Raw genomic sequence first — 72,089 nt, forward strand, 5'->3', positions numbered from 1 at the left:
AGAGAAGTGTTGAGAGAATGAAAGAAATAGAGAATAAGAGAGAGAGAATGAAAGGAAGAGTGAAAGCTTCTTTTTCTTTAGATGCTCCTTACATGGGGTATAAGAAGCCTTTTATAGGTTTCACCATATGAACTCCCATTACTCATCTTAAAGATGAGTAAATGGAGTTCATAAATAACCATTAATATTTTATTCAATGTGGTCATTCACCTCTTTATTATAACATTTAAAAAAAAATTTTGATATAAAACTAATTTTTCAAGAATTTTTTTTTGAAAATAAGTTCTTTTTCGGAGCAAATTTTAAGTATTTTTTGTTGTTTAATGTTGAGTGTGCGCATAGCAATTTAGAAAACATTTGTATTATGTATAAATGCATATTGTTTCTTGTATTTAAGGGTATGTGTATTAACTGTTCTTCAAAATAAAAAACAACCCAAAAAAGGCAAAAAAAATTGTTCGACAATCAAAGAAAACATAAAATATTATGTTTTCTAAAAAACATAGGGTCTGTTTAGTAACAATTTTTTTTTAAAAAAAGTTTAAAATAATTTTTGAAAATTTTTCTTTGATTTTTGTGAATCAAAAGTCTGTTTGGAAACCTAAAATGTTTTAGACCTATTTTAAGTATTTTTAAATATGTTTTAAACGTAATTTATGTATCTAGCGTTTTATTTTTAATCATTCTACATATTTATATAATTATTTCTTAAAAAAGTTCTCAAAAATATTATTGAAAAACAACATGTTGTCTGTTCTTAAGAATAAAAAATAAAAAACAATTTTTGATTGTCAAATGTGTTTTCCGTGTTTTTTGTTTCAAAGAACATAAAACTATTTTAAAAAACAATTCTCAAACAAGTCCATAATGTTCATTTATTTTTACCTATTTGTAGGAATGTCTTAAAAAATAATGAACAAATTCGAAAAATAGTTGAAAACAAAGTATTGTATAAAAAAATTATTTTTAGAAGAATATCTCATGTCAAACCAACTTGAAATCAAGTTACGAATTATCCATGCCCATCAAACCAAGATACCCACAGTTTGGCATGGATCGATAATTCCCAATACGATCTCAAGTTGGATTTAATATGGGTTGGACATATTGATTACGGGTTTGGTATGGATTAGCCTTCTAACTGTCCCAAATTGCAATGCTAAGCACTTCCAATTATTTGAAGTGTTAGACTATCAAAATCTTCAGCAGAAAATCCAGGGGTATCTGTACCAATTCTTCACTCCATCCATTCTATTACCAATTCAAAATAATTTAGCTGTTAGTGTAACTTTCTCCTACAAACGTGTATTTGATTGTTGATTGTATTTGATTGTTTCCTTATTATACGCTTGACATTTCAATTATAAAGCTATAAATATAATGGAAAACTACATGACTTAGGTGTGTTAACCAAGCCAAAGATATCTTGTGTGTTCATCAATATGTTGAATAGTTAAGATCTTACATGGTATCAGAGCCACATCCTATAAGCTCACGCTTTTCAAATGATCATTTCTCAAGATTCCGTATCATTCAAATGGCCAACACCAACGACACCCCCATCCCTGAACCTATCATACTTCCATCTACCACTACTATTTCTATTAAGTTAGATGACTCCCACAATTATTTGGCATGAAAAATGCAATTCCTTAATCTCATTCGAGGACATGACTTAGTTGGCTTCATTGATGGTACTAACGCCTGTCCTCCAAAAAATCTTGCCTCTGGTTCATTAAATCCTGTCTATATTGTTTGGTAGAAGAAAGATGTTTGTCTCCTTGGATGGATCCTTGCATCTCTTTCGGAAAAACTTGTTTCCACTGTTTATGGATTGGAAACATCTAAGCAAGTCTGGACTGCCTTGTAGACTCGCTTTTCTTCTCAATCTTGTTCCCGCATTTCCCATCTTAAACATCAACTTCAAACATTGACTCAAAGTACCAAATCCTGTTTCGAGTATCTTGAAAAAGCCAAAAATCTTGCAGATCAATTGGCAACAACTAGTAAGCCTGTTGACGATCAAGACTTCATCTCCTTTCTTCTTGGTGGCCTGCAATCATCATACACACCATTTGTCACATCTTTTAATTTTGCATCCCGTGACACTAACTTCACATTCAAAGACTTTCTAGTCGAATTGTTGGGCTATGAAAATCTTCTTGGTGTCCATCAATTTGTTCCTGGCATGGATAGTACTCATTTTGCATTTGTTGCAAACAAATCTAAGGCACCTACTTATGTGCAAAAGAAAGGACCTCCACTCCTACCCACAAAAATGCAGAATGCAAGTTCTTCTAATTATCGGCCATACCAGCAGACCAGATCTATTACTCCTCAACTCCCCAAAAATCGCCCAATTTGTCAAATTTGTGGTAAATCTGGCCATACTGCTATTGATTGTTTTCGTCGTTTTGATTATTCATATCAGGGTCATTTCCCTCCTCAAGATCTCGTAGCAATGGTGGCTGAGACTAATGCCACATTTGATCATCAAGTTTGGTACATGGACAATAGTGTTAATGCCCATATTACATCAAATGTAACTAATCTCACTCATCAGTAGCTCTTTCATGAATCAGAAACTGTAATTGTCGGAAATGGTTCAAGTTTTCAAGTTCTCAATACTGGTTCTACCACCTTTAACTTCAGCCAATCCAATTTTCATCTAAACAAAATTCTCCATTACCCACAGGCAACTACCAATCTTATCTCTATCAATCAATTTTGTTTAGATAACAATTGTTACTTTATATTAACTGCTAATGATTTTATCGTGAAGAAGAACTTGACAGGCAAAATTTTACTTCAAGGTGTGGTTGAAAATCACCTATATCCACTATTCGGGTGCAAGACTTCTCATAAGAGCCTCACATGTCTTTCGGCAACAATAGGGGTTCAAGCTAATACAGATACTTGGCACTCAAGACTAGGACATCCCTCTAGTGTCATTTTAGATAGTTTGTTTCATTCCAATAAACTCTCTGTCAAAGGTCTTTCAAATAAAATAGAATTTTGCTCGGCTCGTCAACTTAGCAAAGCTAAGAAACTACCTTTTCTAGAGTCTAGTCATCAGTCTTTTGTTCATCTTACTTTAATCCACTTTGATGTATGGGTTTCCCTTGTACAATCAATTGGTGGTTGTTCCTACTATGTTTTGTTTATTGATGATTATTCGAGATATTCCTGGCTATATCCTTTGCATAGAAAATCTATTGTGTTTGCAACTTTTGTTAAATTTAAAACCATTGCATAATTTTTTTTTTCTCAACATCAATAAAGCAAATCCAAACAAATAATGGTGGAGAGTTTACTTCTAACTAGTTTAAATTTTTTTTTTATTGCACAAGGGATATACCATAGGTTGACTTGCCCACACACTTCTCGACAAAATGGAATTGCCAAGAGAAAACATGGACACATCCAAGAAATGGGACTCACACTTCTAGCCCAATCAAGCTTGTCCCCCCAATATTAGGTTGATGTATTACTTACTTCAGTGTTCTTAATAAACAGATTGCCTACCAAAGTCTTAGACAATATGACACCTTACTTTTTACTTCATAAAACTGAGCCCACTTATATGGACTTGCGTGTTTTTGGATACGCTTGTTATCCGCTCCTTCAACCATATAACAACCATAAGTTAGCATTCCAAAGTAAAAAGTGTCTCTTCTTAGGCTATTCTAATTGTAAAAAATGATATAGGTGTCTTGACTTAGCAACTAAATGGGTATACATCTCATGACATGTCATCTTTGATGAGAAATCTTTCCCGGTTAAGGAACTAGTTGAGCACACCATATCTCAAAGAACAAATCCTACTACAGGTAAACCATTGATAATCCCAAGTTCAATTATATCTAGTAATTTATTATCTAACATTTCTGCAATTGTGCCACCTCAAAATGATCATTCTTCTCCTTCAGTTAAAATGCCAATTTTTGCGGCATCTAACTTTGCACAACAATCTCCACCTCCTGCACCCAATGATTATTCTCCTCCTCCTCCTACCACTTTAAATATTTTTGAAAATTCCATTGACCCATAAATTGTCATTCCACTAATATCCCCTTCTCCACAGGTGCCGCAAGAACCCAATAATACCTCCAATAATCCAATTGTCTAGCCTACCTTCACTCAAATTCAAACACGTTCCAAAATAGGTTACTCTCGACCAAAATCATTTCTTGATTACAAATTATTCTATAATACCTGACATCCTTTGCAACCTTTTTCTGCAGTCTTGGATACTCTTGAACCAACCTCCTACACTCAAGCAATTTCGGATCCACAATGGCGTGCTGCAATGGGAAAGGAATTTGATGCATTGATGGAAAATGGGACTTGGTCTCTATGTTCTCGTCCACTTGATAAACATATTGTTTGAAACAAATGGGTATACAAAATTAAGAGGAGACCATATGGCAATATTGAAAGTTTTAAGGCCAGACTTGTGGCCAAAGGGTATGATCAAAAGAGTGGTGTGGACTACCATGAAACTTTTTCACCCGTGATTAAGCCAACTACTATTATTTAGTTTTGGCTATTGTAGCTCATTTTCACTGGCCCATTCAAAAATTGGATGTGTCGAATGCATTTCTACATGGATTTCTAGATGAAGAGGTGTTTATGGAACAACTTAAAGGTTTTGTTGATGAGACCAAACTAAACTATGTTTGCAAATTACATAAGTCTCTTTATGGTCTTAAACAAACCCCAAGAGCCTAGTTTCGACGATTATCACAGCAACTTATTGAGCTTAGTTTTCAAGAATCCGTTAATGACTACTTTCTGTTTACTCTACATACAGAAAAGTTAGAATTTTTGTCTTAATATATGTAGATGATATTTTGGTGATAGAATCTGACACCTTAGAAATTACCAAACTCATTCGACATCTATAAAGTATTTTTCATGTCAATGATCTTGGTTCTCTGTCTTATTTTTTAGGTGTGAAGACTGATAGGAGCTCACAAGGACTACATTTACGTTAAACCAAGTACATTTGTGATCTCTTAGACCGGACTCAAATGGCTGGTGCCAAGCCACTTGCATCACCTACAATGGCAAGTACCAAACTATTTAATACAAAAAGAGAACTAATATCTGATCTTTCTACTTATCGACAAATCATTGGGGCACTCCAATACTGCACAATAACACATCCTGATATTTCTTATGTTGTTAACCAGCTATGTCAGTATATGCACTAACTAAGAATTCCACACTGGCAGGCTATGAAGCGAGTTCTTCGCTACTTAAAGGGCACTGTAAACCATGGACTGTTCTACACACCATCTCTTCTACAATTACATACCTACTACAACTTGAATTGGGCAAGCAATCTAGACGACAGAAGGTCTACTAGCGACTATGGAGTTTTTCTGGGCAGAAACCTAGTTTCTTGGAGCTCCAAGAAACAAAATGTGATATCTCGTTTGAGTATCGAAGGCGAGTACTGTTCAATGGCACTTGCTGCAACTAAAGTCTACTGGCTTAAAATGTTTTTCAAAGAATTGGCTATTGGTCTAGTCCACATACCAACTATATGGTGTGAAACATTGAGACAATTACACTCGCTTCAAATTCGGTGTTCCATGCAAGAACAAAGCACGTAGAGATTGACTATCATTTTATTTGGGAGAAAGTATGCAACAATGATATTAAAGTCCAACATGTCTCAACCATGGATCAAATAGCGGACGTTTTCACCAAAGGCCAAACTGCACAATGTTTTTAGTATCTAAAGAGCAAATTAATGGTCTATCAAAACCCCATTAATTCGAAGGGGGAGGGGGTGTTAGACTATTAAAATCTTTTGCAGAAAATCTAGGAGTATCTACACCAATTCTTCACTCCATCCATTCTGTTACCAATTCAAAATAATCCAGCTACTAGCGTAACTTTCTCCTACAAACGTGTATTTGATTGTGTTTGATTGTTTCTTTATTATATGCTTAACATTTCAATTGTACAGTTATAAATATAATGGAAAACTACACGGCTTAGGTGTGTTAGCCAAGCCAAAGATATCTCGTGTGCTCATCAATCTGTTGAATAGTTAAGATCTTACATGAAGCTTCTTCTAATCAAGAATATAAATTTGACCCGAAAGCCCAAAATCTAACCTAGTTCTAGCTAAGGATGACCCGAGTCATGAATCGAGCCCCTGGTCCAATCCCTTGTCTCTCTATTTCTCCCAACTTTCCCATGTGACCCAACCCCAAAGCTCGAACCCAAATATCAAGAATCTTGGGGCTAGAGTTAGAATTAGGTTTGGACATTAATCCAATTGAGGTCCAACCTAGCTCAGCCCTCAGCATATATTGGGCTATTTGATTAAAAGAGCAATTCAAAACACAAATTGAGAGAATGACTTCCCTCTTTTGAAAATATGAAATATAATTTTATTTTTTCTTTTGAAAAAAATAGTTTTCAATAATTTTTTAATTTCTATATCCCATTTAACATTTTTTAAAGGAAAGAAAATATTAAAATGAGATTATGCATGCAATTTTCAAGACATGAAAGTCATTTTTTAAAACATGGGTATTATTTTATCGCTTTTAATAAAATATTTCATATATATAGTAATGTTTTAGTACAATGACAAGTTTCATTCATGTAATTAAAAATAATTAATATTTATACTTAATAAAATATAATTTTATTTTTTAAAAATAAAAATAAAACGCGTATATATACTAAAATAATTCTCAAAATTAGGGTTTGTTTCGTAACTATTTTCAAGGATAGTTTTTTTTTCTAAAAAAAAAAACAACAAAATATGTTTTACAATCAAAAACTATTTTTCATTTTTTATTCTTAAGAATATAAAATATGATATTTTTAAAGAATATCTTTTAATTGTTTTTTTTTTCACTTGTTTTTTAAAGGTTGTTTTAAAAAATAATTTATACAAACATGTAGAATAATTAAAAATAAAACACTAGAGATAAAAATTATTTTTAAAATATATTTAAAAATATTAAAAACGAGTTAAAAATATTTTAAGTATTCAAACAGACTTTTATTCTACAAAACATTAGAGAACAATTTTCAAAAACTATTCTTAAAAATTGTTTTTCATAATTGTTTTTTAAAACGGTTACCAAACAAGCCCTAGTTTTCAAAATTGCTTTCAAAAACACTTTACCCATTTTTTGGTCTCTAGTGAAATCAAATTTATCAAGTTGATTTACGGGGACATGAGAAGAATACAAAAGTTTATTTTGTAACTAGGGATGGCAATGGGGCGGTTGTTCTTTGGAGTTTTGGGCCAAAATGGCCTTGTACCCAAACATAATATCAAAGTTGGGCTTTAGGTCAAACTAATGTTCAAAATAGCCTATCTTTCCACGTAAGCAAAGCCAACAATTTTTTTATTTTTTATTTTTTAACTTTCTCATTTTTTCATCCCGCGGTTGGCATTTTTTTATGTCATTTTTTTTAACTTTCCCCATTTGCTTCATCCCGTATTGGTTGTATCCAGAGGTCATCTTCAAGCCCTAGCCCCACCAGTGGGCCATTGTAAGAGACGTTTTTGGAGCTGAAATTGAGGTTGGTTTTGAGTTTATGTGTGAGAAATAATTTTGGGTTACAGGTTGTGCTTCGTTGTATGAGAAGAATTTGTGTGATTTTTTTTAGGTTTGTTCCATATGTAAGAAGTTTTTTTGAGAATTTTTTTTGGGTTACAGTTTTTTTGAGAAATATCATTTATTGCAGAATGTTGTTGCCTTCAACTTTGCCTTTGACAATACTGTTCTATGATCCATTGTTTTTAGGTTCCTTCCAGATGTATTTTACTTAAAGCATGCCTGACTTTAGTGCCATTTTGAGCTCTTCCATTTTTTGTTTGAATTGTTTTTATTTTTATTATTGCCTTGTGGTGGAGCAATGTGATGGCTGAAGATGTCCTATACAAGCTCCTTGCTTTCAGGCCTTTCCATTTGAAAATAAATCATCGGTGTTCTGAAGTTGTTGATTTCTATCATTTTTTCATTGATAGTGAGACATTTTTTGTTTTTTTATTTTCCACTACATTTTTTGTGACTTCAATTAAACTATTAAAAATTACATTTTGTAGTAGACTTTTTCTAATTAATTTCATTAACTAATTTTGTAAAAAAATCTATATATGAAAACTACGGCTTAAGAGTATACTATTATTTCCATAAAGATAAATTTGTCATAATACAAATAAATTAATATCTTAAAAAAAAAAAAACAAATTAAATATTTTAAATTAATAAATTATACAATTTTATATATTATTTATATGTTATATAAGTTTATTATTTTAAGATTATTAATTTATTAATAAATAAAACATTCATTTATAATATCTTCTATTTATTAATTTATGTTTGTTGAACTAATACTAGATTCTTAAGTTTAAATATAAATAATTTATTATTAAAGTATATATTTTTAATTTCAATAATAAATTATAATTTAATAGTTTTTAATTAAATTTGAAAGTAAAAAAATATATATATAATTGAAATCTCAATTACCAACTGTGGCTTAAAAGTATACTATTATTTCGATAAAGATAAATTTATCATAATACAAATAAATTAATATCTTAAATTAATAAATTATACGATTTTATATATTATTTATATGTTATATAAATTTATTATTTTAAAATTATTAATTTATTAATAAATAAAATATTCATTTATAATATCTTCTATTTATCAATTTATGTTTGTTGAAGTAATACTAGATTTTTAAGTTTAAATATAAATAATTTATTATTTAAGTATATTTTTTAAATTTCAATCATGTAATTTAATAATTTTTAATTAAATTTGAAAGTAAAAAAAAATTATAATTGAAATCTCAATTATATCAACTGAAGCTTAAAAGTATACTATTATTTTAATAAAGATAAATTTATCATAATACAAATAAATTAATATCTTCAAAAACAACAAATTAAATATATTAAATTAATAAATTATACGATTTTATATATTATTTATATGTTATATAAGTTTATTATTTTAATATTATTAATTTATTAATAAATAAAATATTCATTTATAATATCTTCTATTTATCAATTTATGTTTGTTGAAGTAATACTAGATTTTTAAATTTAAATATAAATAATTTATTATTTAAGTATATTTTCTAAATTTCAATCATAAATTATAATTTAATAATTTTTAATTAAATTTTAAATTTAAAAAATAATAATTAAAGCCTCAGTTGGCAACTGTGGCTTTAGTTAAAAAATGAAGTCACAGTTGTCAACTACGGCTTATTTCAAAAATGAAGTCGTAGTTGCCAATTGCGGATTTAATTCAAATATAAAGTCGTAATTGCCAACTACGGCTTTAACTAAAATGACGAAAAAAAAAATTTAATGACATGGCGCCTACGTGGCACCAAAGAGGCCAATTTGAACATAAGTTTCAAAAAGTGGTTAGATGTTACAATTTTTTTTAAAAAATGGGTCATTTTGACCCAAAACTCTGTTTTTTGGGTACCTGCCCCACCCCACCCCATTCCTAATGGGACGGGTTTGAATTTTAACTAAATATTGGAACGGATTTGGGAATTTTTTTAAAACTCTAGACGGGTTCATGTAATGTCTTGTCCCACCCCGCCCTGTCCCACTCGGATTATATATAAAATTAATTTTTAAAATTAAATTAAATTAATTTTTATTTTACTATTTTTAATATATAGATAATAATAAATTATTTTTTAATAAAATAAGTTGTAAAAAAATATAATAATTTAATTATTTATAAAATATATTTATTTTAATGTAATGAAAAAAATTTCAAAAAAAGGGTTAAATGGGAAGGGATGGGGTGGGTATGAGAATTTCTTATACCCGTCCCATCCCATTTAATTTTTTAAATAGGATGAGGATGAGAATTATTTTAAATAAACGGGGCAAGGTTGGGATGAGGGTGACCCGTCTCGAACCTGCCCCGTTGTCATCCCTATTTGTAACTAGTTTCGAGAATAGTTTTGTGTTCTCAATTTTTTTATAAAATAAATATCTATTTGAAAATTTGAAATTTTTTAAAATTTATTTTCTATGTTTTTAAATATATTTTAAGAATAATTTTTATATATGGTATTCTATTTTTAACCATTATCTATATTAATATAATTATTTTTTAAAACAACTCTAAAAAAATTAAAAACAACTAAAAAATATTTTTTGAAAATATCTTGTTTTTATTTTTAAGAACAAAAAACTGTTTTTATTTTTAAGAATAAAAACCTATTTCTCTTTTCTGATTATTTATCGTGTTTTTCTATTTTTTCTTAAAATTTAAAAAAGAAATGTTTCCGAAATTGATTACACCTAAATTGCCAAGTCATTTCCTATGACTTCTCTCTCTCTCTTGTTCAAATGATTCATCAACCCATATATGAATATTTTCATTGATTTGGAGGAGACACTAAACATGCTAGAACTTCAAAATAAATAAATGTATTATAACAATCATTTTTTATTAATTTTGTTGAAAAAATGTAGAGATCCCTCCAAAAACTTCTTTTACCCAACATCAAAATTTGTTCTACTTAGACTTTAAGAACATAATCCAAACTAAAATAATGAAAATCATAATAGTTACATTTGAATAAAGGAAAATTTTAAAAATAAATTTGATATCATATGGTATAATGAATGATGGAATACTTGTTTATCAAGACCTTTACAATCAAATAATGAAGGAATTTATTGTAACCATTATATTCAAATAATAAAAACATAAGATATTATTAGAAATGAGTGCTATAATATGAATACTCTTGGAAAAAAGTAAGTTTAGAATATTAGTGGAAATGTGTATGAATACCTATAGGCTACGTTTGGTTGGCGAATATAGCATGGGATATGATATAGTATATCATATCTTATGTTTGGTTAGTGATGGATATGATAAGTTATCCAATCACTTATCATATCCTATGTTTAACCAAACATGGGATAAGATAAGTGATGAAATATATTATCCACTCTATTTTTCATCAATTTCATATGAGATATGTTAATCCCATGGAAAGATATGAGATATACATATCCCATGTATCAAAAATTTATTTATTTTTATAAATTTTTTATTTTTAATATACTCATTTTATAAAATAATTTTTTTATTATAAATTAAATTTACGATTAAAAAAAACTAAAAAAATATTTATAATATATATATATATATATATATATACATATATTAAATAACATAAAATAAAAAAATTATTTGTAAAGTTTAAATATTTTAATCATAAATATTATTAAACATAAATGAAATTTCATTTTTTTAAATAGAAAATATTTGAATGTGATATATTTTTTATTTTAAACATGAAAAAAATAATATATATTTCATATTATTTTTTATTCATTTCACAAACTAAATGTAAATATAATATAATATAACATATTTCATTGGATATATTATTTTAAAATATTATATCCATATGATATATATATATATATATATATATATATATATATATATTCAAGGATATCATATTTCATTAGAAATCATATCCTAGGATATGCATATCCTATTTAATGAGATATCATATCTCAGGATATACAAATTCTATCATATCTTATCCCGTCAATCAAATGTAGTCATATAGTATGGAAATAGATAAATAAAAATGTCTCTATAATGCATTGTTAATTTATTACTTTTTTTAGAAAAAAAAAAAAGTTTTGACAAAATTTTATATTTTTTTTCAAATAAAATTACAAGTAAACCAAATATAGCAATGATGACTTGGGTTGCTCTTTCCATTATTATATAATTTGAAGACTACAATGGATTTATGAGATAAGATTGCTTATTTACAAGAGAATGGTATACAAAGTCAATAGATCTCAATGAATACAATAGAATTTATGGTTACAAAAATCGTTGAAGATAGTTCTAGATCTCATCCAAAACCAACTACTATATGAGACTTATTAAAACCGTTGAATTCGAAATATGAGTAATATCTTAGGTGTTGTTTGTTTTTTTCTTAACTTTTTGCTAAAAAGTAACTTGACGACGTTTGTTTTTTGGTTGAATAGAAAATGTTAAAATATTTGATTTTTTCTATTCAATTAAAAATAACTTATTGATATCAATCAATATAATTAAAATGAACTTATTATCAATAAGTTCAGTTTAGTTACATTGGTTGATGTCAACATGTTACTTTTAGTTTAACAAAAAAATCAAAATATTTTGTTTTTTTTTTTATTTAGCCAAACAAATTGGAGATAGTATTTCTTAAATTTTTTTACTGAATATAAAAAGTTAAAATATTTTATTTTTTCTTAATGCTAAAAGTAACTTGTTAATTTTCTCTATTTCTTAATACTTAATAAAAATAAAATATTAAAAAAATAAACAACTTAATACTTAATAGTATTAAGTCGTATTTAGTTTTAAGTTATATTTAGAATTAAATTTAAAAAAACAAACATTATCTTAGTAAAACTTTTTTTTTATTGTTACCTTAGAAGAAATTTTTAATCTTCAAAGAGTTGAATATCAATCACAATTATTAATTTTTCAAGGATAATAATTAAATTTTCAAATATTTTACAGTTAAAATAGGAGAGATATAATATTTATACTATATCATAGAATGATCCATTTAGTATTTTTCTTATTTGTACGTGTAGTAAGAGTAGTATATATTATTGCCAAAAATTAAATAAAACAAACAAGTCTCATACAAAAGAATGAATTTATCTATATTGGAAAAAAGAAAAAGGACAAATTAGACATTAAACAACTCAAATAAAATATTACAAATAGGGGACAATAGTATCCATTATATTATTAGGGGAGAATTATGTTTTGGGGTAGTTGGGTTTGATAATTAACCCAAGGTTCTCCTATTGGCCATATTTAAACTCGAAGTCCAATGAAAGAGTAGAAATTGATATGAAGGATATTGCTTTTAAAAATCCTTAAAATACCCTTGGTTATTAAATAGAAAAACTTGTCGGTCACCCACCTTTCTCATTTTCTCTTTCACCTTCTCTCACCTATTTATTAGTGGGACCAAGTTGAATGATTTCTCAATCATTTTTCTCCAATAAATTGAACATGAGAGATAAATGGTTAAAAATTATTATTACCAAATATATTTTTAATATAAATAGCTTTTAAATACCTCATCAAATATATATATATATATTTAAACTTACATAATATATAATAAATATTATTTTTTATTTCAAACTTCCATTATTTCTCATATATATTAAACAATTTTTAAACTCCTCATAAAATATTAGTATTCTTTGTTTGTTCTAACTCATAAATTAGACATCATCATTTTTTTTTTCCAAACTTATAGAATATATAATAAATATTTTTTAAATACCTTAGCAAATATTTTTTTGTTTCTTACTTACAAAATAATAAATATGTTGTACATTATTTGTTATATATATTATAAACAATTTTTAAATACCTCATAAAATATTATTATTATTATTATTATTATTATTATTATTATTATTTAACTTGCAAATTAGACACATAGTGTTTATTATTTCGAAAATAACGTAAACACTCACATGTACTTCAAGATATTCAAAATTTCTCCATTCCAAAATTACCTAATTGTTCCTCACACTAATCCTAAATATTTTAAAATAAATATTTAAATATTTTAAACCATTAAAATAAATATTTTCTTATTAAATCAATTTTTTAAAATTAATAAGATAAAAATCATGAAATTTTCAAAACTATAATTACAACAAATATTTTTAATTTTAAAACTAATTTCATAATTTAAATTAATGATTTAAAAAAATAAAAAATGTTACAAAAATAACTTTTTTTTTTATTTTTAATCCCATTTAAATATGATTTTTTTTTAATATTTTTACGGTGAAATTATATTTATAAGGGCAAAATAGTAAAAAAAAATCATTTAGTTTACTTGTAATGAACAATTCAAACATGATAATTTTAATTTTATTTCCTATATGTTAATTTTGGTAGTAAAGGTCTTAATAACATAGTTTGGTAAAAAAAAAAATATATACAATTGTCAATGATCGTCCTAATGTCAAGCTTAAGTTATTTAAAAATTATACAAAATATATTTGGAGCTTTGTACACCCTTATACATGCGACACATTTTCCTTGTATAGTTAGTGTAATATCATTGTATAATTAGTGTAATACCCTTGTATAATGGTGTAAATTTCATATCTGTCTTAAGTTATGTGTCCATGTAGGTGTGTTAACCATGTTTTCAATTGTTTGATCGAGAAAATAATGGATGATTTAGGGTTAAATTTTTTCCCCAAACATCATTATTGGAGAAAGCATTGAAATTTGCATGTGGGAGTTAAATAAAGTGCATGATATGAGTGCATAATCCTTGGGTGATAAGAAAAATAAATGAGTGATTTAGAATCGATTGAAATCTTTCATAATGGGTAGCCTTGTACACCCTTGTAGACTTAATATATTTCTCTTGTGCAGTTAGACAATGACACAAATTTCATATCCCTCTTAAGTTATGTATCCACATAAGTGTGTTAATCATATTTTCAATGGTTTGGTTGAGAAAATGTTGGATGACTTAGGATCAAATTTGTTTCCCTAAACATCATTACTAGGGAAAGTATTGAAATTTCCATGTGAGAATTAAATAAAGTGTATGACATGAGTATACATGGGTGATAAGGAAAATAAAAATGAGTGGCTCAGAATCGATTGAAATCTTTCACAAAGAGTAGTCTTGTACACCCTTATACACTTAGTACATTTCCCTTGTACAGTTAGTGCAATACCATTATACAGTGACATAAATTCCATATCCCTCTTAAGTTATGTGTCCACGTATGTGTGTTAAACATGTTTCCAATGGTTTGATTGAGAAATGATACCCATGAACCCATACCTGGATAAAATTGAGTCAACTGAACCTCTGGGTTGAACTTATTTTCCTGGGAAATTGGACTTTTTAGGTAGGGTCAAATTTGTTTCCCTAAACATCATTACTAGGGAAAGTATTGAAATTTCCATGTGAAAATTAAATAAAGTGTATGACATGAGTATACATGGGTAATAAGGAAAATAAAAATGAGTGGTTCAGAATCGATTGAAATCTTTAACAAAGAGTAGTCTTGTACACCTTTATACACTAGTACATTTCCTTTGTATAGTTAGTGTAATACCATTGTACAGTGACATAAATTTCATATCCCTCTTAAGTTATGTGTTCACGTATGTGTGTTAAACATGTTTCCAATGGTTTGGTTGAGAAAATGTTGGATGACTTAGGGTCAATTTTTTTTCCTCAAACATCATTACTAGGGAAAGTATTGGAATTTTTATGTGGGAATTAAATAAAGTGTACGACATGGGTATACAATCTGTGAGTAATAAGGGGAAAAAAAAAGTGGTTTATAATCAATTGAAATCTTTCAAAAATGGTAACTTTGTACACTTCTTGTACTATTAGTGAATACCCTTATATAGTGGCACAAATTCCATATCCCCTATAGTGAATCTATAAGTGTATTAAACATGATTCCAATAGTTTGGTTGAGAAAATGATGGAAAACTTAAATTCGATTTTTTTTTTTTTGTGAATATATTATGTTTTTATGAAAAAAAAATACACAATTAGCCAATTCCTTTATTTAATTGTGAACATATTATATTTTTATATTTTTTTTATTAAAATAACTAATAGAAAAAATAAAAAATAATAATCAATAAATGAAATTTAATTCTTTTCATTATTTTCATATAAAAAATAGTACTAAACAAGGTTTTCAATTTTCATTTTTAAAAATAGTTTTCATTTTTTAATTAAATGTATTTTTTTTTTAAAAAAAAGACAATATAGAAAATAAAAATTATTTAAAAAATAACATAAATAAAAACTAGAAAAATATTTTTAAACTAAACTCAATTACAATCTATATAATTTTTAACTACTTGTTTTCATCTAAAACGAGTAAATATACCATTCAACTATTTTATATAAGAAAAATTCAATCTCTATTATACTATATATTAATATAATCTACTTCTAAAAGTAGGTGATACAAAAACATTTTAATTGGATATTTAAAATAAAAACTCTCCATCCATTATCTTTCTTTCTTTTTCTTTTTCTTATTTTGATAAATTTTCAATTAATTCAAATAATTAAAAAAAATCCTTAGTAAACATATTTACAACATTTCATATAGCTTATTACCAAAAATCATGTTTAAAAAGTTATTAAAATAAGGAAGAAAGAAGATTAAAAGAAAATTTAAACTTTTTATCTTATAATAGTAAAAAAAAACTTTAAAATACTTTTTAATATAAAAGGAAAGAAAATAGTGAATATATTTATTTTAAATAGTGTTTTAATTATTAAATTATTTACTTTTAAAATATAAAAGATAATTTTTATTTATTTAAATTAAACTTTTTTTTTTAGAAATTATTTTCCAAAATAGTTTTTGAATCATTAATATAATTTTTTTTCTTATTTATAATTTAAAAATATAAAATAATGTTGATTTTTCAATTATTTATAAAAAAGTTTAAAAAACAATAAAAAAAATCCAAAAATGGTTAAATAAGGATGAATTTGTTGGTACTGGCATGCGAAAAGTGGTGAAATAGAGACAAAAGTGAGTCAAATGAGCATTTTTATTTATTACTACCTCATATCCTTTTAATCAATTATAAGTGAGAGGAGAACCTTACATCAATTATTAAGCCTAAGTGGGTTGCGAGCACAATTCTCCCTTCTATATTATTCTTGTCAATGTCTCCTTATATGCTAAATATAAACAAATAGATAAATAAATATAACAAAATTTTATTAAATTAGGTGGAGTGGGTAGGCCATGGTTCCAAATTTGGAAACAATGTTGGACTATAAATCCAAAAGCTACTTTTGTTAGTATTTTTAGTAATATGTTATATAATAAAAAAAAATTCTTTTGAAGAAATACCCATTAAATATAATTTCTAGAATTATTTTAAGTTGTTCTTTAAGCTTAAATTTTAAATTATATTATATTATATATATATATATTAAGTATTATAAAACACTTTGGTGGTGTTTTTTTTTTTTTTTACTTAATTCTAAATAAAACTTAAAACTAAATACTGTTTAATAGTGTTAAGTATTAAATGGTTAATTTTTATAATATTTTATTTATATTAAGTATTAAAAAATAAAGAAAAATCAATATGTTATTTTTTTATTTATAAAAAGTCAAATATTTTAGATTTTTTTATTCAACAAAAAACTTATAATAAATCATGAAAAAATAAAAAAATAATTCGAAAGTAATTACTTTTAGCAAAAAGTTAAAAAAATAAAATAAAAAATAAAAAAACCCTCTTTGATTCATTTTAAAGTTTATCCCAAAATCATAACATATTAACAAAAATACTTTGTCTATAATGACAGTCACTTCGTCTAGGCTGATGCCCCAAGTTTTGCACTGATTGTCGCACCCTCCTACTCATCAAGGCTTAGCTCAATAAAAAAATAAAAAAAATAAAAATAGTAACATTACAACATGGGATAAAATATTATTCATCTATGACTTCTAGGAAAAGCTCCCAACTAAGAACAAAATTTCCCATCTCCTTCTATCTAAGGTCTTGTTTGGATTCATTTTGAAAAGGAAAAGCTATTTTTCAAGCTTAAAATGATATTTATGTATGTGTTGGCTAATCTTACTAAAAGTTTTTATCATTTAAGAAAAAAGCCAAAAATTTAATAAGTTAAAAAAAAAAAAAAAGTTACTTCTTATATAAGTTTAATGAGAACTTATATTAAAAGTTGTTTTATATTTAATAAAATTTTTATAATATCAATGGGTATACAAATTATGGTTTTTACTTCAATTTTAGTTTTAAATTAAAGCAAAAGATATATATATATATATATATATATATATATATATATATATATATATATATATATATATATTTAATTTTCTCTTTTTTTTTATTAAATTAAATTTGACAACTTTTTTTTTTTCATTAAATAAATTTGACAAATAAAAATATTATAAAAATAAACTTGTTAATTTAATAAATTTTATTTTTGGATTTAGGTAAGGTATTGAAGGCTAAGCTCTTTTTTGACAATTGCTTTTTATGAACAATTTTTTGTTCTCCAAAATTCAAAAAATAGGCACACAAAACTATTTTTTATCTTAAAAAAATAAAATATAAAATAAAATTAAAATATTTCGTAAAAATAAAATAAAAATTTATTTTTCGTAAAAATACAGAAAATATTTTTATTTTTACCAAATCCAAAATATTTCATCATTGGACGAGCCATTGACATTTAATACAATTTTATAGAATAAAAAAACATTTTACAAAATATCTCCTTTAAAAAGATAGGACAAAAAAGAAAAAAAAGAAAATAGAAAAGAAAAGAAAAGAGAAGAAAAACGGAAAGTGAGGGGGATCAGGATGAAGCAACTGGGAAGCAACTCCTACAAGGACCCACTGATTGACAATGGAGTCCAAGATCCTATCAGATCAAGGACATTAGTTCTTCGGTCAAATCTCGCCTCTTGGATCCCCGGCCAACTTTTCCATCTCAAATTTTCTTTTCTTCTTACGTGGGTCACCTTGCTCTTTCGGTCTTCTTTTGTCCCTGTAGACTGCAATTTTTCCCCATTTTCTCATTTTATAAGAAGAAATTTCCACAAAACTTGGGCTGCCCATTCCATAGCACACTGGTTTTTCAATTGGGTTTCTATTTTATTTTATTTTCACTATTTTTCAAAATTTTGTAATGAAGGAAAGGTTGATTTTTGGGGAGGTAGAACCGTAGAAGAAGAGAAGAGTATTCTGCAATCTCTTCATTTATGACAAGAAATTTGTCAATACTTGAGGTACCCATCTCAGGAAACACTGAATTCCGAATTGGGTCTCTCTCTTTCTCTCTCTTTTCAAATTTTATGTGTAAAGACTAAAGACGAGGGTTGATTCCTGCAAGAGGTGGAAGAAGCAGATAGTATTGTGCAAGCCTTTCATTTCTGAATTCATTTCAGAAAAGGCTGGTTTTTGTACGGCATCTCTTATTTTTAACCTTTTTTTTTTCCATTATTTTCTGAGGCAGAGAATCTTCAGCAATCTTCTGATTTCTGAGAAAAAATTCCCACTACACCTGAGAAGCCCATTTCGGAAGAAACTGAGTTTTGAATTGGGTATCTCTTTTTTTTTAATTAATTTTTCTTTTCAAATTTTGTCTGAAGAACAAGGTTGATTCATGGACGAGGTGGAGGAAACAGAAACTCTTAAACATCAAGAAGAGACCCATAAGAGGAAGAACCCAAAAGTGGTGTTTTGGAACTTCATATGGAGGCCTGTGTATTGGTTCAGAATGCTTGGTGATGAATTGCATTGGAGCTTTGTGCTGAGTGTGGTGATTGTGTATGGGATGAATCAGGGTTTGAGTGTGGGTTTGAGCAGGGTTAGTACACAGTATTACATGAAAGATGAGCAAAAGGTACAGCCTTCTGAAGCACAAGTCTTCTTTGGGATGATTCAACTCCCTTGGGTTATCAAACCTCTTTGGGGTCTGCTCACTGATATTCTTCCCATTATTGGCTACAGAAGAAGGCCCTATTTCATTTTTGCTGGTAAATCTACGTTTGATTATCTCTTTCCTTTTTAATTACTGTGTGTATATGTATATATATAAATATTTTTTTTGTGGTGGTGGTTGTTTTCACATCCAATCCATTGCACAGTGAGTTCCTTTGCTTATTTTAGGTACTCTGTTATTGTATTGTATGCTTGATTTATTTTGGAATTTAGTCTGTTACAGACACTTGAAAGTTAAAGTTAGTTTGTTTCAAAGTTAAATTATAGGGTTCTTAGGTAAATCATCAGCATACAAGTTATCAAATTTCACTGGTGATTTATAGGACTTAGGAGCTCAGGGATTTTGTTTCCTATCTGATTGCAAATCTAGTGACCGAATTTCTAGTAATTACCTGGCAAGCTTTTTTGGAAGCTTGAAGCATAGGGCTACTACCCTTGCTTTTCTTTGGAATTTACCGACTTTGATAAACTTCCGTGTTCTACATTGGCTCTGGTTCACACTGGATTCAACTTATATGCTGATTAAGAGACTACATGTTATATCGTTATTTTGTTTTTGCATTGTTTGATATACAATTGTGGAGGAAACTGATGACAAATTTCATTGTGTAAGAAATTTAAAGTGAAGAGATTCACTAATTAACTCATCATAGATGTGATTACGCTGTCATTATTATTTGGGTTAGAGCGTGGAGATTGGGTTCTTGAGTTGCGCGTGCTTCATGGATTGAAAGACTGTTCCTTGTGAAGTTTTGGTGTGTGGCAGGATGCTGGAGATCAATTGGGTCCTTAGGTTCGCCAACCAGGATGTATCCTTTTGGCTAACAATGGAACATAAATTCTTTCTTATCCTCCTTGAGAGTTTGTGTTGCCTTATTATTCAGTGGGTGTATCACCATAGAGTCTCCTAGAAGGATGCCCTGATTTTTTCATCTAATTTTACTTTTTTTTTTCCCTCCTTTTTATAAATATTTATGTATGGGTTGTGCAATGTTTTAAAAGGCTATAGGTGGTCTTGAGATGTTTTGCCTAAATGAGGCAAGGCATAAGCCTTGAGGCAGAATGAGGCATAAGTGCGCCTAGGCTCAAGGCGCAACCACTCCCTAGTTATAATTCCCTCACTTGCCTAGATTGCGCCTTATTGAAGAGGCACGCTTGGCTGACTTTACTCATCCTCTTTAAACACTTTTATTCTTGGAATTTCTAATTTTATATTGAAATTCATAAAATTTTATTGTTTTTGTATCGAATGCTTCCTTTAAATGTTTGGAATCTTAAATTTTTTATCGATTGGATTATATTTTGAATCATATTTTATAAAATTGATATGCATTCCAGATTACATTTCACTTCACTCAAGTGCACGTCTTGTGTTGGGCCTTACACCTAAGCCATAGAAGACTTTTGTGCCTTAGGTGCACCTTCCACCTTTTAAAACTGTGGGCAAAAGTCTCAACTTAAACAAATAAATAATAAAAATAAAAAATGCTTATAAAACCACAATAAAATTGAATAATAAAAAAGGCATAAACTTCATAATAATAAAATAATTATTTTTCAGTGTTAATAGTTCGAATTGAGTTCCATTTTCTCTCATAAAATTTAATTGTCTCTCATTATTTTATCAAATAATTTTCAACATTACTATTACTATCATTAGGATCCTTCAAGGAATATAATAATATCCAATTGTTTTATTATCCTCTCCATTTGTGTTAACATCCACCCATTCCTCTTCTTCTTTGTCCACCAATTGTATTGGTATCCATTTTTATTTATCAATAATTAAATTGTATATGAGATCAAGCACTAGGAGTGTCAACAATTCTCTTATTCTTCTTAATCTCTTTTCCCTTCCATTTTAAAAGTTAAGCAAAAGTCAACTAAGCCTTTATTTTGTAAAAGGTTTAATCGAGTAGGGACCCAATGCAAATTTCATGAAATCTATATTAGAAGTCCACAAAAGCATGGATGATAGAACCCATTAAAACTCATTGAATATTGAGAGTCAAGCCTTTTATAAAATATATATCAAAAGCCCATAGAGGTCAAAAACCCTTTGGATGTTTGAGGCTTAGGCCTTAACAACCATGAGGCTTAAGCCTCAATTACCTTAATTGAGGTCATAGTCTCAAGGCTAGCTTATAGAGCCTCGCCTTGAGGCGTAAGTCTCAATAGCCTTTTACAACATAGGATGTGTGTTAAACTACCAATTTTGTTAAGCTTGTAAGATTTGGGTTTATAATGCATATTGTGTATTCTAACTCCCTTCCTTACGTGTGACCCCATACCCACATATGGAGAGACAAATTGACACACATAGGCCTGTCAATAAATAAACCATAAATAACCTCCTATAGTCTTAATAAAGTGGGGAAATAAACATGCAGTGAGGTTTGAACACAAGACTTCCCACCAAATGAGGCTCCGATACCATGTTATACTATCAATTTTCTTGAAAGCTTAAGTTTGTACGATTTAGGCTTACAATGTATATCATGCACTCTAACAGAGTGAACATTCTCTATAAGGTTTTATATAATCTTCAAGTCAATACAATACAACATAGTTATGGTGTATTCCTTTTCAAAAGTGGGGATATGTTTATGGTATAGTTGAACCATCTATGTCTCATGTGTTAAAGTTGGGAGTATGAAAGCTTGGGTTTTAACTTATCCTTGTATTGTGGTTGAAGTAACAATAGCTTTATGAGAAACCAGTTTTCTAATTTACTATCTGGGACAGGACTTCTCTTCACAATTCAATTCAAGGACATGCAAACTTTTTCACATGTTAATATTTCAAGAAGGCATGTTTTTGGAATGTTCACAAAAGTGCAATGTTAATATTTTGAAAAAATGGCACATTTGAAATGGGTTCTCTTGTAGCCTTTTAGCACTTGGCATGTTGGGAGAGGATGAGAAGTCAAGCCTGATGCAGTTTTCTAACCAATGAGTTTGTCATTAATTTCAGGTTTTCTTGGTGTAATCTCCATGCTTTCCCTAGCACTGCACAAGAAGATGCATCTTGTGTTGGCCTTGCTATCTCTAATGACAGGAAGTGCTGGCGTAGCAATAGCAGATGTGACCATCGATGCCTGTGTGGCACAGAACAGTATAAGTCATCCTTCCCTTGCTGGTGACATGCAAAGCTTGTGTGGACTGAGCTCTTCCATTGGAGCCCTGGTGGGATACTCACTCAGTGGCTTTCTTGTTCACTTTGTTGGGCCTAAGGTTAGTTTCTCTGTGAGTCCTGTAACAATTAATATTTGTGACTAGGATTTTTTTTGGCATTGCCTTCTATTCTCATCAAGGAATTGGATCATTGTCCTGGTCCAACAAAAGTCCAATTGGTTTGTCTGGATTTATTAAGGGATTTCCATCCAATAAGATCATATTGAGGTAGTCTGTTAATGCATTGGATCTAAAGTACCTGGATCCAGGCCAAATGTAGTCTGTTTTCAGGCCTAATTTATATATTTACATTTTTTCCCCCTATTTACCTGTTGTTGGATCTGTTGACATGTTACCCTTTACTTGGCAGGGTGTGTTCGGGGTGCTGAGTGTCCCAGCTGGGTTGGTCATCTTGGTTGGGATGTTTCTGAGAGAGCCCCATGTGCACAACTTTTCATACAGACGGGTAAGTTAGCCTACTTCTTGGGCACAATTTTACATTCCTGCTTTGGCCTTCTACTCAGCAATCAGCATAACAATTAAGCTCTTAAATTAGGTGAACCAGAAATTTCTGGATGCCTGCAAAGCTATGTGGACCACACTGAAATGCCGAGAGGTGTGGAGGCCTTGCTTATACATGTATTTGTCACTTGCAGTGAGCTTGAATGTGCGTGAAGGGATGTTCTATTGGTATACAGATGCAAAGGGAGGTCCATCTTTTTCGAAGGTACTTTAGTGTTGGGCCTATTTTTAAGAACTAAACTTCTCTTTTGCTCAAATTTGAGGTTCCTAATCCTAATTGCATCCCACCTTTCTTTCCATCATTGAAAACTTTATTATTGCATCTAGTTCAGAACCCTGGAGCTATGAAGGCTCCCAAAACTGCAATACATTCATACCCTATCCTTTTCTTACGTTTATTGCTTTTTCATTAAGTTTGTGCACCAATTTCTAGCCACCGATTACTTAGATTTTTTGTTATTCATGAGTTTTCCTTTCTAGCACATATGTAATATAGCCCAATTCCCAAAATTTTCTTGTCACAAAATATTTCCAAAATCTAGAATTTTTCTATGTTATTAACTTCTTAGTTTATCAATTATTTGCCTTCTATTTGTGGACTCAAAATCCATATGCTTTGTGCAGGAGGTTGTTGGATCCATATTCTCTGTTGGTGCAGTTGGGTCCCTCTTAGGGGTTCTTCTCTACCAAAATGTTTTAAAAAACCACCCCTTCCGTGATATACTCTTCTGGACCCAGTTGCTGTATGGTTTATCTGGTATGCTGGATTTGATATTGGTATTACGTATAAACTTGAAACTTGGTATATCAGATTATTTCTTTGCTGTGATTGATGAAGCTGTCACTCACATGATTGGACGTGTCAAATGGATGCCTCTCCTTGTGCTTAGTTCCAAGCTTTGTCCCCCTGGTATTGAAGGCACTTTCTTTGCTTTGCTTATGTCAATTGATAATGTGGGGATGCTTTCATCGTCTTGGGCAGGAGGCCTCCTACTTCATGTCTTGGAGGTTACTAGAACTCAATTTGACAACCTTTGGTTGTCCATTTTGATCCGGAGCATGTTTAGAATCATTCCACTTGGGCTGTTATTTCTGGTGCCCAGAAGTGATCCCAACTTATCAATCCTTCCAACTGAGATGCTGAGGACCAAAAAGGGTGATGATATACCTGAATCTGATAACATTGAAATGGCACCTCTTGTTAATGGAACTTGACTAGAATTTCAGGTGTCTTTAGATGCATCTTCAAGTAAGATTGACTTCTGACTGAAACTAGAGCCTGAAAATGAGTTTTATTGGTTCTCCCCCCTTGTCTGCTACCTCTAACTATGAGCAAGTTCCATCAAGTTGACTGGAAATAACTCTGGATATACCTTGAAAAAGCTGAAACCCAAAACAAATAAGAGGGTAAAGTGATGTCTTTTTGTGTTTATGGCCCATTGTAATTTCTTCTTCAAGCGGAGGGAAATGTACATCTGGGAGTCATTAGAACTCTTCCTTTTAGTTGCTTTGCTACACTCCCTCAATGGGAAAAAGTTATTATATCAACATCTGATAAGTTAGAGAACAATTGAGACTTCCCAGCCATTGTGGCTTTTGTTCTCAGCTTCAGTTTTTCTCAGCAATTAAACTCATTTGAAGCTGGAGTGCAGACATCAGAGTGGCATTTTTATTTATTACTCATGAAAGAATGGTGGCTCCAAGTTCCAACTTCTGCAGGTAGGCCATGTCCATGTTTGCCTGGTGTACTAGTTTGGAATTCTTACATATACCACTTTTGTTGTAAAACACTGCCTAGATGATTAGCACTAAATCTGTTCTAAATCAAGCAAAATAAGATTCCATACCTTTTCCCTGAATATTTTGTTTTTCGTTCGTCGCCTCATGTATGGAGTGTTTTTTTACCTAAGTTTTGTTTGATATCTGAGAAAACGGTAGAAAATAGATTAAATTCTAGATCCCTTCAAAAACAGACAGCATAAGTGCACGAGACTTTATTAGTCACATTGACTTTTGTTTGCATATTTCCTTGTAGACTCGTATTCTGAAACATATTTGACAGTATTAAATATGCAATTCATCCCTTTTTTCCTTCAGCACAGTAGATGTAAGATTATTACACTTCAAAGCACTGAAAATCACAAATTGCATTTAAATATCATATACCTTCCCCAATGGATAGTTGATGGTCTTAAGTGCATATGCGACGGAGACATCTGCCTAGAAGATGTTATAGCCAACAAGTCACTTGGCTTGCTTCGTAGATAATAGTATATTCACAACCACACACATCCCTTCTTTTCATTCGAAACTACAAGTCTCTAGTGCAAATCCGACCTTTGTCTCCTTTGTATCGTATATAACCCTTAGGTTTTTCTGCTGGTAATTCCCCAAAATTGCAACTTCATCTTGGTATTCCAGACTAGCAAGAGCCAAACACACCTGAGAAGCATCAGACTTCACAAAATAGAAGACCCCAGTTACATCTACAGTCAGCTCAGCATTACCTTCAAAGTGCATTTTTATTGTAGGAATGTCAACTTCTTGATATGCACTTAGATTGAAGCAAGTGTCCAAGATTGAGAAAGCCGGTGCTGGAGGAAACCCAGTGAACTGTTTCAGAAACTCGGCCTTCAGAGCCTTGTAAATTGTAGGAGGAAGCCTTGTGATAACCGTGCCTGAATCAACTAGAATTCGGCTGGGACCAACACTTGGAGCCTGTAGGGCTACTCCACCAATGCTAATTCCTGTAAGGTTGATGAAATAGAAGTTGTAGAGCTGTGGATTCTCTATCATTTTAGCATAGGAAATGGGACTGGAGTTCCTGTACACCGAAGAATTGCCACCAAGAATCAGTGAACCTGAGCCCTTTCTTTCAGTGGAAGGTAAACAGTAGGAGAAGACTCCTCCAAATATACCAGAAGTTTGAGAAATCAATGAGAGATCGCTCCTTCCCAGGCCCATCAGACCCGAAACTCCCCCAAAGAGACCTTTATTGTTCCGGCCACAGCCAAATATAAAATCTTTCACAAGAATGGTTCCAAATTTGAGTTTCTCATGACCAAGCTCACCGCGAGTAAAGGACCCATCACCATAGTTGATGGCATAGTTACAAATAGGTGCAGCACTCCCACATACTCCTGAATTTCCTGTAGCGAATTGCAGAGACTGACAAGCCGATGCATTGCATAAAATTGGTTGGTAGGATGGAGATGTTGATGGTTTGAATACGGGGTCACGTTGATTATAACATGAATCACAAGGCTGGCATTGAACCCATGTCAAATCACTCCCCGTGTCCACAATCACTGTCATTTTCCGAGCACCCAATTCCACTGTAACAATATAGTTTAGGGTTTCAAGTTCTATACCTGAAGTTACTGGAATTTGAGCGTTTGAAACATCCTCAGTGTTGCTTGGAACTGTTCTTTTGATTCTGGATTGTAGTGACTTCACTCTTTCAGCATCCATTGTTAACCTTTTCTGCAGCTTCTCGTTCCAGTCCCGGGTCACTCCAGAACAATGGTCCCGGTGCTTCATTTCCAATATGGTAGCACCCATCTCTCTCCCTAAAAGCTCAAAACTCATTAGAACTTAGTCATGTTGATCACATACCAAAACATGAGTTCGAAACAAAACATTTGCATACATTTTCTGAAACCTTTTAAGCAAGTATAGAAGAAACAGAGAAGCAGGCATTGAGTAGATAAAGATAACACAACAGCTGATTTTCATGTTCAATGGCCCCAAAACAGTAAGTTTCCCCTAAAAAACCCGAAAAGAAACATCATCAATTAAGTTGAAACCTAGACCCTTTAAGCTTTAAAGGACAAAAACAGAACCATACAAAGTAGAAGGCTAGGAAACCTATCATTGTCTCCCATAAAGCATGAAACCGTGCATTACAGAACACAGATCCCAGACTGTAGAGTTAAAAAATGCGAAGACACCCTCCTAGACAACTACTTCATCATCGTTATCACTCACTCGATTTCTGAGAGAAGCAGCTGGTATCGGTGCTCTGCAGCTTGGGCTGAACCTTCTGCAGGCTGAGGACCCTCTTCTCTTCCAAACAGACAACCCCATTTCCAAGACCGAGCAAAAGAAGCGAGAGAAGAATGAATGGGACAGAGGGTGTTGGGTCTACCATTGTTGAAGATGAAGAGTTGCAGAGAGGGAGGGAAAGTCTCTGTGTATATATGTGTGTGTGTGGAGAGAGATTCTTAGGAGTTGGAGTTTGGCATGAGAACAAAAGAAGAAGGGCTGGCTTGAGGACCCACTGGTGCATGAGAAATTATTGGGGTTTCACGTGCAGATACTTGGAAAAAAAAAGGGTCTTATGTCTTGTGGGTGGGCTGAGGAAGAAGTAGATTTTCAGCCATTTAATTGGTTTGTTGAGGTTCCCTCTGAGATAAGGGTCCAACCCTCCATTCACTGCACCAACTGTTTCAACTCCCACACCTTTTGAAATTTCCTTTCTTTTTTGTTTCCCATGTCTGCTTCCCTTGTGTTCATACAATGTGCCCACCGACTGAAAATATCCACATCACTATTGTCCTTTCCCTCCACCTTCCATCTCATTCATCTTCTTGATAAACGCTTGCCAGTTGTGACTTTCTGCGAATGGTTTCTTTGAAAGGATTTGAATGAACATGAGCCTTCATGCAAAACAAAAAATTCTAAGAGAATCTCATTCGAACTTTATTGAAATGAGTGTTTGCCCTTTCGGTGTTAGGATTTTATGTCAACAATCAGTATAATGGGAAGTGATAGGCAATCTGTTTGATGTAATTGTTGAAAAGATTTTACTCATTGGAAAAAAAAAAATTAAATGTAAAATTTTTTGGTTAAGTTTCTTTTAAAAGAAGTTCATTCTTGACGTAATTGAAATGAGTAAGAACTTTATAAGTTAAACTTAGTGGGTGTTTGATAAACCAACTTAATAGCTTAAAGTGAGTTAATAATTTAATTAAATTATTAAGTAAATTAAGTATATTGGACAAAATAACTTAATAGTATAACTTAAAAGGCAAAAATGATTTTAAGTAATAAGTAAAATTAATTTATTTATTCTTAAATCTAGATCTTTATTTTTACATTCAACGATCTCTTTTGTTATTCCACAACGTTTATTGTGACTCAATCTTCTTTACCCTAATTATAATTTGTGAGGATAAATATATTAATTTGATGATTTAGAATAAATTTTTAGTTAATTTTATCAAACAACTTTAATACTGAAAATAAGAATTAAGTAATAATTTTTAAGTCAGTAATTTAAGTATAATTTAATTCAAAGTTAACTTAAGTCATTAAGTAACAAGTATTAAATTTTACCAAACGCCCTCTTAGTGTAAATGATCTTTTTGTTATTATAATGATAGGTGATATAGTTGATTCATTTGATCAAATTGTAATTTTTAGTGAAACGGTTATAAATTAAATTTTAAATTTTCCTTGTAAAGGAATATAATTCCCAAATGAACCGAAATGCAATGAAAAGTTGTTTTATAGTTGGAAATATTTTTAAGATAATAAAAATATTAATAATTAGGATTAAGTTAAGGTCATTTTCAACTTGACATTCTTGGTCTATTAAATTCCATAAATTATGACTTATTTGACACCAATTTACTCTTTTGATCCCTTGAAGTCCTACAAATTATAATTTAACTTATTTTGTCAATTATATGATAAAGTCAATATCATAAATCATTAATGGTAAACCATTGGATGTCATATATATAAGTTAAATGCAAGTGGTATAAATAAGACAATAATGGAATGAATCATAACCAAATTAAGGTTCTTAATTGAAAATGAACTATTCAAGAAATTATTAAAACAAGAAAAATCAACATTATTACAAGATAAATATGTTTAAATATTCATCAATTTACTAATTTGTACCATATTCTAGTTGACGCATAAAACCAAAAAATAAAAAATTGCTAATAAGATTACATCACGGTTAGGAGAAAAAATGATACTTCTTTTTAAACCGATCAAGGTGAGTTTTAAGTTATTCACATATAAATTAAAATAATTTTTTTTTTTTTGGTGGTGAGACATATGTCCTAGATGATGCATTGAAGTTCAAGAAAAACTCAAATCAAGTGGGGATGTGGGCCAAGATTGGGCAAGTTGTGTTCCCAAAAGTCTTTATAAGGTGTCTTTATGTTGACAAGTTGAGAATTGTTTAAAGCTTTTGGTAATGGCATGTGGGCTCTCATGGGTAGTTTTCTATCCATTTGTGTCCACTTCTACCTACTATTGCCTTGTCATTATATAGATTTATGTTTTCAAATAAAACATAAAAAATTGCTATTACCGTCACCTTTTCATCATCTATACTACATATTAAACTCCTATGGGATTCTCCTCTATCACGTCTCTCAAAACCACTTGCACAATTAGAACTATTTATTTTATTAGTACCATACTAAAATTTGAATACAATCAAAGTAAAAAAAAAAAAATTAATCATTTATAAGGTACAAAGTAACGACATCCAAATCTTGTACCATAAATTATCCCTTATTTGATGATGAATAAATTCGTGATTCATTAAATAGAACTATCAAAAAAGCATATCGAAAAAGCTTATCCAAAATTTTCTTCACGGGTCTTTCTTGTGACAAGTATAAATAATTTATTTCCTTTTCCAATATACCTCCATCCCAAGAAGCTATATTTCTGTTTCCTAGAGGTAAAAATTGTTTTTACATCCATCTACTTCAAGTTTCTATCATATATAGCCACCAATGATAGGAAAATTTTAATTGAGGAGTGCCTAACAACAGGTGAGAAAAATTCATTAAAATCTACTCCTTCTTGCTATATAAAACACTTGGTGTGGACCCTCACCTGATCCACCGACCGGCGTGACTCGCTATTTTAAAGGTGAAAGGGAAAGTTGGTTTTCGAGTTTTGAAAAATCCATCCCAGTGAGGAACGGTTTTGTTTGGAGTCACCACTTACTTTTTATTTTTATTTTTAAATGAGAAAAATTTAAGTAAGACCAAAAACCCCAACATGACTCCAGTAAGGAAAAAGCAGTCTGGGAAAACTAGATTCTGGGTCCGGGGATCAGGTTATTTATCGGGAAGGTACCTCATGCGAGGTAGCACCCCTCTAGGCTCGAAACTCAGTCTCTACTAATGAACTGGGTATATGGGAGCATATGGATCAAAGATCAAACAAACCTTGGGCTAAACAAATGACATGAATCACATAGACCCACCTAGTATTTAGCATGCACATACACTCAAAAAGTCAAAATCAGAGTGCATACCTGAGGTCCCCAGCCAAGCGCTACATAAGAGGTCAGTCAATAAGCTCAAATTCACAACAAATATACATAGCAATCATGCACCAAGCATTCATGTGAATTTCATTATCCAAATTCGAAGTGCATACCTGTGGTCCCTAGCCATGCGCTGCAAGGAAAAGATGAGGCAAGTAATACAAGCATGCAACATGCACTCTCAATCAAATATCAAATCTCATACCCAAAAGGGAGGGAAGCAGGTCGAAATGAAATAAATGGTTTGCTTTTTTTTTGCACACATTCCTCTAAATTCCATCAAACCTAACCATGCTCGCTTAACCCACATTCTTCCCATCCATGAATTGGGCTCACATGAAATCTAACCAAACCGAACTCTGACCCTAAAGGTGGCCCACAAGTGCCTTGGAGCCAAAGGGCTCAAGCCACAACAAAAATGGGGGTCAAAACATGCTAAAATTGGGACTGCCTAGCAGAACCTGTTGAACTGGTTCAACCGATTGAGAAAAATTATAAAACTTTACCAGCAGATTCCTAGAAGCATAAGGAATCCAACAAAAAAATTGGTGCGCAATTTCGAGCCCGGATGAGGGAGAACCAGCCGAAACAGTACAATGTGTTTATAAAACGAGACTGCCTAGCAGAACCTGTTGAATCGGTTCCCAACTGGTACAACCAATTGAGAAAAATTGTAAAACTTTACCAGCAAATTCCTTGAAGAATAAGGAATCCAAAAAGAAAAAACGGCGATCAATTCCGAGCCCAGATGAGGGAGAACCGACTGAAACAATACAATGTGTTTATAAAATAGGGCTACCTAGCAGAACCTGTTGAATCGGTTGGAAACTGGTTCAACCAATTGAGACAAATTCTGAAACATTAGCATCAGATTCCTTGACGAATAAGGAATCCAACAAAACAAAACGGCGCTCAATTCCAAGCCTAGATGAGGGAGAACCGATCAAAATAATGTAATGTGTTTATAAAACGAAGCTGCCTAGTAGAACCTGTTGAACCAGTTTTTCAATTGGTTCAATCGATTGAGAAAAATTCTGAAACTTTAGCATCAGATTCCTCAAATAATAAGGAATCCAACAAAAAAAACGGTGCTCAATTATGAGCCTAGATGAGGGAGAACCGATCAAAACAATGTAATGGGTTTATAAAACGGGGCTGCCTAATAGAACCTATTGAACCGGTTCCCAACTGATTCAACCGATTGAGAAAAATTCTGAAACTTTATCAATAGATTCCTTGAAGAATAAGGAATCCAAAAAAAAAAAAAAACGGCGCTCAATTCCGAGCTCGGATGAGGGAAAACCGGCTGAAACAATGCAATGTGTTTATAAAACAGGGCTGCCTAGCAAAACCTGTTGAATCAGTTGGAAACTAGTTCAAATGATTGAGAAAAAATCTGAAACTTTAGCATCAGATTCCTCGAAGAATAAGGAATCCAACAAAAAAAACGGCGCTCAATTCTGAGCCTAGATGAGGGAGAATCGGTCAAAACAATGTAATGTGTTTATAAAACGGGGCTACCTAGTAGAACCTATTGAACCGGTTCCCAACCGATTCAACTAATTGAGAAAAATTTTGAAACTTTACCAGCAAATTTCTCGAAGAATAAGGAATCCAAAAAAAAAATGGCACTCAATTATGAGCCCGGATGAGGGAGAATCGACCGAAACAATGCAACGTAATCCTTGTAGAAAGTCAAACCCAAGTCACCCAACCTTATTAAAACTAAGGCCACGGAGCTCATTAATCAACCAACAATGCAACTCCCCTGAACTCAAGAAACCCAGCTGAAAATTTGGCCACACGAACATCCACATGCGACCACCTAAATCTCCTAACACCAAACTGAAATTTCATTCACCTAAAGCCTCCTACCTACAGCTACTTAAATCCCATGGAGCAAACTAGAATTTCAGCCTCCTATAGCATATGAATCTAGTTGAAATTCAGCCACCTAAAGCCCCCCTCCCCCCCAATGCAGCTACTGGAATCACCAAGAAGAAAACCAAAATTTCAGCCACATGGAACCTCTACATGTAGCCATAAGACCTGGGGTTTAAGTCCAAATTATTAATGGGTAGCCCCAAATTAAAAAAAAAAACAGAGAAGGTCATGGAAACCCTTTCTTAATACCAAGTAATGGAGGTTTCAAGAAAAACCAAGTGGCAGAAACGCCCATACCAACATAGCCACCTGAATCTAGCATCTAAGAAGTTCCTCAATCCAAAGTTACAAGGCCATAAGAATCCTTTCTTTAACAACCAAAACCAAAACTAATGAAGGTAGTGACCCTATTACTCACACATAAAAAGTAGGTCACTCCCCATTCCTTATCAGAACCAACCCAAAATGAGACATCTACAGTAAACATAAAAAAATGAAACCATGCAACAGTTACATATCAAGAGCATCCATAAAGCTTACCAGATTGTTCTCTCCTTAAGCAGAAATCTGTTTGGCTTCAAGGCTGCCTTTCCTTCAAGTCATCACCAATCAAGAGCTCCTTACTCTCTTTGCTCACTTCACGTGCACCCAGAACTTTCTCAGATGCTTAAAACCTTCTCCACACTCTGTTCTTTTCCCTCACCAAACTTGGATAGAGTTTTTCCTTCTAGGAAAAAAATGCAAAGGAAATGTCATTCTCTCTTTCCATTCTGGCTTTTTATACCAGAACCCCTGCTCCTCCCATTTCCACCTTCATTTTTCCCTCCTTCAGCTCTGGAAAGTGCCCCCATCAACCTCATAAACCAGCTCCATAAACACTCATCACAATCCACGAGGTGAGTTGCTCTCTCCACATTTACTCCCTTGCTTCACCACCAAGAATCCATATGGGTTCATGGTGGGCTACAAGAAACTCGAACCAAGGCCCAAAATGGACCCAAAATATTTCCCAAGATTGATCTGGAGCTTATGGGCCTGATCCATGTAGGATTTAGGCTCCAAAATCACCAAAATCAGTGCTCTATACAAGTTGGCCCAACGAACCAGTTGAACCGATTGCCAACCGGTTGATCCGGTTGAGAAAAAATTTAAAATTTTGATAGAATATTCCTTAAAGAATAAGGAGTCCATTAAAAAAATGGTACATGATTCCAAGTTTGGATGAGAGAGATATGATCAAAACAAACCCAAGTGCTCCGAATTCAGACATGCTCCAATGAATGTTGGATGAACTAAAAATTTAGGGACTGGTCGAGCCGGTTGAGAAAAAAAATTTGAAATTTTGACAGAATATTCCTTGAAAAACAAGGAGTCCATAAAAAAAAACGGTGCGCAATTCCAAGTTCGGATGAGGGAGATATGACTAAAAACAAAGCGGAATGCCTCGTATTCGAACCTGCTCCTACAAACTCTAACTGAACTGAAGTTTTTGGGAGACCTCACTTCCTTCCTTTAGCATGATGTGAACAACTAGGGAATTGGCCATGACGACACTCCAAAATGAACTACACACTCGCACTACATTGGACCGCAGATGAACCTACACAAGGCTTGAAAATCGATCAACCCCAAAAAAGGGCCATGATGGTGCCATACAAAAAAAAAAAAAAATTGGGTGCATGTGACACCCCTAAGATAAATGCAAGTGTCAAAGGACAGAATTGAGGGTCTACACTTGGCCACTAATCTTGCTTTAAATTGGGCTTGTTCAACAACCCCACATATTTTAGGTTTTTCTTGAACATCCATTTACTTCAACAATTCAACTAATTTCTTCTTCTATTGCAACAATCCATTGCTACTTTTCTTAACTATTTATTGCTTTATTAAAATTCTTTGGATCTTCATTAGAATCATCAACTGCTCTCACCAAAGCATATGATGTAAGATTAGCATAACCCTATCTTACCTTTTTTTTGGTTCCATTCCTTGTAAAGTTGTAATTTAACAATGTTGATGGTGGTGTAAACTCCTTATTTTCTCTTCATGATGATCAACTTCTTTTGGTGTTTGCTTCACCTTCCATCGAACTTTCTTACTATTGTAAGAAACATCTTATTCATGTGCTATAGGTTGATCACCTATTATCACCATCTCTTTCTCATGTGACATCACATCTCTACTTATCGTTGCTTTTGAATCATTTGTCTCAATTATCCATACTTTGTATATCTTAACACCATCCATGTACCCTAGGAAGATACCCTTCTTAGATCTAGGTTATAGTTTTCCTTCATTTACATGAACATAAGGAGGAGACCAAAAAATTCTCAAATTTTCAGAAACTACAAGTCCACCATTCCACCATTCCACGGTTCTTTCAAGATTTTGAATTCGATTGTAATAGAAAGACCTTTGTTTATCAAATAACATGTTGTAGCAATAACCTTGCCTAGGAAACTTCTAGGTAATTTTGCATTGGATAGCATGCATCTAACTCTCTCCAAAATGGTCATGTTCATTCTTTCAACCAAACCATTTTTTTAAGGAGTTTTTCTAACTATTATATGCATTGATATCCCATTCTCCTTGCAAAAAATTTTGAATTCTCCCTTAAGGTATTCCAACCCTTTGTTAGTCATTAACTATTTAATTTTCTTCCTTATTTGATTTTCAATCAAAACCTCCATCGTTTAAAAGCCTTGAAAACTCAGTTCTTATGTTTCAATAGATAAATCCATACCTTTATAGAGAAATCATCTATGAAATTAATAATGTATGCAACACCCCTTAAAGAAGAAACTTTTGTTGCCCTCTCCCCCCCAAATGTCAGAATATACATAATCCAATGTTCAATTTGTAGTATGGTTACTAGTATTTCCATTTTTTACTTAACAATATACAATGTTCATGGAAACTCAATTTTCACTTTAAAATATACTTAACTCATGTTGACCTCTCTTAATGACATAACCAAGCCTTAAAATTCCAAAGCTTATTAGAGTTTTTTTTTTTTTTTTTTTGAATTATCATGTTTTATAAGTCTTACCTTATAGAGTGCATAGTCCGTTTCTTCTTACACCTTTTATGATTTCCAAAAAACCCTTTGAAATCCAAAGATATCCACTTTCACCTTTGAAAGTGCATCCTATCAAATCTAACATGCTAAGAGAAATCAAATTCTTTTTTAGCTCTAGTACATGCATTACATCTTTTAAGATCTTGATAGAACCATCAGTCATTTTGATTTTGACAATACTAATTCTTGTGACTTTGCGGGCTATATTGATCCTTATTGGCACCTTCCTTCCATCCATTTCTTTGTAAGCATCAAACAAATGTTGATTTAGGGTCATATGAAAAGAACATCTTAAATTTGGAATCCATTCCTGAACATTGCTTTTTGTATAAACAAACAAAATATTTATGCTTTCATATCTATCTGAAGCTATAACTGCTTCGCCAAAATCATTTTCCTTTTTTTTTTTTTTTTTAAGTTTCTTATTCCTATCTAGATAATTTTTTTTTTTTTTTAATTTCCTTTCTTTTGATAGGCTAACATATTTTCTTGAACTTTAATTTGGAATGTGATTTGTTCTTACTTTTGGATTCTCTCTTTTTGAGTTTTCCATGAGCAACAAAACCCTTTCCACCATTTTCTTAGAATTTGTAACCTTTTTCTTCAATTCTTTTGAATTGAAAGATGTTTTCAACTCTTCCAATGACAACGCCTCTCTTCAAAACAACATCGTGTCAACAAGATTCTTAAGTGAACTAAGAAACATAAAAGTTCGATTATCTTCTTCAGTCTTTACATCAATGTTTTTTAAATCAAATATGACCTTGTTGATAAATCAAGATGATCCTTAATTGTCTTGTCCTCGTTCATATGAAGTTGATGCAATCTTTTCTCCAAATATAGCTTGTTTGTGAGAGACTTTGTTATTTATAAGCTCTCTAGTTTCAACCAAATGCCCACAATAGTAGTTTCATTTGAAACATCCCTATGAACCTCATCTAAGTGACAAGATGCTCGTATTATAAGCTTTACTCATCAAATCATTTCCCCCTTTTTGACATAGTAATGGGTAGTTTATCAATCTCTTCAAGAGTGTCTTGCAACCCTTAATGGACCAAGAGACCCTTCATCTTGATAACTAAGAAACATAAGTATGTAGTAATTTTATGAAGAATAAATTGAGCAAATTGTATTTCATATTTGATTTCTCTAACATAATTTTGTTCTTAAAACAATTATAAACATTTTTTAAGTACTATAGAATAGATTTAGTTGACTTGTCTTTTTAGATGTAATATATGTTATTGGAACTTGGGGAACTTCCTTAGTAGCTCTTCATTATTTTTTTTCCATGTGGTTGTACAAATTGTCAATAGAGAAACCGTTAGGTAGAAGTCAGTATTTAGGGAATGATGGAATAATTCTTATCCATTTTGAATATGCTACCACCCAAGACAAGGGTCATGATGCCCATATTGATGTTTAATATTATGACCAATGCTACAATTTATTGCCATTATTTAGGTCATCTAAAACATAATCATGATTTTTTATTTAAAAATAAATAAAAGAAATTGAACCTGAACCCTATACTATTTTCTTTTATTTTTTGAATATAAAATGACATGTGAATTTGCTACCATGAGTTCTTCATCTCTATGAGTTCTTCATTTTCAGATATTTATTGATATTATGATATTAATTCATAATATCATCCTACTATTTACTTAAACACTTATTTACTTATAAATTGCTTTCATTTGAGTTAAACTTGGTATTTAGACATGAAGCTTTGTTCAATTTCAATATGTAGTTGGTTTATTATTGTCTTTTATGAATCATTGACCATAAAGTATTATTTTTTATGTAATAACTATTTGTTTTTATCTATATAAAGGCAATTATGACTAATTCCATGGTAGAAATGCTATGTTATTGGAATGGAACAATTTTGAGGACAGAAACGGATTTCAGATATATTGGAAATAATGTAGAGATTGAGCCTATAGATGTGCCCATTCATACGACCTTTGTGGAGTTGCTAAACATGATATATGATATCATTGGTGTTGACAAACACAATCAATTAGTCTTGAAATGTCAACATCCAACTAAAATAAACAAATTTCAACCATTAGTGGTTAGAAATGATCAGACAGTTGCACGTATGCTAGCAGTACCATCGAAGTATGGAATGTCTTCAGTTCAATTATTCATAGAGCAAGCTCCCAATCACTATCATTTGAGTAATGAAATGGGTCATTTGACATGGTTGTCGGTAGGTGATATTGATGTTGATGAGGAAAATGAGATATATGAGGAAGAAAATAGAAACGATGCAATTGATACAGATGAGATTCATTTACCTAATGATGATGAAAATTATGGCCAAAGAGAAAATATTGATTTGGTGATGGTCCAACAAGTTGTGGAATGTGATAGCACAAGATATGTGAACCTTGAAGTTGGCGATAGGTCCAATGATTCTGAGGTTGAAAACACATCACCAATTGCATTCCCACATGGTACCCAAATTAATGTCTCTAATGACAACCTAGAAATTTACACCCGTTTCATACCATATGCCTCCTACATTATAATTTTTAAATATGCACGAGGCAATTAATTATGTTGTAAGTGATTAGACTCTATGCAAAAATCCAACTTTAGGAAATGTTGATGGGTAGTTATCAATTGGCCAAATATTTCCCTCAAAATCATATTTGCAACATGTTGTGAAAAATGTTTTCCATAAAGTCGCACCAAGAGTTTACTTTTTATAGATCAAATAAAAGTGTGTTAGTTATTAAATTTAAAAAAACACCAGAGTGCCAATGACAACTAAGGGAAATGGCAGTGAAAGATACATAATTGTTTAGAATCACAAAGTATAAAGGTGAGTTACATGTGTCAATCCATGTATTAATCAGGATCATTCACAATTGGATTCTAGCTTTATATCTGAGTATATTGAAATATTGGTGAAGACATAAATGACCATTACAGTTGTTGCAATTCAAGCTGTTGTTGCGGAACAATTTGGTTACCAAATTTCTTATCAAAAAACAATGAAAGCAAAAAGGAAAGCAATGACTCGATTAAATGGTGATTGGTACAAGTCTTATGTAGAGTTGTCTCGCTTCTTCCTTGCTTTGGAGCAGTCAAATCCTGGATGTATTGTGTATTCCAAAATGGTTTTTGGAAACAGCCCGAATGAAGAAAGTTTTCAGTGTGTTTTTTGGGTATTCGTTCCATCTATTAAATGGTTTACTCATTATCGACTAGTTCTTAGTATTGGTGGAACATATTTGTATGGAAAATATAAAGGGACTTTGCTGATTGCTATGGGATGTGATGGTAATAACCAATTGTTTCCACTTGCATTTGTCATTATAGAAGGAAATAATACAAATAGTTGGAGTTGGTTTTTTGCATGTACTAGAGTTGGAGTAACACAAAGGAAAGGCTTGTGTTTGATCTCTAACCATCATCCTATCATTATTGTTGCTGTAAATGAGACATATTCAGGATGGACTAAGCCAGATGTATATTATAGATTTTGCATGTGTCATTTAGCAAGTAATTTCAACACAAGGTTCAAATATAAGACTTTAAAGGATCTCATGTGTAGGACTGCTTTGGAGAGTAAAGTTAAAAAAATTATTTCTCACATGGCTATAATTGGCTGGATAAATGTTGAGGCTAGAAATTGGTTAGGGCATATTCCTCTTGAAAAATAGGCACTCTCACATGATAGTGAGCGAAGATATGGGATTATGACAACTAACATGTCTGAAGTTTTTAATGGTGTCCTTAAGGGTGCACGTAACTTACCAATAATAGCTTTAGTCCAGTTAATTTTCTATTGGGTTAATAGTTACTTCACAGTCAGGCGAGAGTATGGTGTCAATCGACTCGCTTCAAGTAAAGAATTCACTTCATATATTGACGCCAAGATAAAGGCTAAAGTTGTTAAGGTAGGTTCACATGAGGTTGTTTTTTATGATCATGTGAAAGGACGTTTTCATGTTAAAACTAGACGCTTTATTGGAAGCAATAATAGGAAACCTCGTACATATCATGTTAACTTTTGAACAGGGTCTTGCACATGTAACAAAACACTTTTTTTTAGGATTCCCATGTTCACACATTCTTGCTACTTGTCATTGTCAGTCAGTTGATTTTCAACAATTTGTACAAGGTTATTACACCACACATGCTTACCTATCAATATAGGCTCCCTTGTTTTGTCCCATATTTGATGAGTTGAAGTCATCTCAATATAATGGACCAATAATTGTACTTTCGGACTCAATGAGGCGTCTAACTTCTGGTCGACCAAAATCAAGTTGTTTGCATAATGAGATGGATGTAAGGGAAACTAGAACTCCACTAACATTTAGACTTTGCAAGCAATCGGGTCACAATCGACGTTCTTGTCCTAATAGAGAAACCAATGATAGGAGGAGTTGATGTACTTCATGAATATCTTATTATATTGATTTTTTTTTATTTGTATTGACCTTAATCGTTTTAAAATATATATATAGAAACTATCTTATTGAACATCTTATTGACATTTGTTTGTTGTTAATTCATTCATATTTTGCTTATATCAGGTTACTTGGAAAAAAATCTGAATCTCTACTGTTTAGGGGAGATGCTACTCAAATTTTTAAAATTTTAATCTTAAAATTCATGTTGTTAGAAATTATTGTTTCTTGTCAATTCATTCATATTTTTCTTATATCAAGTTACTTGGAAAAAATATGAATCTCTATTGTTTAGGGGAGATGCTGCTCAAATTTTTAAAAGTTTAATCATAAAATTCATGTTGTTAGAAATTGTTCTTTCTTGTCAATTCATTCATATTTTGTTTATATCATGTATTGATGTACATGCAGATATGGACACTTGATTGTTTTCTATTCGTCCTAACCTTAAGGGTACATCTGTGTTTACTCTTCAACATTAACATCGATCATCCACCATTCGTGTCGATCCAAATATAGGTCATGTTTTGACTTGTCGACACAGGTTTCCTCGAGAATGGGTTTTGGATGATTGTGTTTGGTTGTATATTATACAATTAGGATTTTATGTCTTTCATCAAGTGGGGCATGTTAAGGTTGATTGTCCTTTGACTACTACATCGGTAGAGAAATGACACCCAAAGACGCACACATTCCATATGCCAGTTGGTGAGATGACCATCACATTACACGACATAGCCATCTTATTTGGATTATGTGTATATGGTCATCCTGTCACTAGTACTATAGATATTGATTGGCATGCACTTTGTGAGAAGTTATTGGGTGTTCGACCAACAAAAACTGATATTTGTGGAACATCCCTTAGAGTTCATTGATTACTACCCATTTCTCCCACTTACCACCAGAAATTTTAAAAGAGGTCACGTTACAATGCCATGCTAGAGCATATCTTTTATTGTTAGTTGGTGGTTCATTATTTCCAAATAAGAAGGGAACCTATTTCCAATTAACAATTCTACCCATGTTAAGAGATTTTAATGAGACTACACAAAATAGTTGGGGGAGTGCAATACTAGCACATCTTTATAAAGAGATATATTGAGCTAGCTTAGATAGTGCATAAACTATTGTAGGACCATTATAGTTGTTGCAAGTATAATTACAAGTCTTATTAATTATGTAATTTTGTCATAATTATGTACATTTAAACATAATTTTGTTTCATTTTTAATTATGGTCATGGAAGCGATTACATGTGGGTCGTCCTAGTAGATCACTTCCCCATGCACCAGTGCTTATAGATGAGAGACTCCCGCCATATGCACTAGGGAGTAGGGGGAGAGTTCCCTTATCTCATACAAACACTCCTCATCATGTGTTGGTCACATACAAAGATGAGTTTGATAAACAACGATCTGATCAGGTTTGAGCTAAATACTGGTATTCTTTAACAAGATTATTAATATTAATATTATAATTTAAACTTTAAATATATACTAAGATTTGAATATGTCAGGTATTATGACAGCCTTACACAGATGATACACTAACATTGTTTTCAAACATTTGTTTAACTGATCAAGATATTTGGTGAACAATGTCACCACTTACATTTTTTTATACTGCTCAGTGGCATCGTCTTGAGTGTGTGTTGCAACAGTTTGGACTCATACAGGGTATTCATCTAACATCTTATATAGATTATGACTTCATTCCATAGATTCACTCGATCAAGCTCAATTTGATTATAGGTTGTATCATGAACACTACGTGGCATTATGGGAGGCTAAAGGGGACCACATTGTCAATGTAGAGCTTATAGAGTCTCATAGAGACTACCATGCTCCATACATGACATGGTATCGTCGTATTACATGTCACTTTATTACACCTATAGATGATTTTGGACCGATGTGGTACCAAGCTATTGACTTATCTACCCACTTATTAGTTTGTACCATTTTAATATTATATACATACTATGTACAATATTTATTCCAACAAATAATTACATATCATTTTATGTGACAAATTGAGACTCTGACATCGATCATATCTAGAGAAGGTCATGCATTGGAGGACTATGATAGTGCAATCTCCTACCTTTTCAGACCTACCATCAATACAACCTCCTACCTCTTCAGACCCATCATCAGCACAACCCCCTATTTCTTTAAACCTACCTTCAGTTCAATCTCTTACCTCTTTAGACCCACCATCAACATAACTCTCTACTTCTTCAAACCTACCATCAGTACAACCCCCTACCTTTTCAAACCTACCATCAGTACAACCCCCTACCTTTTCAAACCTACCATCAATACAACCCCTTACCTCTTCAAACCCACCATCAGTGCAACCCCCTACCTATTCAAACCCACTATCAGTACAACCAGCTACCTCTTCAGACCCACTTTTAGTGCTTGTTACCCCATATGTTGATCCCCTTTCATTGCACTTAAATGCTTCCTTAGCTACTCCACTAGGACTTGAGTTTAGGACATCAATTCTACCATCACTAGAGTCATCTATATTTGTTCCTATGCCTATGCAGATTGACACATCTACTCAACTAGATTTACCTCCAGCCATTCTAAGGGGTGGGTGGGGCCTACGTTGACCTAGATTGCTACCTCCACCCACCACCACCTCTATTTCCAACTCTAACTCCATCACAAACAGATGTTGTTCATGTGTCACATGCAGTACCTGCTATAGTTAGAGAGGAGTGACCAAAAAAGAAGAGAGTACAAGTTAGATATAGTTTCTCTCCCTGTGGAGGCATGTGAAATTATATATGTTTTTTTTTTTCACTATACAAATGTTTACTAGGTATTTTGTGACTTTGATGAAACTACTAAAAATTACATTTTGTAGCTAATTAATTTAATTAACTAATTTTGTCATAAAATCTTTATATGGCAACTGTAGCTTAAGAATATACTATTATTTCAATAAAGATAAATTTTTCATAATACAAATAAATTAATATCTTTAAAAAATAATAAATTAAATATCTTAAATTAATAAATTATACAATTTTATATATTATTTATATGTTATAAAAATATATTATTTTAAGATTATTAATTTATTAATAAATAAAATATTCATTTATAATCTCTTCTATTTATCAATTTATGATTGTTAAAGTAATACAAGATTTTTAAGTTTAAATATAAATAATTTATTATTTAAGTATATATTTTTAATTTCAATAATAAATTATAATTTAATAGTTTTTAATTAAATTTTAAATTTTAAAAAAAATAACTAAAGCCTCAATTGGCAATTGAGGCTTCAATTAAAAAAATGAAGCCTTTAGCAACTGCGATTTCATTTTCTTAGTTGGCAACTCAGACTTCAATTCAAAAATAAAACCTCAATTGTCAATTGAGGTTTTAGTTAAAAAATGAAATATCAATTGACAATTGCAACTTTAGTTTAAAAAACCTTAATTGTAAATTGAGATTTTAATTAAAATTATAAAAAAAAATATTTTTATGACATGATTCCACTAAAGAATTTGAATATAAGTTTATGATTAGATGTTATATTTTTTTATAAATATTTGACCCAAAACTCTATATATTTTCTTCTCAAGGGGGCAATCCGACATAAACCATCCAATTGGGCAATCCACTAGTGGCCTTGATTTGCCCTTTCCTTTTCACATTCATTTAACCCAAAACGTCAGTGCCACGGTGGCATTAAAACGACAACGCTTTGCAGAAACTTTATCCAACCTGACTCCCCACGTGTCTCCTTCTCTCACACGTGTCGTCACCAACCAAAAAAAATCCCGAACTCTCCAGAACCCGTGGACCACTATACCAAATGACGGAATCACCCCTTCAAGATCCAAAGCACCTTGTCCAGGCTCGAGGGTTTTCTATAAATTCATATTTCCATTATCCACCTATGCTGACGTGGAACCTTTTCAGCGCGTGAGGCGCATGCGCCTCTCAACCTCCCTCCCTTAAAAGGCGGCTAGCGTCCCAGGATTTCGACGTTGTCATTTAGATTCTAGATGTCACCCGAGTCAAACTGAGTGGAATCCACGAGTGACACTCTCTGAGTTACGGTTTTTGGGGTTTTATTCAGCTCGTTTCGTTGGTAAGAACTGCGATGGTTGAGGTGATGAGCTGCGGCGGGACATCGGCGGAATACGGGAAGCGGTGCCGGAAGATGGTGCCGGTGAAATCGGAGGTGGAGGACTGGGATGAGCCGGGGCTCAAACAGGCTCAGAAGAGATTGAAACTCTATTCGTCTCAGGTCTTTGTTTGTTTTTCTTCTCCGCTTCTTTTATTCTTAGTATTTTTTTTGTTTGATTGCTGGGAAAAGTACTCTACAAGGTGCTTTTGTATTCTTTTTTCCAAACAAAAAAAAAAAAAATCTAAAAATGGCCTATTTGGGGGGGAAATCAAGTTACGGTTTTCCTGTAGTCTAAGAATTGAAATTGAGTGGAAATTGATAAGTTTTCATTTCCTGGAGATGAGAATGATTTTGCTGTAAACAACTATTAGTCTTTGCCATCAAACCCTCACAATTCTGGGGAAATTTTGAGAAAATTTCGGGATTTTGATACAGAAGTAGTCATTAACAAAATGAACCTTATAGTTTTGTGAAATGAAAAGTTAGCTTTGTTTGTTTGGTAATAGGATAAGAAAGTACCCTCTGCTTGATTGGTAATTGGGATAAGTTATCCATCATATATACTATCCTGTTTATCCACTGCTATATTCAACCAAACATGGAAGAAAATAAATGGTGGATAATAATAAAATTTAGCATATCACATATAGCAAGTACAACAAATTTATTTATTTTTACTGATTTTTATTTTTTATATCATTTATTTAAAAAAAAAGTTGTGGTTAAAAAATAAGAACTAATTAAATATTTATAAGATAATACTACCATAAGTATTATTAATATATTAATAAATTATTTTATATATTGAATAAAATGATATAAAAAAAATTTGTTTATGAATTTTTAATATTTTAATCATGAATATCGTTAAACATAATAGAAATTTCATATTTTTTTTAATTGCAAATAGTGGAATGCAATATTATTTTAAACAAATTGAAAAATAATATATATTTCATTTCATTTTTTTTTTTTTCAAATTAAATATTAACATAACGTAATATATGTCATTGCATATACTATCTTTAGGATATACCATATAAGGATATCATATTCGATTAAAAATGATATTCTGAGATATATTTTTCCTATATGATATTTTAGGATATACATATCTTATCCTATCCTATCTTAGTAACCAAACATAACCTTAATTTTTTTGGCTAGAAAATGGAGCATTGGTAGATTGATTGAAAGGAATATTAAAAATGCAAATTTGGAAGAATGACTTTCTCAATCAAGGATGCCCTCATTAGTTGGCAGGGTGCCTTTATTGGGAAGAAGAGGAAGAAGGTTTGGAAAGCTACACCTTTGTGCCTTTTTTGGACCTTATGGAAGGAGATAAACCAAAGAGCCTTTGGAGATTCTGAACTAACAGACCACATGATTTTACGCTCCTTCATGTACATGATTTTGGAGTGGGTTAGGGTACATATAGAGTCTACTTCTTTGTCCCTTTTAGATTTCATAGATTGGTTGGGCTGTAAGTGAAGCAAGGGTGTTGTTTTTTGTCTATCCCTCCTTTTTTTGGCCTTGTATACATTATGTATACTTTAGGCACTCTTTTGGCGCTTTTAATACAATTTCTTTACTTATCAAAAAAAAGAATCACCTTTATCTTTTAAAAACATGAATAAAAATATCCTTAAACAATTTTTTAATCCCTATCCCTATTTCACACATCAAGCGAAAAGTTCAAAGGTAAAAATATAAGAATGAGATTATATGTACAATTTTCAATATATGGAAGTTGTTTTTCCAAATATGGGTATTATCTCATCCCACTTAATTAATTGGAATTCTTTGGAAGAACTACTTTCATATATGGAAAATTGCATATATGTATGTGTGTGTGTGTATATATATATATATATATAACCTCATTTTAACATTTTGACCCTTAAAACTTTTTATCTAGAAGGTGAGATAGGGATTAAAAAATTGTTGAAGGGCGTCCAAAAGAGTTAACTCTTCATGTTTCTACTTTTGCTGCAATAATGGGGAAAATGAGAGGTATGAAGATGTTTTAAAGGAGGTTAACCCCCCTTGAAGTAATCATCCACCATATAAATCTTTTTGTGTCTCTCTCTCCTTTTTTCCTTGCCTCGGACTTGCAATTCACCGAGGATCAACATGGTTATTATATTTAAAGAGCTAGAGAGATTTTATGGATTGCATTATCCTATTGGACTAGTGTTTAAATGTTCCAGAATGTTGAGGACTATATTGTTTATATCCCAATTTAGTGTGATTTTGAGGTATACAATTGATTGATTGCATCATACCTAATTCCCAATTTATGATAGTACAGAACTGATTGATTTGGAAAGTCCCAAATGTTTTTTTCTTTTAGTAAGTGGAATGTTTCTAATTCATCCATTGCACTATCCCAAGTTAGGAAACAAATGTTCTAAGCCAAATTGACATAATGCAATTAATCAAATCTTCTTCTCTAATGATTTTTTTTCCCATTGGGTTTTTTTGCTTTAGTATTCATTTTCTTTTAATCCTTATGTTTTCGGTTAGTTATGTTTTTTTTAGAAAACGTGATTATGCTAATTTCAATGGCTTTGACAATCTGTATGGCCTCGTTTTTTGACAGGGGCTGAACCAGGAAACTGGGGCTCTTCATATCCCACCTTTACAATACAACCTGCTTGATGAGCCTAGCCCACTGGGTTTGCAGCTTAAGAAGAGTCCATCATTTTTGGATTTGATACAAATGAGGCTCACTCAAGGAAATGGTCCCAAGTTAGGAAGTGTAGGCAAGAAAGTTACCAAGGGAACTCCTGTTACAAGTGCCTCAGAAAAGCTCAAGGCTTCAAATTTTGCTGCTTCAATTCTCAGGATTGGGAAGTGGGAGGTGCACACATTTGCCTTTCACGTCAATTGTAATTGAAGTGTATTCCATGTTTATGTTGTGTGTAGAGCATGATCTTTGACGCTAACTGGAATTATACTGGGTTGCAGTATGTGTCCAGATATGAAGGAGATTTAGTGGCGAAGTGTTACTTTGCTAAGCATAAGCTCGTGTGGGAAATCCTTGATGGTAGCCTGAAGAATAAAATAGAAATCCAATGGTCAGACATAATAGCTCTCAAGGCAAACTGCCCCAGTGAGGGGCCTGGGACCTTGGATGTAGTGGTAATTTAATTCTGCCCAATGCTGTATGTAATTGTTTTTTTTGCTTTCCTCCCACTCCTCACCCCACTAGACATTTTTGGTTTTTATTATAGTTATTATTATACACAATGTTGTTTTGTTGATGCTATAATTATATGGTCGTTCTTGTTTGGTGCAGTTAGCTAGGCAGCCTCTTTTCTTTAGGGAGACCCCTCCACAACCCAGGAAACATACCTTATGGCAGACTACTGCAGATTTTACTGGTGGGCAGGCAAGCTTGTATAGGTAGTGATAAAACTTTTCGTCTATGTTTAAGATTTGTACAAGGTGGAAGGTGAATGTTCTTCAATTCACTAAATATCAATTTTGACTGTGGGTCCAAATGCATGAAAGTAGACATTTTCTGCAAAATATACAAAATAAGGATGGTTTGTTCTGCTCAAAAAAATAAAATAAAATTTGACCAAATGAACAGAGATGTGAAGAAGAGAAAGCAAATCTAACAAACTCTAGTAGAAATCTATTTATTGAGGAATCTATTTGAAAGAATACCCTCTCTTTAGTAGAAATTTGATAATTGATTGGCTGATTGAGGAATCTAGTTGAAAGAATACCCTAAAATTCACATGTCAAACTCTGGAAAATTTAACAACTTTTTATATTTCACATGAAATTGGATCTATGCTTTTCCTTTTCACATTTTTGATGTCATGTTTATTGTTATGTCCCACTATTATCATTGCTGTTTTTGTCATAAAAGAATCCGAATATATAGCGCCATTTTCTTTTTACATGTTCATATCCGTGAAGCATAAATAAATGTTTTTCTCCGTACCTACCTCAGTGAGGTCTTTGGTGTTGGGACTGGCTGCATGAGAGATAAGCCACTAAACCAAACACAGCCATCCATTTTATTCCTTTCACTTGCAACTATGACATAGGTTACAATTTTGGACATTGAGGAGTCCAGTAAAATCCTGATCCCTCCATCATTTTCACAAAGATATTTGTAATCTGTGTTATTTCCCAAATTTATAAAGCGGAAAAAAAAAAAAGAGTCATCTTGTGGCTTCCCTGCTGGCAGGGATTTCAGAGAAGTAGGCTGAAATGTGTGGGTTAGATTGTGTAACTTAGTCTCTGGATAGAAGTGGTAGATGAGGGTTTGCAAGCTTAGAAAGCTTGAATACATTTCTGGAGTCTATGGTCTCAGATCTAAAACAATATTTAGCTGTATCCTGGAATTGGGCTGAAATGTGTGATAGATTGGGTAATTTGGTCTCTGGATATGAGTGGTAGGTGAGGGTTTGCAGGGTTAGAAAGCTCGAATACATTCCTGGAGCCTATGGACATGCAATGGTCTTTTCTATTGGGGTTGGACTGGAGGACTGAAAGAAGATGCATCTAGTGGAAGGTGGTGTGTTCTCCTAGAGGTGTGTTTTTTTCCAGCTGCACACAGAAGGGATGCCAGGTAATAGGAGGTTGGATCTGTTAAATCAGGCATTATAGGGGAGTGATAATGGAGGCTTGCAGCGGGATGGGGCAGACTGTGGAGTGTCGAGGGGGGGAAGTGCAGGGAAGATTGCTGGTTTTTGTCGGGGTGGGGGGTGTGGGCAGGGTTGGTGGGGGTTGGGTTGCAGGATGACAAGTTTTGTTTGCTCTGACAAGGTGACTGGTCCTTTTAGGGGTTGTTGAGGAATGGAATTAGGAAAGGGTGGGAAGACTTCTCGACTTATTCATGTTAGGGGATGAGCTGATTTGCAAGTTTTAGCATGATATTTGGTGTGGAAAACCTATTGGAAGGTGAAGTTCCCTCCTTGTTTAGGATGATGGCAACTAAGGATGCTACAGTGGAAGAGTTCCTACCATGCTTGGAAGCAAGGTGTCAATGGAACCCGGTCCATCAGGGATCTTCCCCAGAGGGAACTAGAGAGGATCGACTCCGTTAACCATCCATACAGGTTGATTGAACAGGGAGAGAGTGGACATAGTAGGTGGAAGTAGACTAAAGATAGGGGTGTTACAATCAGGTAAGTTTAAAGAAAGAGCTTCATCTTCATTGGCTTTGCAGGAGGTCATCTACTCCCTTCTAACCATATGCCTTTGATCTTACCAGCCCCATTTCCTTTGTTTTAGGTTACCGCTGGCTAGGACATCTTTGTTGGGGACTTGGGGGGCCTTATGACAGGTTTCTTCTTTTCTCTGATCTCTCCCCTTTATCTTTCTCCTTTCAAATTCTCATAGTTGGAAGGATCTTCCATCCTTCATTGTACAATACTATTCTTGTCTTGTAAAAACATAATTTTTCAAGGTGCTGAAAGACAAAAAGGGCTAAAGTTTCTAAAAAGAAGTTTGCACTCTTGACCCCTTGAAAAATGGCATGCTTCCTTAAGGGTGGCAGCTTGGAACAGGAGCTTGCTTACTCAGCAGTTGTTTAGGAAAAGTCCTATGTGTCAGCGGGAACTCCTCCTACATTATGTGGCTTAAGATCTTTGGAGTAGTGAGGGTCTTCCAAAGAATATTCAAGGAGTGCCAATGAGTTGGTACAGAGTCTGGCAGGAAAGAAAGGTGTAAAGGATAATCCATTTGTGTGATATATAACAAATTGAAAGGAGTACGATGGAAGAACATTTGAGTATGTGGAATTATGATGTGGAAGCTGAAATAAATGGCCATGTGATAATTATATTTCTGGGAGTTCAAGGCTATGACTAAGGAAACTCAGTTCCTTTTCTGTTTATTGATAGTGTGGGTTGTTCCTTTTTCTTTGCATTCGGTGATCCTTTTCTACATAAAATGTGGCTCTTTTTTGGTTTTACTTAAAGATTGCTCTCCCATAAGCAAAAACATTTTAATCATTTAAAAATTCTGTTATAATGTTCTCCAGAGTGTTCCAACTTTCAAAATTTTGACAAGACTTATCAAAAGTACAAAATAATCAAATATATGTACTTGATGTAAAAAGTGGGAGCCATTATTATATGATCTTATTAAGATTTCATGTTGACGTCTCATAGTATAATGGATTATATCCAAGCATTTTATGATATGTTGATTAACATCATGAGATTTTGAATATATCACTCATGTATACTTATCATATTTACATTTTATTTACAAATTTTGATTCCAAATTAACCTTTTATTAGCAATACCCACTCTAATGCACTCCCAGAAGTACCATTTAGAATTTCTACATTTACTAGTTGTTTCCATCATTTGATTTGTATTGGTATCTATCAATATTTCCATAACTGTGATATCTTTGTGGATTCCATTATTATTTTTCCTCCCTTGATACTGTAGCACCAAGGGTTGTGAATGTATCAGTTGTTTGATATATTAGCCACAATTTTCAATTAATTATTACTGCAATTTATGAATTCAATTTGCAATTGGTAATCACTGCTATTTGTGAATTTGGCCTTTGAATGTGTAAAAGTGATGGAATATTTCCATTTGTATGCCTGCAGACAACACTATCTGCAGTGTCCACAAGGCTTGTTAGGGAAGCATTTTGAAAAGCTTATTCAGTGTGATCCTCGTCTCAACTTTCTGAGTAAACAGCCTGAGATTGTTTTAGATTTTCCATATTTTGGAGATACAGATTCTGTTTTGGAGGATCCAGATGAATCCAAGAGCCATGATTTTGGTTTGAAGAGGGAAGAGGATTCTTCATTCAGTGGTTTGCAGGATGCACCATCAAGAGGTCAGTTGTCTTCTTCAAAGATCGATCCACAAGACCCTGTTGGTGGGACCACAGAAATTTTTTTCCAGAACACCCTTTCTCCGAGCTCTGGTAAAATTATGAACTTGGAATATAGATTTATTGTGAATATCATGATGGTTAGTCCACTGATAATTCTTTTATTCCTTCCATGGAATCTGGGCAAGATATGTGATGATGAATCATGCTGCATAATGCTATTTCTTTAGAATTTTAATGCCATAATTAGATCAGGATTTGGATCAGATAAGTTGATCACTGTAAGCCCTAGAAGTTGCCCGTAGTGCTTGTACATTCTTTTATTTTATGATAACAATTGATTTTTCAGAGATGATAAGCCTCAAAGATTTTAGTTTGTGTTTTTTGTTCTTTTTAAGATAATTGGTGATTATTCAAGGTCATAGAATTTTTAGTGTTTACATTGAACTTGAACTATTTCTTTAAAATATGATCATTGCACAGGTCATATGGTGTTGAAGTTTGCACAAGTCTGCACTGAGTGATCATTACATCGGGGAAAAATTGTGTGACCTGGATGTGAACAATTTTTTTCCTCTTTCTTTTTTCCCTTCTCTGATGTTACAAACAAATATAGGTTCACTTGAAGTGGAAGAATTGGCCTCACACTAATATGGTTTCTTCATTGTGCTTCTGGAATTTTTCACTTGTATTGGACACTACTTGCACATGAGTTTGATCTTCTAATTTGTTTCTTTTTTTCAGTTATGGACACCCATGTTATTGAGGAAAATGGAAGCATTGGAACTGAAGGACCAAAGTGGCTTAACAATTTGTGTCAGATCAAAGTGCCTGGACTCCACTCATCCATGTCAATGAGTGATCTGGTGAGTCACATTGGACATTGCCTTTCAGAACAGACATCATCTTGCAATCCTATTTTTCCTAGTGATGAGCCACTGAACCAGGACATCTTGGAGCAGATTACCCAGTACATGTTCAATGATGCGCAACTTTCATCAGCTTCTGATGAGCAGTCCATCATGTCAAGGGTTAATTCTCTTTGCTGCCTTTTGCAGAACAAGCCTGCAGCAGTTCAAAACTTTCAGGTTAAAAGTGAAAATGGTACCGACACGGCTGGTGATGGAAGCATTGGGGAACTGAATCCCATAGCTGCATCATGTGAAAGTAAGACTGCTGGGGATTTTCCCACACCTAATGACGAAACAAATGATGTCTCCAGCTGCAAGCAGCCACCTGCCATGTCAAGAAAGGACTCAGTCGGGGAGCTTCTTGTTAATCTTCCAAGGATAGCTTCATTGCCACAGTTCTTGTTCAACATGTAGGAAATATCTGAGAAGCAAGTTAGTTGGTGACGGTTCGGTGATCTTTTATGTAAAAATCTTGAAGCAGAAAAGTTTCTCTCCTTGTAGTTTGTGAATATCATCTTTTCAGGTTGTTCATTGAAAATTGTGTTATTTATTTTGATGAACAATCCTGACCTCATTTAGGAATCCAGTGTCTATTTTCGTAGTTCAGCTTCCAACTCTACTCTGTTCTGTACATTACCTTGTGTACATATCAGCTTTATAGAACATTCCCTCGATTTCCCTTGGCTAATATATTTCCTAAGCTCTTTCTATGTATGAGAAGAAATCCGCTTTTATGGCCTGTCATGTTGTCTTTTATTGGCTTGATGACACCAGGATGGTATTTTGAGCTTTGATGACTAGCTGGATGATTTCAAGGGCAACATGGATCTCCAGGTAAGATCTTTCTCTACACTGGAAAATAGTTGCCTTTACTGGTTCATCCGGATCTGAAAGAACAAAGTTTTCATTTTGCAGTGGAAAACACTAACCCTTATTTGTTTCTGGAAAAAAAAAATGTTGCTGGTAGTTTTAGAGGATGCATTGGTTGACCTAAAGCTCCTTGGTTCAAGCAGGGACAAGTGGGAAGACAAGACTTTGACGTCTCCTTTTCTGGAAGCTGAATTGGAAGATGGAAATATCAGAAAAGGTGAAGATGAAACAGCTAATGGACCCATCTCCAGGAACTCCCACAGAACCAGTGTTGGACATCCAACTTATTCAGGTATGACTCTAAAACCATAGAGAAGGGTTTCAGGAGGGGAATCGAAGAGTGCTGCAGTAAACAGAAAAGTAGCATGGACTTTGTTCTTGGAAGAGACTAAAACCCAGAAAAGAAAAGAAAAAATGATGTTAAGGGTAGACAGGAGAGTGGACTTTAAAGTCTTCTTTAGAGCATTTTAGATTGGGTTTGTTATGAGTCATGACACAGACAGGAAGACAGGAAAGCGCATAAGGTTAGCTGGTCTAGAATTGTAGTACTGATCTTGACCATCTTGTTCAATTAGATAGCAAAATATAACAGGCCTTTCATGCTAGATGCAATGACACAACAAAGAAGATGATGATCCTTTATATCATCTGGCAAATAGGAGTTTTCACTTTGAGTTGTCTCAACAACACAGCCTTGTTTGAGCTGGTTGTTGTTGTTGGCAAATATACACACACAGATAAGATACAATTTACCCAAACTTAATACTTTAACAAGATATTAAAGACTCAATTACAAACAATAACAAATGCAAGCTACTTGTAGCACCAAGAAACTACATTGGCAATCCTAGTATATACGGTATGGTTCTATGGTGGTTCTTCGTTTCCGAACCCACGAATAGATATACAAAAGAATTAAACAGACAAAGCAACACAACAATTTTAATGCTCTTCTGTGCTCTCATTTTCCATTGCCTCCTGTTCCTGCAACATGTTCATCAGCATAGACAACTGATCTTTCAGCATCAAGTTCTCTCTTTCTACCTCTGCACGTTTGCTGCGTTCTTGCAGGAGCTGGACTTGGAGGTGTTCCAAGCACCTTGCATCGTCTTCTAACTGCCCATTTAAGCCATTTATTTCCCGGTCCTGTAAGCACAATCAAGTGATGGTTCATTCATTCCATTACTAAGATGGTGGTTTTGGATGAGAAGTGAGGTGTTAAGAACAGAGCACCTTTCTATTCATTTCCTGGACAGCAATTCTCCTCATGCTCTCAACAACATCCACATTCACAAGCTTCCTCTTCTTTCCTATCAGCCAACCTCGAGGATAGTTTGCAGAGTCGAAGTCAGGTGGAGGCAGCAAGGATTCGGCTAAGGGTCGTGACCCAGTTAAAGGTTCCAATGGTTCAAAAAGAGCCTTCCTACGCTCAGATAAAACAGAAATGTCCTGCATCGTCTCTTCAGGCGGAGATTCATCCTGTTTTTTGGGTGTATTATCACTGGTATCTTCTGCAACCTTTTCTAAATTCCGCCCGCTTCCTGCCAGAAAGAACATAACATACACGGGCCATTTGAAAGTAACACGAAAATTGAATGACTTAATTGTGTTTTATGTTCTGTAGGGAGACAAAACAGTTGTATCATCCAAACGGAGTGTAAAACACAGTAAAAGCCATTCAGTTTCTGCAAACAATCCAAACAAGCCCTAATTCTATGTGAATGAATTTAATGATTTCATGGCACCCATGCTCCTAATTATTAGCTTTTCAGTAGCTTTCCAAAAGGTGGTGCACAAAAGCATTGATGAATCATTGAGTGTGGCAAAGGTCAAAGTGGGAAATGGTTGGTGTAGAGTTCTATCATTAACAACTTAAAAGAAGTTATCATGGAATGTTCCCCTTTCCCCATCACATAGGAAAACGAAGTTTTGATCTCATGGTTATGGGATACCTTGGCTGCTAGTTTGAAGTGTTCATGGCATACCAAACTAAGGTTCCCTTGCAACCATTCGGAAGTGTTTTCTAAAATAGTTTTAAAAAACAATTTTTAAGAATAATTTTTAAAAGATTTTTCATGAAAACAAAAATTTATTTGGAACCCGAAATGTTTTAAACTTATTTTCTATGTTTTTAAATAGGTTTTAGAAATAACTTTTATACCTAGAGTTTCATTTTTAATCATTTTTCATATTTATATAATTATTTTTTAAAACAATCCTCAAGAAACAAGCAAACAACCGAAACAAACTAAAAATGTTTTTTGAAAACATTTTGTTTTCTATTTTAAAAAAATTGGTCGTTAAATGTGTTTTCCTCCTTGTTTTAAAAAATAATTACCAAACAAACCCTTTAATTTCTAATATATAACATGAGACAATTTCTATATAGCTTTATGCGAGGGTGTGACCCAATTTTTCATTTTGAGTCGTCTAAGTGCCACATTTTCATTTTTAGCTAAAGACCATATTTTATGGTAGTCTTAACACATAGCCCAAATCTAAGGCCTTTTTTTTGGTCTGAAATCTAAATAGTAATTTTTATTTTTTTCACTTAAGTCTTAAATGAAATTACACAAAGATTTAAATCATTTTTAAAATTATTTATTTTTCAAATATATGTTTGGATATGTATATTTTTCTATATTCAATAAAAGAACTATTAAAAAATAATTAATTTCATTCACCCGTAAGATTTTACTTAAATACAAGCAATATTCATTAGTTTGAAATTTCATCAAATATCTTCCCTACCATGAAATTTCAAATCTATGGAGGGCTAAATATATTTAGCCAAAACTTCAAGATAGGTGAATGAAATTAACCCATTAAAAAAATAATACCCTCTCAAAACTATTTAAAAAAACATAAGATATTAAAAAAAAAATTACTATATCAAACTTCAAAATTTTTTAAAGTAACTTTTTGTATAAAAGTTTGACTTTTAACATAAAAATTGTTATTAATTTTTGTTCTTTTTAAAAAAAAAAAAAATGTATCCAAACAAGAATTTATACTTTTTCTAAGACAATTTTGTATTAATTTTTTTTAATAAGAACCTTCCATAATGAAGTCCTTATGACTCTCCATGAGAACCCAAACCACGAGAGGCTAACCGCCCTAACAACCAACACCAGGTAAATTTAGAGTAAAAAAGTAGTTTTTGTTTTATATAAAAGTAATTCTCCCTTTTTACCCTTGTAATCTGAAACTTAAATTAAAAAAACAAATAACCTCTAAATTTTCTTAATTCAACACTAATCTCTTAATGGATATGACTAAAATGCTCAACACACACCTTGAATCTATTTTTTCTATTATTCCTCCATCCACACACCCTAGTTTGTACATTTTGCTTTGAAAAATGTTGGATTATCCCTTTGAAATGCCTCTCCAATATCTTATTCATCTGTATACTGTCTCTATAAGAAGTAATTTTGTAAAGTATTTCGAGAAAGTAAGAAATACTTTTCTGTGATTTTTGGCCACAATGATGACTCATCCCTTTTGGTTGCCTTAAGAAAATAGAAAAGCAGAAGTAACAGTCATGATAATAGTGCTACTAAGGTAGAAAGTGATGGGTAGGCCAACAAGACCAACTAAATATGGAGTATAAGCCAAGTCATTGTTTATAGTTCTCAGTCTTCCAAGCCTCTTTGCAACCACAAATTTCAAGATTTAAGACATATTTCTGTAAACCCAATCAAGAAATTGGAGAACCCATCAAGGAGAATTACAAGGAAAATGTTTTGGTAAAGATGTGGGTTAAAGGGAATCTCTAAATTCCTCTGGAAATCGCTTCCAAAAACCCAGTTTCCCAGAAAACCCAAACAACAAAGGGGAGTACAGACACAGGTATGGGGTAGATGGGAATCTCTAAATCCATAAGAAAATTATTTCCCAAAAACCAGTTCCTAAAAAGTCCAATTTCCCAGGAAAATAAGTTCAACCCAGAGGTTCAGTTGACTCAATTTTATCCAGGTATGGGATCATGGGTATCTCTAGATTTGTCTGAAACCCACCTCCCAGAAACCCAAGTCCCCAAAAAATCAACACCACCACCACCGCCACCATTCAATTGGACAATTTTTTTTTTTCTAGATAAACCCTAAGGAAACATAATTCCTGAAGAAAACAGAACAATAGAAACAAAAATCCAGGGAAAAAGCAGTACACACCTGATCTCCTTCTGGAATTCCAGAAAACCCTTGTGGAGGAGGAGACTGTGGAGAAGCCATCAAGGTTCCCGTCAGGCTTCTTGGGAAGGTCCATTGAAGGAGAGAGGGGGAGAGAGAGAGAGAGAAATGAAGAGAAGAAGCGAGGAGGTGAGTTGGGCAAGTTGGAATTCTCAGAATTATCCTTGTTCCTTCTTTTTCTTGTTCCTTTGTTCCTTGTTGTAAAGCTTTCAGCTGTTTTGATTTTTCGTCTTTCTTTTTATCTTGAGGTGTGACGTTGGGTGTGGATGGATGGGATTTTGGCTGTTTTGGTTGAAGCTTTTATGGCAATGTTTGTTGTGCGTTTTTCTCGTTTCGGTCTGTGATATCATGGGGTCCACTCAACTTGCTTCAATTCATCACTCTCCACCTGTTTTTTGTTTTCTCCATTTCCCTTATGTTTCCTCGTTTCCACATAGGAAAGTTTAGCAATTAAGTTTTCCATATTATTTGATTAAGAGTGAAAGTGATTTTAAAAAAAGTTTATAGAATTTTTAACATTTAAATAATAAAAAATTTTAAATATTAAAAATATTTTCTAAAATCACTATCAAATCAACTGTAAAAGATGATGGAAAATCTAATTTTGGTATTATTTTTATTATAAATATTTTCTTTTAAATAAATACTTGATATAATTAAGGATATTTATGTTAAAAATAAGTTACATTTTAAACAAAAACATGAAAATGGTTAATTTCTTAAATACAAGGATTATTTTATTTTTTAAATAAATTAATTCTTTTTCAATATATATATATATATTTGGAATAAATTGCCCTAATTTGATTTTTTTTTAAATAAAAGTACACTTGAAAACTTGAAATATACTTTTTCTTCTTTTTTTTTTTCTTAAAAGAACTTTTATGTGCATGGTTTTATTTTTAATTATTTTCACATAATTATTTTTTTTTTAAGTAAAAAAATAAATTGACTAAAAGGGGTATTATAAAACACCAAGTTTTTACAACAAATTTTCAAAAAACTATTTTTTTTGTTTAAAAATAATGGAATGTACTTTCAAGTTAGAAAAACGGTTTTCCATGTTTAAGAATTAAAATGTATTTAAATACATTTTTAATTTTTGTTTTCAAAATAGAAAATAAGATAAAAAAAAAAGGCTATTATTTTTTGTTTTCAAAATCTATTTAAATATATATATATATATATATTTATAGATATGTCTATAAAATTATGAATATCCACAGAGTGAATAATATATATATAAGAATAAACTATCATTACATGATCGGTTATATTTTTCAATAGATATCGAATCAATATTATGATTGGATTCTTTCAATATGACATTTTTATTTTTTGTTTTCAAAATCTATTTAAATATATATATATATATATATATATATATATATATATATATATAACTATGAATATCCACAGAGTGAATAATATTTATATAAGAAGAAACTATCATTATATGATTGGTTATATTTTTCAATAGATATCCAATCAATATTATGATTGGATCCTTTTAATATGAGTGTATATTTATTAGAATGTGGTTTTACTCGGTTTTTTATTTAATAAAAAGACTTATTAGAGGTCTTTTTTTAAATAAAAAAAATGCCCTTTATTCTTTTTAGATTTTTATCTTTGGTTTACTTGTAAAATTGTTTTATAGAATTTATTTTTTATGTGAACTCGTAATATAAGTTTTTTTTTTTATGAAAAAATTTTATTTTATTAAAATTTTAAATGATTATAATTATCATTATTTTTCATAAAATATTCTTAAATTATAATTGTTAAATACTAATAAATAGTCATTATAAAAGTGTTTGAGAGTCATCTTGTGTTCAAAGTCCACACCACCTACACACCAAAAAAATAAAAAAAATAAAAATGGGTCTTTAACCAAAATAATATTTTAATAAAAAAACATTTATTTATGTATAAAAATCCAAAGTTGTGAACCCTTGGAAATTACAATATTATTCCGAGAATTTGTCCCAAGAGGCCTTGACAATGGAAAGGAATATGCCAAACTACCTTTCTATGTTCTCAATGCCACATCATCTTGGACAAAGGACCCTTCCCATCTCTCCTAATATAAAATAAAATAAAAAATGCGAAACAATAATTTTTTCTTACCACGTGTTGAGGTGCAAATAATAATTTTTTTTTTTTTTAAAAAGAGTTAAAATAAATTATTATTATTATTATTATTAATTAGGTACTTGATTATTAGAGTGACAAGTTTGTTATGTTTATGGATCGATTCCGAGACAGCTTAATTATTTAGTTTTACTATTTATGATCAAGTTCAAGCTACTCAAATGTTAAGTTTGGTTAAGGGTGTGTTTAGAATATTAGGATACTGAATGATTATTTAGAATGAAATAAAATTGAAATTTGGAGGAAAATACATGATGAAATGATAAGAAATCGGTGTTTATAATGGTGACATTCAAATGTTTTGCAACATTTAAATGTTGTCTTTAGGGATGTTCTGACTTCCCACCAATATTCAAACATCCTCTACTCCAACCATCAACAAATTCCACATCTTCTATGATTTTAAGGTTCTAATTGCTTTGCTTCAATTCCTAACTCTCAAACCTTTCAAAATCATTCTTTTCAACAGAAAGACATGGTGATACATCAATCTACAAGTGTTAGCATGAATTTAAGGTAATACACTAAGTTACACAAGGTATTACATAAAAAACACGAAAGAAGAGTACAGATGTTGAACGATATAAAACCCTCAGGAATAGATGTATCCAAATTTGTTTAAATTATGTACCTTTTTTTTCATATTGTTAGAAAAATTAGGTTAATACAACCTATGGTAATCACCTTAGAAGGGGGGTGAACAAGGTGATAGTCTTTTTTTGTAAATTTAAACTAAGTGAATATAATAGACAAATATATGCAAATATATAATAAAACAATATAAAGACAATTTGCATATAAAGTAAAAGAGTAGGGAAGAGAGAATGCAAACACAAGATTTTATAGTGGTTCAGCGCAACCCAACCTATATCTACTCCCCTCTAACTACAATCCCAAGCTTGAGGTTCCACTAGTTCAAGGCTTCTAAACCAAGCCTTCAAGCAATACAATTGGATTAAAGTTCCAATCCACCCTCTTGGACTTTTAGCTTCAAACACCCTTTACACTTCTCAAGAGATACCCCACTCTTGAACAACCACTCAAGTGATACCCCACACTTCAGAATCTTCCTCTCAAAGATATACAAATAATTGATCTCACAAAATCCTAATACAAAAACTTTAAGCTCAAATGATATAAGAAAATTAGGATTGAAAGGTGCACTAAAGGTATACAAGTTTTACAACAATGGTGCACTCAAAAACACTCTTCCAAGGCTCAAATATATTCAAGAAAGGTTTGGGAAGATTAAGCACATGAAACAATAAAGATTGGAGTCTTTTTATAAAAGAAAAAAGTCAAACTAGTCGTTGGAGGTTCGACCAGTTGACTAGCCGTTAGCATTTAATGTTTGGCAGGTGATCGTTAGAGCTCGACCGAACCTCAACCGGTTGAACAACCATTCTAGAAGAAAGAGAAAGTTTTTTTACACCCTCGACCGATTGAGCTGGGGGTCGACCGGTTCCTCATCCGGTTCAACCGATTGAGTCGTTTTTGGCTCAACAACCAACTTTTTCAACTTAAAACCTTTTAAACAAGTTTGAAAAACATTTGACTCAAGGTTTTAGTTAAAAACATGAAATCATCCAATTTGAAAATTATTTAAAACAAAATAACTCTTGGATGATTTTGGTGCATAAGTAAAGAATTTAATGCATAAAAATCCTAGTGCACCAACAACCTTACAAAAAGATCTTATGAAGTTTGGGTCTTGAAAAACACTTCTCTTTGAGGTGGTTTTCTTCTTCATGATTTCTCCTTGACTTGATTTGTCTTTGTGATTGCTACTTTGGAAATCGTCTTGCCTAATCACACTTGAAATATAAACATTATTTCTAAAACTTGTTTTGTTATCATCAAAATCGAGATTAACCAAACCTTGGTTTCACATATATATAATGGATATGATTTACTATCATTTCCATCATTTGACTGACAGGTTTTTTTTTATATCTAGGGAGATTTTAAGAGACTATAAATTATTTTTTCATGTATATCTAATGTTCTTTGTGTTAATTAATTTACTTGATTTTTCTGATTTGATTAATTAACTTTTACATTAATTAACATATAAGAGAATTAGGGTGAATTTTTAATTGGATTATATAAAACTTGGACTTCGTAATTTCCTCGATTGATAGTCCCATAATCCTTGATTTCGTTTAGGAGTTTGTCCACAAATTTAATGGATCATTGAATTGGTCTAATAGTAACTCAATAGATTTCATGACCTAAAAATATAATCTCTGTTTGAAACATTTTCATGGTAAGTCGGGATTACCAATCCATGTTTCTTTATCATATAATGAAAAACCTAACTATGCTTAAAATGTTGATCAATTGATTAAAATGATATTAAATGTTGTTAATATATGCAATTGAAAATTTTTGTACAAGGATCAAAGATTTCATTCATTATATTTTGATATTCTAAGGAAGCATTCTTTAAATTAAAAGGCTCTGCATTCCATTTGTAACATACGAAGTAAATGCAATTTTATATGTCTTATTCTTAAATCTAGATTTATCAAAATCTAAACTTCAAATTAAATTTTGAAAATATTTTTTTCTTGATATAAACTTCCTAATAATCCATGCTTCAAAATGTAAAATTAACTACTTTTTTCTACAAAATTAGTAAATATCCAAAACATGGCTCCTTAACATTGGAAAACAACCACCAATAATGTCATTACTTTAGTACACCTTCCCTTAGAAGAAATAATTATTAGTACACATAGCATAGAAATAATTGCCTTGAGATTGTCCATAAAAAGGAAGACAAAAAAATACTAAATGATATTTAAGGAATTCAACAATAAAATAATTACTTCTTAAATAATGGGCCTTTTTTTTGGTAGTATTTGTGATAATTGTGCATTCAATTTGAAGACCAATTGAATCAAGATGTAAATTCCGGAGTAAAGATATACTTTCACATTTGTGGAGAACATAGTTTTTGTATTCATCTTGAAAGAAATTTTGTGTTCACATAAGAAGTTACCTAGAGAGGGAAATGAATAGATAATCTAAGTGATTATCCTTAAAATTAAAAATTTTATTCCAATTATTCAATTATGATCAATATATTATCAATTTCATATGCAAGATGTTCAATCATACAAATAAACACACATGATTTAGTGTGGAAAAACCATCTAACACCACTAAGAGGCAAAAAAAAAACACCTAATACCCCCGCCCCTATGGGGTAAACAACTACAAATGTTCTCTCGGCCCCTAAATAAGTACTAAATAATCTATATGAGAAAAAGATAAACCACTTCACTTGATTGAATGCACCTGCTCACTAAAGTCTTATAGTGTCAATGTTTATACTCTTTTTCTATGTCATCAATGTAGCACTCCTTCATGCTTCTTAGTGAATTCCTTGAAGTCCTTCTTCCTGCTCATTAGTGGATCCCTCAAAGTCCTTATCAAAGATTAAATATTGTAAGTTTCTGACTTTTGTATCTAATAGATACATTCAAGAAAGATTTTGAAAGGATTGAGATATAGAGGCTCGAGCTTTCTAGAGAATAGTGGTGCTTAGATCAATCATTTTCTTTATATAAGAAAAGTTTACATGTCCAACTCTACCATGCCATAAATCACAAGAGTCAACTACATAAGCAGAAGAAGATGCATTATTATTGGTGATTTAAAAAACATTCAGCATAAAAAGACCCTTATTACAATAGCCTTTTCAAACACATACATCATTCTTGGTTAACGTGATTTCATCAAAGTCGAACAAGATCCTCATTCCTATATTTTTTAGTAGAGATACTAACACCAAGTTCGAACAGATCTTTGGCACATGAAAGACATTACTAAGGGCGAACATTTTTCCCAATGTTAGCTTGAGGAGAACTTTCCCTTTGCCAATCACTGGGGAAGTTCAAGAGTTGCCCACGAATATTTGTTCTTCTCAGTCCTTTATCGTGGCATAGGAAGTGAATTCACTTATGTTTCCATAGATGTGTCTAGTAATCCCAAAGTTTACCACCCAATCCTTTACATTGATGATCATGCTCACCTCAAAAAAGACAACTACAATGATCATCTCTATCTCTGCCAAGTTTACTCTTAGATTGAAGTTCTTAAGTCTCTTCTTATGGTGGCATTGAGCTGCATGATGTCTAGTCTTGTCATAGACAAAGCAGATACCCCTTTTTTTTATAGTTAAGTTTTGAAATTTGTTTATTGTATTAGGCTTAGTCCTAGAGTTTTGCTTCTTAGACCTATTATCTTTTTACCTAGATTTTTCTTCTACTACAATAGCCTTAGAGGATAATTCCTTAGCTTTCTTAGCATTATCCTTATTTCGGTTTTATTCTTCAATAGACACATGAATTAAAACATTTTTTTTAAGGACATTTGTTTTCTTTTGTGCTTCATGTTATTTTTGTAATCTTTCCAAGAATATAAAAGAGTCTATAACAAATACCCAACCACAAAAGTTTCAAGCATTTTTATGTCATCGTTAGCTAAGTCATTAATTAACAAGTAATAGTCAAGAATTCGAGATGATGCATCTTTATCCTCGATCATTTGGAATTTTCTAAAATTCCTTATGACATGTTTTTGGATTCCTACACCTTCTAGAACATATTTTTTATTTATTTCATCCTAAATGTCCTTAGCTACTTTGTATTTATAATAAACATCAAACAATTCATTTGTGAGTGCACTAAGGATAATATGCCTAATTTATTTATTACTAGTTTCTTAGGTAAAAAAAAAAAACTCAGAGTTGTCATTGGGTTTTGGTTCAATTAAAACATGTCCTAAGTTCACAACATCAATTACAGAAAAAACTTTTTCCTATCATCACTTGAAGAATGTCTTATTAAAATGATCAGTCTTAATAATGTTAAGACAAATTTGAACTAGGGAAGTGTCCATTTAAGGAACCTACTTTAAGATTGTTGGTTCAAGAGGTCACCAAAATAAAAAATAATAAATAAATAAATAAATAAGCAACTTGACTAAGCCTAAAAATTGAACAAATAAGAAGCACAAAGACCATAATAGGATATTTATTTGATTAAAAGACTAAGGTATGACAAGACATTGTCTTTAAAGTAGGTTTGCCCTCCTTAAAAAAGAACCTCAGTGTAGAAGGGAATCAACATTCTATCTCAAGGATACAATAGTTAAGACCTTATCTTAGGTGCACTCTAATGGTGGCTACAATGGAACGCAGGGTAGAGATTGTAGTAAAACCTAAAATAAGACAATAGCAAAACAACGAAAAATGAATATCAAAGTAAGGTAGCAAATCAATCTTAGGTATGTAAGGGAATGGATGCAGCAACATTAAGAATAGGATGGCATGGAGCAATAGGAATATGAAAACGCCACTCTTTGAAAAGACTACTTTGTTGAAGCAGATTGGCAGTGAGTAACAACGAGAAGGAGAACCAAATAATCTCATAACTTGAATGAATAAATTGGGGAGGGGGGAAGGGGTGTACAACCTTTTATAGACAGAATCCAATGGGACTCTCCTATAAAGGTCGAAAGGTCCACAATAAGAAATTAATAAAAAAATTAATTAAATCAATTAAGTTAATACATGATCTAAAAACTCGTTTGAACTCTCTTTACTCGTTCCACATTAACTTGCTCTCAAGACTTGGTTTAAGATTTCAATAGTGAAAGAAAATTAATTTTTATTTGGATTTGTAAAAAGTCGTTAGACTTGTGCACATATAGAGGAAGGGGTATCTTATGTAGACATAACATATATTAAGGGTTTCCAACCCGAACCACCCCAATTTCCACTAGAATTGGCTTGGGCCCTAAGGCATGTGAGGCTTTCACCACTACAAGAAATAGATCTTTGGGTCACGATCAACAACTGTGACCAATAAATCCATGACCAAAACCAATTGTCATGGTCTTATGAAATCATGACTGAGGGTCATAATAGTAGGTGCGGGTAAAGGTATTGGTCACAGTTTGCTAAGTGACCATGATTATATGGTTCTATTTTTTTTTTTTTTTTTGTGAAAAAACGTAAAATAATAATAATAATAATAATAATAATAATAAATAAAAAATAAAGAAAAATAAAATTGTGATAATAATTGAGAGACACTTTATTGTTTTCTATCAAATTTGGTCACAGTTCTATAAACATATGTTTCATTAGGATTTATTGTCATAATCAAAGTAAGAAAGCATGACTATTTGTATACTTATAGTCATGATCAATGTAAAAAGATGATGAAATACTAAATGATGATCACAATTACTTACTGAACTATGACTAAATTGTAACTTTTGGTCAAAGTCACTTACTTGATCGTGGCTAAATGATTACTTATGGTCATGGTCACTTATTGGACCGTGACTAAATATTTACTTATGGTCATGGCTTTAATAATTACCACAACTAAAATGTATCATATGTAGTCCTCCATAAATACTAAAATATGGTCACAATTTATTATTTGACTATGACTAAAAGTTAACTTATGGTCACGGTTTTTAATAGTCATGACTAAAATTCATCATATTTAGACAACTAGTCTTTTATATATTCACCTTTTCCAAACTCATTATAAACTTGTACAAACTCATTTTAGACTTGTATATTCAATTAAGCAACTAAAACAATTTCAAAATTCAATTTTTAAATATAGCATAATATACTACAATCAATTATCCTAAGCTAGGCAGTTAACAACTTATATATAAATATATGTCATCAAATAATCGAAGCATAATATGACCAAAAAACAACAAAAGATATACAAATTTAGTTTCACATTCTAACATAATGTAACAAGTCAACCAACCAAACATTACATAATAGTCATATAAATAAAAAATAGGAGAAGTTATCATATAAAAATGTAGCATAATCTCCTAAATTCTATTGCCTTGATTGACATTGTTGCATCATCTACATCATATGTTCTTGAAGTTATGTTTGCATTTGTCTTTGCATTTTCCATCATTTTTCCTACAACTCTTTTTTCATTTTTTCTTGTGTCTTCCTTTGAATTTTTATCAACCACTCTTCAAATGTTTCTTTCACATGTGAAAGTTCTTCAATTGTAGTTGTAAGCTTTTGTTCTATAGTTACTAGAAGCTTTTGAGCATTTTCAAGTTATGTTGCAAGAGTACCTACTATTGTCTTCTACTAGTAGAACTGAAGACCTTGCAGAAGTAGGATCAAATCCATACCCATGAACATGTCCATGCCTCTCTGGACCCATTACTTACATATATATCTCATCTACAAATGCAAATGTTATAGATGATGCATAATGAAAAGAAGATATCCCCTCATGTAGGGATAGTAATTGCTAAAATTGATCATAAAATTATAAATAATAATAAAATAAAAAAACAAAGGAAAAAATTGTTAGACTTCTAAAATAATTTTAGTATGTGGCTATGATTGAAATAGATGTATATAAAATTCATTTACTTCATTACCATAATCTCCTTAGAATGATCATTGACAAGCATCCCATATTTTTTTGTATGTGCCAAGACAAACATCTCAATTCTATTAGGCTTGATCCAATCCTCCCTCTTTTATGTCTCTTCTTACAAGTGAAATAATTTAGTTATTTTTTATGAACTATGTATAAACAAATCTTATTAATAATAAATTTCCAACTTGTTCATATCAGATTTTGGAGAACTTTTTTAATCTTGATGTATGTTTTATCCCTTAATTTGCCTTGTTTGCTCTATTTTTTTTCCTTATATATCCATATGGACCCATATTTTTCACATGCATTCCCATTTGAAATAGCAAGACTCGCTTTTTATTTGTGAAAAAATAATTTTTAGAAAAAGACTTGGAGTCACTATTTATTTTAGTTTATTTTTAAAAAGGAAAACAAAATAAATAAATAAAAACTATGTGTGACTCTTTATTTGAAAAAGACATGTCTTTAAAAACCGAGTTTAGATTTTGGGGTCAGGTTACCTATTAGGAAGACACATTGATAAGTTGTAGCACCCTCTAAGCCCGTATACCAACGGTCTCTACTAAACGAATTGAGAGAATTATACCAATTAATTAATTAATTAATTATGGATACCAGGATTAAGAATACAAATCAATATACAAGAAAATAATGATAAAAGTAGGTTGTAAGAATGTATAAGGTAAATGATAAGATAATTATGCATATTGATTTATTAAACTAATTAAAAAAATAATATTTTAAATTAAAAACAATTTCAAATGAATGATTTCAATTTTTTTATTTATGAACATAAATTTTCCATTTATTTTCAATAAATGATTTCATTCAATTTCACTTGTGTTTAATTTTAAAGAAAATTATTTTTACTCATTTTATCAAAATAATTTATTACAAAAAAAAAAAAATGAATTTGACAATAAAAATGATTTTTACTTGCTTTTACTATAAAAAGAAATAATTTTTACAACTTTACTTGCAAAATTATTTTAATTTGATTTTATTTAAAAATGAATTAATTTCTTTACAAACTTTATTTATTAAAATATTTTCAATTCAATTTTATCAAGAAAATAATTTTTACAACTTTAATTCGCAAAAAACTCTCATCCTATTTGTAGACCCTCCCCGGACGATGTTTTTTTTTTTTTTTTTTTTTTATGTTTACTTTTCTGACTACCCCGGATTTCAGCTGAATGAGGCGGCCGGATTAAGACAGGGGGCAGAGAGTGGGTGGCAAGAAGAAGAAAGGCGGGAGTTTTGCAGGAAGCGAGAAGAAGGATTTTTTTTTGGGATGGAACCGGAGAGAGCTAGCTGGGGGGGAGAAAAAGGTTGTTGGCGAGGAATTCTTTAGGAGTTTTCAAGTAAGCCTAACTTGGGTTTAATACATTTCCTTCCATTTGATGTCTTACATTAACCCATGATATAGTTTGGTGATTTTCTGTGGACGTCTCGAGCCATCTGGTTGTTTGGGTTTGAACGCGTTTGCTTGCACACGCTTGCCCTGTTCTTTGTTTTCTCTAACATCCATGATCTATTTCTCCTGTTGCCGGTTAGATCTTGGTTTGTTTGATATTTAAGGATTATACTAGGTTCGCTTAACCCATCCGTTTGAGCCTATGATGAGCTTTGTGAAGCCCCATGAGGGTGGAAGAGAGAGTCATGCCCACGAACACGCTCAACACCCTCCATGCCCATTGCCAGACATTACCTCCATCTCCAAGCCTTCGTTTTTAGTTTTCAGAATACCCATCATGCTTATCTCCATACCTCTCATGCTCATTCTTTCCTCACCATCCCCTCTCCCCCTCTTGATGCCCATTCCCGTCCATGCATGGCTGCTCACAATCCCGACGTCTCCCGTTCCGTCGACCAACGCACCGAAGGTTGCCTCCGGCACGCCTAGGAGGCTGCGGCTGCTGATGCTGCTGCCGCCACCACCTTCCAATCTGCTGCCATATTCCAGTATCATTCAAATGGCTACGACTGCGGTGCCCAAGTCCTCACCGGCGCCGTCGACGATGGGGTAGCGGAGGTGATGAAAGGAAAGCTTGAGATTTCACTTGGTGATTTGTGGACGGAAAAGCCATGGAGTGGAGACCTAAAGACGTGGGTTGCTGGGAAAGTGCAGGGCTGCTCTGTTTTTTTTTATCCACTTATCCTTGTTTTCTCTTTCTCGCTTATTGTTTTTGTTTGGGCTGCTACCAGGCCCAAGGTCCACTAGCTTTCTTTGAAACTTCTTCCCACCTTAGGCCCATTAAAGGGCTCAATTTAAGTAGCCATTGTCTTAAACCCATTTCTAGCCATTGTCCTAAGCCTATTTCTATTATTATTACTTAAATCTTCAAATTCAATTTCCTATTATTATTATTATTATCATTATTACCACTATTAATTCAACTTTCAAAATCTTATTATTATTATTATTATTATTATTAATTCAATTATTAAAAATCTTACTATTATTACTGTTATTAATTCAACTTTTAAAATCTTATTATTATTGTTATTATTAATTCAACTTTTAAAATCTTATTATTATTATCATTATTAATTCAACTTTTAAAATCTTATTATTATTATCATTATTAATTCAACTTTTAAAATCTTATTATTATTATCATTATTAATTCAACTTTTAAAATCTTATTATTATTATTATTATTATTATTAATTCAATTTTTAAAAATCTTAGTATTATTATTGTTATTAATTCAACTTTTAAAATCTTATTATTATTATTATTATTACAAATTCAACTTTCAAAATCTATATCCTTGCAATTTAATTCCCTAAAATTCATTTCTCATTTTCTTTGGCAAATTTCATTTTAATTACCGAAGCTCTAATCTTTTAAATTTAATTCCCAAAAACTCCAATTTTCCAATAAACTCCAAGAATCCAGTTTTCACCCGAATAGTTTTAATTCCATTTCAGTTCCTAAATAATCTTCTGATCTTCTTGATTTTACATAAGCAATAGTGAATTCTTCATAATTCTAAAACACGGAATTTGTGAGACTAGTTCGTAAATTGGGCTTTGGTGGGGGGCCCTATGTTTGATCCCTATTGATTGTCAACTGTTGTGCTTAATATATTTTGCTTGATCTTCATTTTGCACTCCAATATGCATGAGCTATAATTTGTATTCGTTAATTGTGTACTAATCTCATTTCTTGATAGCGCATCGTGGCTCGTGGCCTAGGTACGCATACACTTTCGTTTTGATCATTCTCTATGCATGTTCCGATTTGCATATGTGCATGATTTGACTTAGGCACCCATTGACTTTTTTATCGATTGCCACGTCGGCTTCATTCTAACAATAGAGACCCAACTTCAAGGACTTAGAGGGGTGCTACGGTTCATATCGTACCTTCCCGATAAGTAACATGACCCCCGAACCCAATCCAGTTTTTCGTAGACCACATTTTCCAAAATAATGAGTCATATTTAGGGTTTTCTTTCTTATTTTGTTTACCCTTTTAAAATAATACAAAAATAAGTGGCGACTCCAATTCATTTTTAATCAACAAATCAATTTTTCAAATAAAAATCGAGCTTGCCATTCGAGTGGGAAATGCATGAGCCGAAATGCGGGGTCCACACTATTCTCATTTAAAAAAATATTTAAAACCTCTATTTATAAAAATTACATTTTAATCTCATTCTAATTAGGAAAAAAGAATTGTTTGGGACAATTTTATTAAAAATTAACCTTTGGGTAATTTTATTTAAAAATCAAAATTTTGAACAATTTTTATTAAATAAATAAATTTTGAATGGTTATTATTAAAACATTTTTTCGAATTATGCTAAAAACAATTTTTCAGATTTTCCTAAAAAGATTTTTTAGAATTTTTATTTTAAAAAAAACTTTCTTTTATTAAGAAGAATATTTTCTGAACTTATTTTTATTAAAACATAATTACTGAACTATTTATTTTATTAAAACAAAATTTCTTAGTTATCAATTGTTCAATTCTGTATACACTTAATAAATATATACAAAGAATATTTAAAGGTATCAATGGAAATGAAAATAAATAGAAGTGGAAAAATAAAATATGTATCCAAACAAACCTACAACAAGTTTAATATCCTATTTACAACCTTTTTAAGCCTTATTTTCTTCCATGAAATTTGGTTCTCTACATGTCATAAATTCATGCCCATCCAGCATAATATCAATAGTGGAATGAGTTCATAAAAAACAAAAATGAGTCCAAAATAAATATCAAGAAATGTATAAAGTCCAAAACAAATATTCAAACTTCAAATTAATCCAATCAATTGTTCTCTAATATTTTGTAGAACAAAAGTCTGATTGAAAACTTAGAATGTTTTTAAATATATTTTAAAAATAATTTTTATGTGTAATATTTTATTTTTAATCATTTTAAATATTTATATAATTATTTTTTTAAAACAACCTTTAGAAAATAAGTAAAAACAACGAAAAAAATGTTATCTGAAAACATTATATTATTTGTTCTTAAAAATAGAAAATAGAAAACAATTTTTAATTATTAAATGAGTTTTCTAAGTTTTTGTTCTAAAAAATAAAAACTATTTTAAAAAATAATTACCAAACGCGCCTTATAGTTTTTTAAAAAAGTTAATAAAATATTATTTCTTAAAAAGCTTTTTCATGTTTAATAAAACATTTTTATATAAAAATTATAATTTTAACTTCAACTTTTAACTTACCGAACCAAATAAGTTTATATTACATATAGTTTGGAAGTGCAAAACAACTCTTTTTTTATTTGGTTTATTATTATTTCGATAAAAAAATATATATAATTTTATAACTTGATGAATAAAACCATCTATTAAAATAAAAATTAATTAAATATATTATATCTAATACTTATCAAAATTTAATAGATGATGGTGATGGAATCATATTCTTGAGAAAAAGGACGATAAGGTGAAGATATTTGTAACTTGGTATGCTAATTGGAATCATATTCTTAGGGAATAATCTATGGTTGAAAACGGTTTTTCAAATAGATTTATGTTTTTAAGAGAAAAAAAAAAAAAACTGAAAAACAAGTTTAACAATGAGAAAATAAAAAACAAATTTTTATTTTTAAAAATAGAAAAACAAGAAATAAGGTATTTTTTGCTAACATGTTTTAATTTTTTAGTTACTTTCACTTATTTATTAAGATTTATTTTAAAAATTAATTATATAAATACGGGAATGATTCAAAATAAATTAATACAAATGAAAATTATTTTAAAAAATATTTGAAAATACAAAAAACGGTTTGAAAATATTTTAAGTTTTTAAATAGATTTTTGTTTTATAAAACATTATAAAATAGTTTTAAAAGCGGTTTAAATAACTATTTTTCAAAATTGTTTTCGAAAAAACTTATGAAATTGAGGCTTAGATTTTATTAAAGTGATATTGGGTTGGATTTGATCAACAGGTCTAGGAAGCATAAGAGCCTAAAAGTAAAAAATTGGGCCGACCCAGGTCAGCCCACTATCTACAGACCAAAC

The 72,089-nt window shown here is 31.6% G+C and overlaps 5 protein-coding genes across 10 annotated transcripts in view; 3 read left to right on the forward strand and 2 right to left on the reverse strand.

The window, feature by feature from the left end:
• Window positions 1-18,447: 18,447 nt before the first annotated feature.
• Window positions 18,448-25,164, forward strand: LOC100250152 (probable folate-biopterin transporter 3). 2 transcript variants are annotated; one of them, XM_010656836.3, is made up of 6 exons: window positions 18,448-18,895; window positions 19,259-19,645; window positions 22,584-22,843; window positions 23,154-23,249; window positions 23,340-23,510; window positions 23,930-25,164. In XM_010656836.3, the coding sequence occupies exons 2-6, from the start codon at window positions 19,273-19,275 to the stop codon at window positions 24,518-24,520; spliced, it is 1,491 nt and encodes a 496-aa protein (XP_010655138.1). In that variant the 5' UTR covers window positions 18,448-18,895; window positions 19,259-19,272; the 3' UTR covers window positions 24,521-25,164. The 2 variants fall into 2 exon arrangements, with proteins under 2 accessions (XP_010655138.1, XP_059595715.1); XM_059739732.1 differs by having other exon boundaries at window positions 18,448-19,645.
• A 103-nt stretch (window positions 25,165-25,267) lies between these two features.
• On the reverse strand, window positions 25,268-27,699 carry LOC100245019 (aspartyl protease family protein At5g10770). Its single transcript, XM_010656837.3, has 2 exons — window positions 27,293-27,699; window positions 25,268-26,874 (listed from the first exon to the last, which is right to left on the reverse strand). The coding sequence occupies exons 1-2, from the start codon at window positions 27,591-27,593 to the stop codon at window positions 25,607-25,609; spliced, it is 1,569 nt and encodes a 522-aa protein (XP_010655139.1). The 5' UTR covers window positions 27,594-27,699; the 3' UTR covers window positions 25,268-25,606.
• Window positions 27,700-43,938: 16,239 nt separating this feature from the next.
• Window positions 43,939-52,616, forward strand: LOC100262159 (uncharacterized). Of its 5 annotated transcripts, none has more exons than XM_059739734.1 (7): window positions 43,939-44,285; window positions 46,768-47,028; window positions 47,136-47,309; window positions 47,467-47,573; window positions 50,759-51,084; window positions 51,736-51,857; window positions 51,954-52,616. In XM_059739734.1, the coding sequence occupies exons 1-7, from the start codon at window positions 44,139-44,141 to the stop codon at window positions 52,314-52,316; spliced, it is 1,500 nt and encodes a 499-aa protein (XP_059595717.1). In that variant the 5' UTR covers window positions 43,939-44,138; the 3' UTR covers window positions 52,317-52,616. The 5 variants fall into 5 exon arrangements, with proteins under 5 accessions (XP_059595717.1, XP_010655143.1, XP_059595719.1 ...); XM_010656841.3 differs by having other exon boundaries at window positions 52,050-52,616; XM_059739736.1 differs by having other exon boundaries at window positions 50,759-50,994; window positions 52,050-52,616.
• Window positions 52,617-53,384: 768 nt separating this feature from the next.
• Window positions 53,385-57,267, reverse strand: LOC100246715 (uncharacterized). The gene is made up of 3 exons (XM_002272282.5): window positions 56,948-57,267; window positions 54,006-54,313; window positions 53,385-53,918 (listed from the first exon to the last, which is right to left on the reverse strand). The coding sequence occupies exons 1-3, from the start codon at window positions 57,039-57,041 to the stop codon at window positions 53,715-53,717; spliced, it is 606 nt and encodes a 201-aa protein (XP_002272318.1). The 5' UTR covers window positions 57,042-57,267; the 3' UTR covers window positions 53,385-53,714.
• Window positions 57,268-72,059: 14,792 nt separating this feature from the next.
• LOC100241581 (uncharacterized) overlaps window positions 72,060-72,089 on the forward strand; it is a 17,932-nt gene continuing 17,902 nt past the window's right edge. The window contains exon 1 of the mRNA XM_002272433.5: window positions 72,060-72,089. This exon is cut by the window's right edge and continues 104 nt beyond it. The gene's annotated coding sequence lies outside the window, so the exon portion shown is untranslated.

Source organism: Vitis vinifera, chromosome 9 (genome assembly GCF_030704535.1).
Source record: "Vitis vinifera cultivar Pinot Noir 40024 chromosome 9, ASM3070453v1".
NCBI classification, from domain to species: Eukaryota; Viridiplantae; Streptophyta; class Magnoliopsida; order Vitales; family Vitaceae; genus Vitis; species Vitis vinifera.

Bases quoted from the DNA above. Each gene is read 5' to 3' on its own strand.
- LOC100262159 (XM_010656838.3), top strand. From the start codon at position 44,139: ATGGTTGAGGTGATGAGCTGCGGCGGGACATCGGCGGAATACGGGAAG. The intron at 47,029-47,135 runs GTGCACACATTT...ACTGGGTTGCAG, and splicing joins TCAGGATTGGGAAGTGGGAG to TATGTGTCCAGATATGAAGG. The intron at 51,085-51,735 runs GTAAAATTATGA...TCTTTTTTTCAG, and splicing joins CACCCTTTCTCCGAGCTCTG to TTATGGACACCCATGTTATT.
- LOC100246715 (XM_002272282.5), bottom strand. From the start codon at position 57,041: ATGGACCTTCCCAAGAAGCCTGACGGGAACCTTGATGGCTTCTCCACA. The intron at 54,314-56,947 runs GTGTGTACTGCT...TCTTTCTGGCAG, and splicing joins GAATTCCAGAAGGAGATCAG to GAAGCGGGCGGAATTTAGAA. The intron at 53,919-54,005 runs GTGCTCTGTTCT...TTGTGCTTACAG, and splicing joins TCCAGGAAATGAATAGAAAG to GACCGGGAAATAAATGGCTT.
- LOC100245019 (XM_010656837.3), bottom strand. From the start codon at position 27,593: ATGCACCAGTGGGTCCTCAAGCCAGCCCTTCTTCTTTTGTTCTCATGC. The intron at 26,875-27,292 runs GTGAGTGATAAC...TTGAGCTTTTAG, and splicing joins CTGCTTCTCTCAGAAATCGA to GGAGAGAGATGGGTGCTACC.
- LOC100250152 (XM_059739732.1), top strand. From the start codon at position 19,273: ATGGACGAGGTGGAGGAAACAGAAACTCTTAAACATCAAGAAGAGACC. The intron at 22,844-23,153 runs GTTAGTTTCTCT...TTTACTTGGCAG, and splicing joins TTCACTTTGTTGGGCCTAAG to GGTGTGTTCGGGGTGCTGAG. The intron at 23,511-23,929 runs GTACTTTAGTGT...TGCTTTGTGCAG, and splicing joins GAGGTCCATCTTTTTCGAAG to GAGGTTGTTGGATCCATATT.